This window comes from Loxodonta africana, chromosome 1 (genome assembly GCF_030014295.1).
Source record: "Loxodonta africana isolate mLoxAfr1 chromosome 1, mLoxAfr1.hap2, whole genome shotgun sequence".
In the NCBI taxonomy this organism is placed as follows: Eukaryota; Metazoa; Chordata; class Mammalia; order Proboscidea; family Elephantidae; genus Loxodonta; species Loxodonta africana.
In genome coordinates, this window is record NC_087342.1 from 202,846,276 (window position 1) to 202,918,364 (window position 72,089).

Here is a 72,089-nt window from a genome sequence, read left to right on the forward strand (position 1 = left end):
GTATTGTTTTCTGAAATGTATATTTTAACTTGTGTGTGTGTGTGTGTGTATATCGAGATGGGATGTAAGATGTGTTTCTTATTGTGAGTTACTGTCAAAAATGTTTGGAAGTCACTGCCCAACAAATATTTTTCCTCAAAATAAATGAAAACTTTTCAAAATCAGTTGACAAAATTCATAATTTTATTAAAAGAAGACAAAAACATTTATTCATACACATCTAGGAAACTTTACTTTCTTTTCACCTAGTCCCTATATCTCACTCTCAACTCCATATTTTAACCTCTTAAATATTCTCCAAAGACTTTACCTTGGTCATCTCTCTATACAAATGCATACTAATAAATCCACGATATAGCATAATTATTACCTCCATGCCTTGGATAAGAAAACAAAACAAAAAGCCATTGCTGTTGAGTCAATTCCGACTCATAGCAACCCTATAAAGACTGAGTAGAACTGCCCCATAAAGCTTCCTAGGAGCAGCTGGTAGATTTGAACTGCCGACCTTTGGGTTAGCAGTCAAACTCTTAACCACTGCACCACCAGGGCTCCATGTCTTAGTTCCTAAACATAGGATTTATCTATTAGGTGTGCTGGTAAATGTTTAACATTTTCTCCACTGGGAGAAAAGCCCTGATTTGTAGGATTGGACACTTTCTGTGGTGTAAATACTCCAGCCATAGCCGATTTCAAGCTACAAACATGACAGAATTGAAGAGATGCGTGTTAGCACACATTATATAGTATCTCCGCCACAGAGATATAGGGCACAAATAATCTTAATAGCATAGACAATAGTAAGATGTAGTAAAATAATTAGAAAGTGATAAGCTTTGAATATTTATAACATTTTATAATAGAACAGGCTTACTTGTAATAATGACGGTGTTTAACTACTGGCTTACAAAATTTAGCTCCAGCACACCACTGTCCTAGTTTGACATCTTTAGCCGGCTGTGATCCCACACTCTATCACCTGCCAAACAACTCTACCCGGATCTCTTCCATAAGAAACCACGACCTTATCATACCCAAATCTAAACTTGCTTTCCTCTTTGAGTTTAGCCCATACTTCTCTTCCTCTCCTGACTTCCCTATTTCTATTAATGGCGCCTCCGGTACCCATCCAATCAGTTGCTAAATCTTGTAGATTCCACCCATGCAATATTCTTTTGATCTGCCTCCTCCTTTTCATTTCAACTAGGGTTACTGCCCAGTCCAGATCAATTAACTGGCCTCCTCTCCCACAGTCTCTCTTCACTGCAATCTATCTGGCAATTCTGTTAATCTTTCAAATGCACAGCTCTGATAATGTAACTTTTCCATTCAACCTACACATAGTCTCTTAATCTGGCCTTCAAAGTTCTCTTTGCTTAGGCAATCTGGACAGCTCCTTTCTCCCAGTGCTTGGAACACACCTTGTGTTTCCTGATTTTGTGCTTTTGTCTACACTTTTCCCTTCATCTGTAATGCTTTCCCTCATTTTCCCATGTAAAAAATCATAGCCTTTATTCAAGGCCCAGGTGAATGACAATGAAAATATTTGGAAATTGGTTGTCAGAGGGATATACAAGTTTATGAGAATCTGGAGCATAAAAACTAATTAGTAACAAATCCAGGCATCACTTAAAGATAAAAATGCATTTGGTCATATTTTACATGAATTATGTAAGTATGTAGCACTGGTCCCACTTTTATTATTAAAAGGATTGCTGTGAGTCAATATGAGGTTTATCTCAAACCTATGGATTTCAATTACACAGGCTACAGCTGTTCTTCATTAACTGAAATGACCAACAGTTGTCTGTGCTGTAACCATTTGGTGTTTACCGTAATTATTTCCCTCCTAATGCCCTGAGCCCAACTGAGTTAGGGAGGTAGGAAGAGGTGGGCGGTAAAGGCCCGGAGCCCCTGGGCCCTGGTCTGTCACCACCATTGATGATCATCATTCATATTGTGACACTGATCACAGGTTTTAAAGATCCTCCACATGCCTAGAAATTCTCAGCAGTCAGAGGCAAGGAAGCTGGAACTTGTAGCTTTTCTGAATCTTACTTCCTTCAGTCATTCTCCAAATTTAGAGTAAATTAAATCCTTGAAGTATTTGCTTTCTTGAGCTGGAGAATCATAATGATGATCAATCAGCAAGTGATTCCTCTTCTTTCAAGCTTAGCAGTAAAGGAAGGAGGAACAGTTTGCTACAGCCTTCAGGTCACTGGCATCAACTTTCCCAGAGAGTCAAAGAACACTGGGTTACTGAGGGCCTGAATCCTTAGCCCAGGAGAGGTGGAAAAGAATGAGGTAGCGGGAGGTGGTAAGAGACAACTGGCAAAAATAAAGGTGTCTTGAACCAGCCTGCCCTCACTCTAACATCAAGATTGTCAAGAGTGACAATCTTCCATGAGAACTATTTGGGCACTTGTTTAAAATGCAGATTCTTAGGTCCCCACCTGAGCCCTACTGAATCACATTCTCTAAGGGAACAGCCCGGGACTAAGCATTTTCATAGGCACACCCAGTGCTCCTGATACACACTAAACATTGAGGATCACTGCTCTGGCATTGGCCAACTACGGCCTGCAAGCTGGATCATACAGCCCTTAAGCTAAAGATGGTTTTCACATTTTAAAGAAATGTAAAAAGAAAAAGAATATGCAACACAGACAACGTGGCCCACAAAGCTTAAAATACTATCTGGCCCTTTACAGAAAAGTTTGCCGACTGCTATCTTGTGCATTGCAAATAGCTTGGGTGGCACAAAGCAAATGGCTAAGCATGTGACTACTAACCGAGAGGTTGATGGTTCAAACCCACCTGGAGCCACCTCAGAAGTAAGGCCTAGTGATCTGCTTCTGAAAGGTTACAGTCCTGAAAACCCTAGCCTGGGGATGCCAGGAGTCAGAACTGACCAGAAGACAACTGATAACATCTGAATTGAGCCCTATCCCAGCCCTGCCACAGCTAAAATAACTGATGCACCAAAACTTTAAAAAACATAAACTGAGAGTGATGAAATACCTAAAGCTGTCATCTAAAAATGTATTTGTAATACTTTTAAATGGAGAGAAGAAATGTATAAATAAAATTACAGCAAGCATTCTTTTAAAATATGTTTCATCAGTTCAAGAATTTATGGTAACTTCATGTGATTCTGTCCTTCCAAGTACTTATCAGATGACAATAAATGACAAATTAGCCTAGAAAGAATTATCACATATACACTATTTACTGGACTATGCATATCTCCAATGCATTACTGCCACATATATCAGGAAAAATGTAAAACTATATGCCAGAATGTCTGGGGAATAAAAATATTATAAAATTTCAAAACAAAATACAGGAAAATGATTCACAAAGGAAATAAAGAAATAGAAATTTAAATTGGTTATCTCCCCACTGGAAAGGAGCCTGAGAGCCATAGAGCGGCTCCATTTCCTAAGAATAAGAATCTTGGGAAAGACCTAAGAACTCATTTTGGGAATGGTTCAGATAGCCACATTGTGCCAAAGAGGTTCAGCGTTTTGGGAACCATTCCAGTTAGATTCATAAAGTAATCCCAAAGCCAAAATGCAATTCCTTTAGGGGTAGTTTCTAGATGTTTGTTCTAGATACTTAAAAAAAAATTTGTTTATTTTTAACGTGGAGAAAGAAACTTTATTATAGATTCTAGGAAGAAATATTGGCTTTAAAAATATATTACCTTTCAAGTGACTTGTCTTTCAGAATTGTAAACCGAAATATCTCACAATAATTTTGTTTCAGTGTTTTTTTTTTCCCTCAGAAGAAAGGAATGTTAGAAACCTTACTCACAATAACATTTTGATAAAGATTTAAACTATATAACATTTTTTAAGAAACAAGGTTTAAAGCCCCAGATAAAGTCTTGAAACTTAGCATGCTTCACCATTTAATAAAAATATGACTCATTTTAGTAAGAAAAATGCTTTCTGAGCTAAGTTTGAACTGCCGAAGAACATGGGACACCCACAAACCCAGTCAGCAAAAGTCTCAAACTCCTATAAGATTAAAGGAAAAATAAAATAGTGTGTACAGAGAATTTAAAAAAAAAAAAAATCCCCAATGCTACTCGTCTCTAAGCGGAAGTAAAACTAAAACCCCCCTAAAATCCCCCAATCATCAATCCTTATAAATTCAGCATTTATCCTCTCCCTTGACTTCTCTGGGAGCCCTTAAATGACCACGAAGTCTTCTATGACTTTTATCTCATAAATGAGAATTCTTAAACTTCACGAAGTATGGATACCGACCTCCGTGTCACAAAGTGTTTTAACTTTTAAACCCATGCAAGCCAACGTGGGGTTTCCTGAGTTCCACAGGGGCCGGCTGTTAGGAACCGGATGGGTTTTGCAGATGTGTAATCCCAGGACGCGCACGGCACGAGTGGTGCTGGGGCCAGAGCTGTGTGGTGGCCGCCGCCTGGGCTGGGCAAGGTGGGTGGGACCGGGCGTGTGCCCGGGTGAGAGTGAAGGGCATGTGACAATACGCCGGTGGCGTGGTGGCCGCAGGATCTGGGAGGAGAGCGAAAGCTTGGCCGGGGTGTCCCATATGTGAGCGGAGATAGTCACAGCCCCACTCGTATTTAAGTGCCATTTGTCGCTAACAACTTAGGGATGTTCTTTATTTAAAAAAAAAAAAAAAAAAAAAAACCTAGCCAAATGTCCTACTAAAACATATACTTCCACTCCTAACCCCCACCCCCAAAATTTCCCCATCTCCAGGGAGCTGAGTTTTTAAACCAGCCTAAAATCCAATCCCAAATGCGGGAGTCCCCTCCTCGCCCGCCCCCGCAACAGTGAGTCAGAGCCCGGCGAGCCCGGGTTCTGGTGCCAGGGAGCACGCCGAGTGGGGCGACGGCTGTCCGGCCGTCCAGGAGAAGGAGAGGAGGCATCAGCGGGACCTGGCGCGGAATCGCGCCGCCGCCGCCGCCCGGGAGCGGGGTTTGCGCAGGAAAAGGCGCCGCGGCGGCCCCCGGCCGCCCCTCCCGGCCGTGGGCTCTCCGCCCGCGCGCCGCCCCGGCCTCGCGGCGCGCCAGGCACAACGCGGCGGCGCGAGTGCAGAATGGGAGCGGGGCGGCCGGGCCAGCACCCGGCGGGCGGCAGCCAGGGCGACCGCGGAGGCGGCGGGCAGGGCGCGTGCGCACTGCAGGGGCGCCAGATTTGGCGGGAGGGGGAGTGTCCAAAGCTCTTTGTTTGATGGCATCTCTGTTTACAGAGTTTATACTTTAATATCTACCTGTTTCCTCCTCCTCCTTCTCCTCCTCCTCTGCGACCTCCTCCTCCTCTTTCTCCTGAGAAACTTCGCGCAGGCGGTGCGGAGCGCCGCTGCGCAACCGGGGAGGGACACAGGCAGGCGGCGGCCAGCGCGAGGCGGCAGCCCCGTGCGGTCCCCGCGGCGTCCAGCGGAGCCCCCGCGCCCGCCGCGCCATGGCCCGAAGACCCCGGCACAGGTAACGGGGAGTCCGGGAGGGCGGCGCAGGGCGGGGGCGCGCTGGGCGTAAGGCGCCCGAGAGCAGGTGGGAATTCGTTCCCGGCGCTTCTCCGGGGCTGTCAGATCCTTGGAAGACCCGGAGCCCCTGCCTGGGCAGCAGCAGTCGCTTGAGAGACCGATGAATGGGAAAAGTCTATGCGGGAAATGTAACAGGACGTTGGGAAGGACGCCCTGTGGCTCTTTTTGCAAGTTGCAGGGGGATACATTGCTCTTTAGGGGGAAAAAACAGCACTTTCCAACCGAGGGCAGAGTGGTGCCTACCAGCCCCTGGGAGCCCACCAGGTGCCTGGCTGGATGCCTCGGGTGTCGGCGAGGGAGTCGCGGCATAATTGCTGGATGCACTGAGATATGTTTGGACTTGGAAGTGCAGAGCATATGGCAGATATAGGAAAAATGCCGGACCGTAGTAGCTGCACGTAGTTCATTTAAATTTCATTCATTCTTTGTGGAGGAGAAGAAAAGTGTCAGCTGACAAGCGGCTCGAAAGAAGATTTTAGCGGAGGAAAGGGGTCACTGCGTTCGAAAAGTGTTTAAACCGCTGGTTTTGAAGGTTCTAATCATTCTCCGGGAGACTTTTATTTCTAATGCAAACATTGCACACGCGCACACACACACAGACACACACGTCCGCGCCGCACATGTCACTGCACTTGGGGAGGCTCGCCTGCATGACGGGTGAAATCCCCTATATTTGGGCCAGGCGGACGGGAAGAGGGAACCGAGAATGAAGGCGATGCTCGTCCGAACTGTCAGTTACTGGCGTTCCAGCTTCCACTATCTTTTCAACTTCCCAGACTGGACGCGCCGGAGCTCCCTGCATGCCGCCGTGGGCAGGGGGTAGCCCGGCGGCCGTCGCAGTCGCCACTCTGTGGAAAGTGACCGGGCTTGCAGCACCCAAGGCCGCTGCCGCGCAACCAGGACGCAATCCCCGCGGGCCCTTCCCCTGGGCAAGAGGTCGGTGCGCCGCGCACACACGTGGACGCGGCTGAGGTCGCCGCTCCTCTCGCGCCCTGCGCCCGCCACCTTAGGGCGTCCGGGCCGAGCCCGGGGGAGGGGCAGGCCCCCATGAAGGGGCTCTGGGGTAAAGTCGTGGAGACAGAACACATGCACCCGCTTTTCTTCGGGATTGTTAGATTTTCTTGTGCTTGTCTTTGAACCAGCGGCTGCTGTTCTCGAGCGACGCTGAGAAGTTGCAAAGAGCGTTGGTGTGGGCCCTGCAGTGGCACCCCTGGGCCTGCCCGACCGGGGAGCAGCGCCAAGGCTTGGCTAGGTGCTGGAGGGGAAGGGAGGCTACCGGGGAGGGGGGGACCCCGAATCCCTGTGCCTTGCCCGAGACCTGGCCGCGCGCGCGTGGGGGTGTTGCCCCTTGAGGGGCTTCACCTTCGCCTTTGAGACACAACAGTAGAGCAGCCGGGGGCACCTATATTTTTTGAGAGTAGAAACTGGGGAGGGGGGGAGGAGGAGGGGGCAGAGAGAGGCGCGGTTTGAGGCCCTGCGCCCCGAGGTCTCGGCTGCCCCCGCGGGGCGGTGCTGCGCAGGTTCCCTGCGGCTCCCAGGTAGCCGAGAGGGGAGGTGGCCGGGAGGGGTGGGAGCCTTGAACTTGCCTCAGGGCGGGGGAAGAGAAACCCCGCTGCGGGCCTGAAGCCGTTTCTTGCTGGGCGAGCGTCAACTCCGCAGAGATTATTAACCAGGTCAGCGAAATGAGTCTGAACCCCTTTTCTAGAATCACAGTAGCAGCCACAAGGCACTTCCTCCCGCTCCCCACCCTCTTCCCAACCCCTAGCGCCCCTTTTCTTTTTCGTTTCTTTGCACGGTTTGTTTCCTTGACAGAATGTAATATTCATAGTTGTACTCCTGTAACCACACCGGGTCTAGCAGGTGGGGAGTCGAGTGCATCAACCCTGAAATCATCTTTTGAAAGTCCTCTGACTGTTGGGTCTGAGATCTTGTCAGAGCAGATAAAGGAAAAGTTATTTCAGGTCTTTAGTTGAAATTAATCATGCTACAAAGGCGACCTGGACAAACGTAGAGCCAGGAAATCGCTTGCAGAGCTCAAAGGGGAGCCTCCGTGCCACATAGTCAGGGGGCTGACTATGTGAGGGCCCTGGACTCGCCCTGCCCCCCTCGTGGCCCCTTAGAGGCCTGCAGAAGTCACATACCACATTTTCCCCTAAGGCCTGGTTTTGCACATCTCTGTTTCTGTGCTTACTTTTTCAGTGGCACCAAAGAAATGGAATCATCCATTATTAGCGCTGAGAAGTACCTTAGAAAGCGAATCCAAGCCTTTATTTTGAGGCAAGGAAACTGAGGTCCTAAGAGAGAGGAAGTGATTTGTCCAAATCAGGCAGCTCGATGGAGGCAGAGCTGGGACTGGCACCTTTGCCCCCAGAACCCCGGTTCTATTTGATTCCTATTCTCCCTCACCTGATGTTGGCTGCCCCCTGTGGGCGGTTGAATATGTTGCTTGTACCTGAGGGCCAAGCTGTTTCCAAGAGAGATGTGCCCAATTACTAGTTTGGAAAACGTAGCCTTCAGTTCTGAAAAGGTTGTCTCCAGATCCAGTCAAACCTAGAAAGTTAAAACGAGTTGGATCTGTGACTCCATGTTTGGATTACTCTGGTTTTCCCGGTATCCCTGATGTTTCACAAGGCTGCCACTTCATTTGGGGACTTTCCTAGGAATTCCCTGTCAACCTTTCAGAAGATGCTGACCTACGGCTCCAAATATTATAATTTTTTTTTGCTTTATGATGCTTATATTTCATATGAAAAGGAAACTGTAGTAATTATTATTAACCAGAAATTGTTCATTGCCTCCTGTTTACAATGTGAAACAGAACTAGGCTCTTGTTTAAAAGGATAGCTCCTAAATGAAAGAAATGATTACAGATTATAAATACACTTTAGTGGACTTTTTTTGTGGTAACATTTTAAATTTGGATCACATCCTGCCTGTCACTGTACATCCTGGGTCTTCATATTGTTATCCAAAATCATAGGTTTAAATTATAAGAACCCCAGACTCAGGATTTTTGGCAAGCACTGTAGCTTGACTTGTAGGGCTCAGTAAAATACACTTGTGAATTAGTTTGGAAAGATAAAACCTGATGAGACTATAAATTTCTTTTTTTTTAAATAATAAATTACATTATGACATTGCTTTATATTAGTATTGTTAATGCTCCCAATTTGGTGGATTTCTCAATATTACAATGATACATTTTCCTCATATTTTAAATTTTATAAGTAACATTATAACTAAAAGTACTCTCATCTATACAGTACCTGATTAATAAACATTAAATATAGAGTTACTTCAAAAGTCATCAAAATTCCTTGCTTTGGTCAGCTATGTAACAGAAAAAGCTCTTTTAAAAACAGCCGTGAGTTCTTTTTAAACCCACAGATTTATTCTGGGGGGAATCCCTTAGTTTTGAATTAGGTACATTCTGGGATATTTCAAACACCATTTAGTGAAAGGCAATAACAACAAAAGAGTAACTAAGATCCTGACTATAAGTGGCCTATTATCCCCTCTGGTTCTTTGGAAACTGAGTATTCTAAGCATAGCCACAGGTTGGATCTACCTGAGCCTGAGTTTTGAACAGTTTGATATTAATGTTATTTACAAAACACTTGGATCATTTAATGGTCTTATTTATCCTTCCTCAGGGGTTTAAATCCATCCTCTTAGACTCTTCTGATCCTCTAATCTTTAAGGGATGATTATAATTATATTATTGAGTATATTACAACTTGAATTTTTTCTCTTTTAATAAGTCACCAGCCCCGTTGAAATAACATACTCGAGTTGTTTATTGTTTGGGAAATGTTATTTAAACAATGTGACGTATGCCAAGGCTTTGGAGTGTGTTCTTATATAAAGGATATGGGCTCTTGTTCCTTTTACTGTCTCTAACATTAAGTCTTAAATGTAAACCTCCATTGGTGGGAAGGTTGCCAAATGTATAACTTGTCCCTAGTCTAACAGTAACAACAGGTTTAAACATGCAGAGTAATAAGAAAGTGCCAGGTCCTTTGCCGTATCTGTGGATACCAATAACAGCAGAGCCAGTTTACAATGCTGGAGCGACAGAATGCAGAATAAAATCTTGTTGTGCAAGTTTTCAGAGTTTTATCTTCGTAAACTTTGAAAAAGATTGTTGGGGAGTTTTTGTGGAAAGTTTTGTAATCCAAGAGTTTAAATCCTCTTGTTCCAGCTTACGTCTGCCCACTTTTATTTCTGGCAGCATATACAGTAGTGATGAGGATGATGAAGACATTGAGATGTGTGATCACGACTATGATGGGCTGCTTCCCAAGTCTGGAAAGCGTCATTTGGGGAAAACTAGGTGGACCAGGGAAGAGGTAACTCGTTACTTTATCAAAACATGGGAAAAGCCTTGAGTGTGTCAATTTATGAAAAACAAAATGTCAGCTCTACTACGGGTGTCAAACTCATTAGCAGCCTCTTTATGATCATAGCCTGCCTGTGCGACTTCACCTCTCACCACTCCCTGGATTGTATGTTCTGCCAACCATTTCCAAACTATTCAATGAACGTTCTCTCTTTTCACTTTAGGCTACATCTGTGTTTCCCTCTGCCTATTATGTTGCCCACAACCTCTTACTACTTCTTTGTTACCTTGCTCACCCCTCAGCTCTTCTATGAAGCTACCCCTAGCCTCCCCAAACACAGTTGCATGCTTACTCCTGTGGTCCCCTGCAACTGGATTCCTGTCCAGCCATAGATCTTATCGTTGCTGTAACATATATGCCTCCCCCAGTAGACTGCAAAACTGTTGAGAGCAGGGCTAACCATCTGCTCATTTTTTTGTTCCCCAAACCCAGAATTGCTTGACACAAAGTGGAATATGAATAAATGTTCCCAGAATGAATAAATGGCTGTTTCCAAAAACAAAATGAAAAAACTCCAAAACCGCATAGAACTCATCTTGTTATAATGTATTCAGTTAATAGTCTAGATATATAATATTTGACAGAGCCATATACATGTATGTATAGGAGCCCTGGTGGCGCAGTGGTAACAGTGCTCGGCTACTAACTGAAAGATTGATGGTTCGAACTCGCTAGTTACTCCTTGGGAGAAAAATATAGTAATCTGCTTCCATAAAGATTTCAGCCTTGGAAACCCTATGGGGAAGTTCTACTCTGTCCTATAGGGTCTCTATGAGTCAAAATGGACTTGAAGGCAATGGGTATATTCTAAAAGCATTCCATAATGATTGGAGATGTGTCTGCTTCCCACATTTCTTTTTCTGCCAGTTTATTAAAACTTAATCTTTTTAGGAATGGGAAAATACTTAGGTAGCAAAATTAGTAATGTGTTGGGAAAAGTTTCTTTTTCCTTAATGTTCTCAACATCTTTTGCAATTTATTTGGGAGGATTCATGTTAGAATAAATGCTATTAACTCTTCCTCAGTTTCATTCCACTCTGCTTCATTTAAATCAAAGCCCCTACTGGCAGCCAGGCAGGATTTCCAGTGAAGCCAGTCGGGATTTCCAGTGAAGCCCATAGAAAATGCCCATGGGAAGTGCACTTGGATGATCCTTAGAGATAAAGAAGGTCTTTCCTTGACACTGGTTCCTAATTCCTGTGGCCAGTGACCCATGTTGTGTGTGAATGTTGTTGCCTTTGCAGAAACATAAGGCTATCATTCTCTTGAAGGAATACATTTAGAAAGGCACTAGAGAATGGGTGGGACAGTGAACAGTCTTTAAACTGAAAGAACGGATTGCCCACTGATGTTTAGCGTCTTCTGTGTTCTAGTAAGGCAGACCTCATTTAACTTATGAATATATTGATACAAACGCTGAGCTATTTTCTTACATTGTACATGCCTTTTAAGCTTAATTACAAAGTGGTCTTCCATTTTTTTGTATGAAAGAGGTTGAACTAACTGAAAATACTGAATTTTTTACTCAAGATCCTATCTATTGTGATAGTTAAATGTCTGCTAAATCTAACATTGGAGTCCATTATTTTTTTTCTCCACAAAGTAAAACTTTTAACAATTACCATATGTTAAATACTCAATATGTGCCAGGCATTATGCACAATGTTTTGTATAATTACCTCATATAATTCCAAATAACTCTATGGATGTCAGCTTTCCCCTTTTGTAGATAACAATACTAAGGCCCAGAAAGATAAAATTATATACCCAAGCTTATACAACTCATCAGGAGCTGTGTCCAAGCTCAAAATCTGGTCTGTGTGACTCTAAATAGATCTATGTTCTAAACCAGTACGTCACGTTAATACCTGTTGTATTTGGATATTTTTGAGAGTTTTTTTTTTTTTTCCTGGATTGGATTATTGAATTGGTTCCCTCCTTTATTCCAACTTGAACAGAGTTACATAGTAAATGACTGATAATCCTAGGAGTACTTTTAAATGTCTTAGGATGAAAAACTAAAGAAGCTGGTGGAACAGAATGGAACAGATGACTGGAAAATTATTGCCAACTATCTCCCGGTAAGTTAGTAGTTTTTTTCTTTTATTTTTTTCAAAAGGGAAGCTTCTCCCAAGTGTTTTAATAAGATATTCTAGAAGATATTAAGATAATACATAGTATTTCCTCACATATAAGAAGTCAGAGGCGAAATACCCCGTCTATAATTTATATTGTCATGCATATAATTAGAATTTCTAGATAGATTGCTAAAGGAGTTCTAGAACTTTTTTAAAAAAAGTTTGCTTTCTGTTTTATGCCTTCATTTATCAAGGTAATATAATTTAGCATTTTGATGACTTATTACATGGTAAATGACTAAACTCAAGATATTTCTCCCAATCAGCCTCTTCTAAATTCCCTGTTTTTGTCGATAGCAGCCTCTGGCATCCAGTTTTAGAATTTTGGGATCATTTTCAATATATCACACCCCCTCATCTTCTACATCCAAGCATTTACTAAATATTTAAATTACGAGTCTGGAATTCCTTTGTCATTGGTCCCTTTTGATTCTTTCTCACCACTGCTTCCATAGGTTAGGCTCCCTCCCTCTCATCTAGACTCTTTCAATGGCCTCCTGACCGGCTTTCCTGCTTGCAGCTTTGCATGTCCCAGTTCACCCACAGATGGCAGATCGAGCTTCCTAAAATGCAGCTGTACTTTATCTTTTCAAAACCTACAACAGCAACTTTAGAGTCTCCCAAATTAAGTTAAACTGCCTCAACCTGGCTGACACACCAGGGCCCTCCTCTATGGCCCCTACTCAGCTCCAGTTCTGTTTCCTACTTCCTCTCTGTAAGAAAGTTTGGTTACATTCATTTCTGCTTTCTCTCCTATAGCCTTTTGTTCCTGATGATCCCACCACCTAGAGTATTCTCCCTTTACTTCTCTGCCAGTTAAAATTCTGTCCATCCTTCAAAGTCCATATCAAGAGCTTTTCCTGACTCCTCCGAGGGAGACATAATTTCTCTATCCTCAGAACGTGCCTCTCCCCACCTCAGTGTCTTTTTACATTGGTCTTTTCTTGGGCATGAATCAAATTTTGCCTTCTGTTATAGTTAATTATAATTTTTTTCTTATAATGTTATAATCTCTTGTAAGGTAGGGCCTATCTTTTATTTATCTTTGTTCCTTTTACAATATGAATTCTGGCCCTGAATTGAAGCAGATCTCTCAGTTTGAATGGGAAGCAAACTTTAGTCACTTAGGATGGATTTCCATAAAAGCTCGACATTAATAATGAAGCTCTAAGAAGCCTAAGGCCATATAGGCACTTCCACATGAAACAGACTGAGGTTAAGTTGAAGTTAAATTGGCAGGCCCATGTGCAGTATATGCTGTTCCTTTAGTTCAAGTAGCGGGACTGTTTCCCTCAGGAGGCAGAGCTTCTAATTTTAGATGCAACTTTGATATATTCTTTGTCTATTTTTTAGCTGTAAGTAGTGAGTGATATGTGGGCTCTCCAAAACATGCCTGAACACGTTCTTGAATGCTTTCACTGTATGCTTTCTACATATAATTCATATTAGAATCAGGTCTTCACGCGTACATCAAATCATATTGACGTGACAGTGTGTACTTTATTTTTTTGGCCTAGAATCGAACAGATGTGCAGTGTCAGCATCGATGGCAGAAAGTACTAAACCCTGAACTCATCAAAGGTCCTTGGACCAAAGAAGAAGACCAGAGAGTAAGTCCTTTCTTCATTGATGTGTGACTCGCATTTAAAAATATTCCCAAGACACCTTTGTTGTATGTTTTCCAACTTCAGAAAACAGGTAAAGTGTGCAAACAGGAAGTAGAGGACCCTATGCCTATATTTCCAGTGAATGAAAGCAGATTTTTAGAATTTTTCTGAAGATCTTGTAACCCTGAAGAATGATGACACTGACTCATTACATAACATTAAAACACAGGTTATTTTTGTGTGTTTATCTGAAGGTGATAGAGCTTGTACAGAAATACGGTCCGAAACGTTGGTCTGTTATTGCCAAGCACTTAAAGGGGAGAATTGGAAAACAATGTAGGGAGAGGTGGCATAACCACTTGAATCCAGAAGTTAAGAAAACCTCCTGGACAGAAGAGGAAGACAGAATTATTTACCAGGCACACAAGAGACTGGGGAACAGATGGGCAGAAATCGCAAAGCTACTGCCTGGACGGTAATAATATGTCAAAAAATATATTGATTGGGAAGAATGAGGGAGTGGGTATTGAAAATTCTGTTTTAAATGTATGGCGAGTAGATTACATTCCATCGATTGTAATTTGTTGGGTGAACCTGAACCATGGCTTTTAGAACTGGAAGAGATCTTAGAGTTTTTCTTGTTGAAGACTTGAGTTAAAGTCCAGGAGCCACCCAGCCATGAGCCCTGGGCCAAGCCTTTTAACTTCCCTTGGCCTCAGTTTCTCCATTTGCAAAAAGAGTAATAACCTACTTCATAGGGCCAAAGCACTTAGTGCACTACCAAACACTAAACACATTGTTGGAAACTGAGGACAGTTCGTCTCTGGTCTGAGTTCAGACAACTGATTAAGAGGCCAGAAGGAACTTGGTCACCATTTTGTATGATACTGGAGTTTATTTTATTATACCACATTTCCTAATTTTTTTTTCTTTTGAGTAAAAAAATTATATATTTCCAGGATTACCACACACCTTCCAGGTTTTTAAATCATGTCAGTGTAACGCTTTCTTTTTAATGAACAAGTCAGGAAAATGACATCATTATGAGGGATAACTGTGGAAGCTCATTTTTTTGTCTATATTCCCCACTTAAACATTATATAACAGATTTTGTTGAATTTGGAAAATTTTTACTACAGTCCAAAAATAATGTAAGATAAACCAAAACCCACTGCCATTGGATCAATCTGGACTCATAGCAACCCTACAGGAGAGAGTAGAACTGCCCCACAGGGTTTCCAAGGAGCAACTGGTAGACTTGAACTGCTGACCTTTTGGTTAGCAGCCAAACTCTTAACCACTGCACCACCAGAGCTCCGATGTAAGACAGAAAGTAATAAAGATCTTTTTCTTCTTGAGCTTCATATCCAAAAGTGGAGAAAGAGTTGTTTCAAAGAAGCCATGGCTACGATGGTGCATGTCCTGTTTTCTTGTGATGCTCTATAGCATTTCCTTCATCCTAGTTCAGTATAAGCTTAGAGAATTTAAGAGGTTAGTAAAAGGAGGCCTCTTATCACATATGGCCTGAGAGGATATGCTGTTGATTCTTCTAAAAATTAAAGGGGCAATTGAACTTCCTCTTTCTTTCACTTACATCCCCCACCCGCCTCGAAATAGTAAAAGGGAGGCTTAAAACGGTTTTTGAATTGAGAAACTGTTTTCCTGAGAAATGAAAGACTTTAGTAGAAAGGCTGTGCAGTTTGAAAATGTTTTGAGGGTTAGCATGTTACCCTCCTGGGTTCCATTTTCCACCCTTACCTGTCTGGTTATAGGACAGTTTGGGTGGTGTTCAAAAGGTGGGATTTTTCTGAACTCAAAATTTCTTGCTGGTGCTATGAGAGATGAAAAGCGGACAGTGAGGCAGCAGCAGCATAAGTTATTCACTGACTTCACCGAGTACCTAGTGGGCTGTGTGCTGTACCACACTACCAGGAGTAATTTCCTAGGCGAGCCAAAACTTTAAGTTACACCAGAGTCTTGTACCACAAACAGAATGAACATGAAGGGTGATTGTGTGGAGAATACACCTTTATCAAGGAAATAAAATGGCCCAAAGATACCAACATTTATAGAAAAGTACATCTATTCCAGTTATGGAATTAAGAAAAGTCAATGGATTGTAAATCAGCCTATAGAGAAAGCATGGTCTTCGGAGGTAGAGAAGACCAAAAGGATTAAACAAAAACTATTAGTGGTCCAAAAGAAAAGATCTCTGTTAGAAACAGTTTTCTGTCATTTAATGTTAATCTGAATTGAAATATTTGCTTGTAAAATTTTTATGTGATATATTTCTATACAGAACTGATAATGCTATCAAGAACCACTGGAATTCTACAATGCGTCGGAAGGTCGAACAGGAAGGCTATCTACAGGAGTCGCCTAAAGTCAGTCAGCCAACAGTGGCCACAAGTTTTCAGAAGAACAGTCATTTGATAGGTTTTCCTCATGCTCCACCTTCAGCTCAGCTCCCTCCAAATGGCCAGCCCTCAGTTAACAATGACTATTCCTATTACCACATTTCTGACGCACAAAATGTAAGCCATTCCTAAGAATTTAGTTTAATGAGAGCAGGGCTTCCAATCAGTTTGTTCAGTACAAACCCCTGCTGAGCATTTGCATTTCTACCCCAGGTACACTGAACCAGAATCTACATTTTAACAACTTCCCGGAAGTGATTCTTATATACAACAAATTCTGAGAACCACACTGCTGTACTACACAGTAGAGCAGTGTGGTTCTCAAAATTTGGTGGCACAGTGGTTCAGAGCTCGGGCTGGTAGACAGAAACAGGTCAGCAGTTCGAATCCACCAGCCACTGTTTGGAAAACCTATGGATCAGTTCTACTCTGTCCTGTTGGGTTGCTATGAGTCGGAATTGACTTGGCGGCAACAGGTTCAATTTGGGTTTTTTGGCTCTACTAGTGGTGCCCCAGAAACCTTTGTGGCGTAGTGTTTAAGAGTCGGCTGCTAACCAAAAGTTCGGCAGTTCAAATCCACCAGCCACTCCTTGGCACCCTGTGGGGCAGTTCTACTCTGTCCTATTGGGTCCCTATGAGTCAGAATCGATTCCATGGCAACAGGTTTGATTTGGGTTTTTTTGCTCTACTAGTGGTTCTCAGAATCGGGCCCCTAACCAGCAACATCAGCATCACCTGGGAACTCATTAGAAATGCAAATTCTCAGCAGGGGTTCGAACCAGGATGAACTGGTTCAAAGCCCTGAGTGAGAGACGTGATTATTTTAGCACGAGGTAATAACACTTAATAGTTGTATACTTTTCAGCGAGCTCCCCTAAACATGATCATGACCGATCCCACCCTAAGCCCTTTGAAGCTGGTAAGGGTAGGCATTGTTATCCCTGTTTTATGTGTCCAAAAATGAGGATGTTAAGTGATTTGTCCAGGATTGCACAGCTCATAGAGATAGTGCTAACTACAGTCCATGTTGTTTGATTCTGAAACCTCTGCTTTGTAACTTGCTACTTCAAATCTAATTTGAAGTTAGCTCTTGAATGGAAATGTATGGAGGAATGGAGATGCATTTGTTGTCTAATGTTTTTCTTTTCCAAAATAAAAAGCAAATGTAATATTACCCTTAAAGGAGAGATAGCTTGATTTACGGAAGTTCTGATAATTCTAAGATTGTGTCTGGTAGTAATCTAGTAGAAATGTCTGAATTTATTCATTCAGTCAGTGTTTATGCCCTTACTCTGAACCAGGAAAAGAACTTTGTGGCATTGATTATCTGATGTCTGTTTGTTTTTGTTTTTTTTTTCAGTCTTTATTTGGACCATTGTGATTCCTTTCTCATTTCTAGATATTATACTTAGGAAAGAAATAATTCATAATGGGTAGAAAAGAAAGGATGAAGAGAAAAAAATCAAGAAACTTTCATCTTAAAACTAACAGTAATAAACGATGAACTTTACCCTAGAATGCAGAGCTTATGTGCAAATTCTATGCTAAACATATTCAGAACCAGTTTTCACCCTTCTGTATTTGTTTCATCCATTTGGCCACAGACTTTCCAAAAAAGTCTCAGGTGGATGCACTATCATTAGAGGTTCGATGCTCTTCATTAAAACCCATAATTATTCCAAGAAAAATGTTTTTATTTACAAACAGTTAATGCCATCACTTTTCCCCATCAAAACTTCTCTCACACATTCATGAATGCGTTTTAGATTATATTTTCCATTGATCTTCCCTAATGAAGAAATATTTCCCGTCAGGATGGACGCACACTTCAGATTTCTTTCACTATGTTTTAGCTCTCTACAAAACCAAACCAAACCCATTGCCATCAAGTTGATTCTGACTCACACCAACCCCATAGGACAGAGGGAGCTGCCCCATGGGGTTTCCAAGGAGCGGCTGGTGGATTGGCATTGCTGACCTTTTGGTTAGCAGCCGATTTAACCGCTGTGCCACCACGGCTCCTTTAGCTATCTAGCCACTTTAAAATGACTGAGTAAATTTCAGATTATTCTTTATTGCTTAATGAATTTTATCAGTAAAGCATTATTTTCTCAATCCTGGAGCAAAACCTAAGGAAGCCAAGTCCCCTGAAGCCTATGTAACCATGAGTGACTCAGCCTTTGTTTTGCTTTTTGATCTAGGTCCCTGGTCATGTTCCATATCCTGTAGCGTTACATGTAAATATAGTCAATGTCCCTCAGCCAGCTGCTGCAGCCATTCAGGTAAGATCATTTCCTAAAGAAACTTGTTAGCTGTTCAAGGCTCCGATTTAAGAAATGCTTTCTTTCTTTCATCTGAACACCTATCCTTACTTGGCCAACTGAAGTAAAAAGAGAAGGGAGTGGTGGAAGGGAGGGGTGGAGTTCTGGCCAGCCAGCTACCAATCTTTGCTTCCGGAGTGAATTTGCTCTGGAATTCTCTGGTTCTCTGCTGCTGTGCATTGGAAGGAGTCCTGGTGATGCAGCAGTTAAGAGCTATGGCTTCTAACCAAAAGGTCGGCAGTTTGAATCCATCAGCCACTCCTTGGAAACCCTACGCGGCAGTTCTACTCTGTTCTGTAGGGTTGCTGTGAATTGGAATTGACTCAATGCGGTGGGTTTTTGGTTTTTTTTTATACTTTGGAAGAGCTTATCAGTTAGCATCCACTGTGGCTTGCTCTCTTCAGTCCAGAATAACATTCATGAAGATTTCTACAGGAGCCAAATTCAGTTGGCGTTGGTTTCTCTAGGGAAACGTTAGGCTGTGTATGGTACTTCTTGATTGTAGATTGTAGTTACCATTGTATTTGCAACTTCCAATCAGATCTTTGTCTCTTCTTCTCCCTCAACTTTTAATTCCAGAGACACTATAATGATGAAGACCCGGAGAAAGAAAAGCGAATAAAGGAATTAGAATTGCTCCTAATGTCAACTGAGAATGAGCTAAAAGGGCAGCAGGCGCTATCAGTAAGTATAGTCACTATTTGCCTGGACAGGGGTGGGGCGAGGGGGATACTAGCTTTACCCAGGCACTGGCTGTCCTCTGTCCTTTTTTTCCTCTTCTAAATATTATCCTAATCAAGGCTCTGTGTTTCTACTAACAATATTTAAACACGAGAATTGCTTGTAATCAAATACAGTTGATGCCAGAATGTATATTGACTAAATTGGAAATATTTTTGTATTGTAGTAGCACCAAAATATCCCACTCAGGAGTGTTGTCATTGATTTTTTTTTTTTCCTCCATGAGGTCTATAATCAATTCAAAGACTAGCAAAGAAAAATGAGTGAAAGTCTGCATTTTTAAAAAAGCTGTGCATCTTGTAATGAAGATATGGTACCTATTCATTTGGTTTTTTTCTTCCTTTTTCTATTATTTTTCTTTTCTTTTAGATGAAGGTTTACACAACAAACTAGCTTCTCATTAAGCAATTAGTACACATATCATTTTGTGACATTGGTTATCAACCCCATGACAGATCAACACTCACCCTTCTTGACCCTGGGTTTCCTATTACCAGCTTTCCTGTCCCCACCTGCTTTCTAGTTGTTGCCCCGGGGCTGCTGTGCCCCTTTAGTCTCATTTTGTTTTCTGGGCCTGTCTAATCTTTGAGTGAAGGGTGAACCTCAGGAGTGACTTCATTACTGAGCTAAAAGCGTGTCCGTGGGCTGTACTCTCAGGGTTTCTCCAGTCTCTGTCAGGCCAGCAAGTCTGGTCTTTCTTTTTGAATTAGGACTTTGTTCTCTGTCCAGGACCCTCTATTGTGATCCCTTTCAGAGCAGTCAGTGATGGTAGCCGGGGATCATCTAGTTGTGCCGGACTCAGTCTGGTGGAGGCTGTGGTAGTTGTAGTCCATTAGTCCTTTGGACTAATCTTTCCCCTGTGTCTTTGGTTTTCTTCGTTCTCCCTTGCTTCCGATGGGGTGAGACCCGTGGAGTATCTTAGATGGCCACTCACAAGCTTTTAAGACCCCAGACACTACTCACCAAAGTAGAATGTAGGACATTTTCTTTATAATCTATGTTATGCCAACTGAGCTAGATGTTGCCTGAGACCATGGCCCCCAAGCCCTCAGCCCAGTATTTCAGTCCCTCAGGGAGTTTAGATGTGTCCATGGAGCTTCCATGACCTTGCCTTGGACAAGTTGTGCTGGCTTCCTCAGTATTGTGTGCTGTCTTACCCCTCACCAAAGTTACCCCTAATTTATTGTTTATTTAGTGTTTTTCTCTCCCCACCCCTCTAATACTTTTCTTAACATAGTTTTTCATACTTTATCATTTCAACCTTGGTTTGATGCCCATTCAGTACATAAACATAAAAAAAGATCTACCTTTTCTATAAATAACATTAGCCACTGTCTTTGCTTTGCATGCATGGAAGCTCTGTGGGTGGCTACTGAATTCTCGCCTTTTTTTTTTTTTCTTGTGATTGGGCAGCAAACTGGGAATGCAGCTAGTGCTTTGTAACATATGTAGCTGACCAACTAAAATAGAATCAAAGAGAAGTGACACCCAGTAGGTATTCTTAGGAGCAAATTTCTTTTCGTTAAATAATAAAATGATTATGTGCGTGATATGTTAGTTCGACCACTTTTTAACTTTAGCTGATGTTTTGCAATTTCTCCTGTTGCATGATCATGCTGAAAGGAGACTTCTGTTAACTTGCCCTTCTGCTTTCCTAACCACGTTGAGTTGGCAGCCCTTCACTGCCCCAGTGCATTCTGTAGCCTTAGAAAGGGAGAGAGGCAACAAGAATATATGCAGATGAAAGCAACTCAGGCTCTTGGATCTTGTAACAGCTTTTTTGTGAGTTAGCAAGCAAATAGGACAATTCTTAACTCCTAGCAAACATTTATGGGCCTTGTAGAAATTATGTTCAAGTGTATGTTTAAGACACTCCCTGTGAGAGGTGTACTTTGTAACAGAGTCCCACTCATTGCAGTTTTAACAAAATGATTGTCAAATTAAGGTAATCATGTAGATGACAAACTCTACCACTATTAAAAAGCAGGGTCTTGCATTGATAAAAGGAAACATCTTGACAACTGTTTCATAGGAGTAAGTTCTGGATGATGCAACCAACTTTATCTTCCCTCCAACAGCATCTGATACCTTGTGCAATTTCATTGCTAAGTTCCTTCTCCCTTTCTTCTCCCCGCTCTTTCTTTATTTCTCCCTCCCCCCTCCCCTCTTCTTAGACACAGAACCACACATGCAGCTACCCCGGGTGGCACAGCACCGCCATCGCCGACCACAGCAGACCTCATGGAGACAGTGCACCTGTTTCCTGTTTGGGAGAGCACCACTCCACTCCATCTCTGCCAGTGGATCCTGGCTCTCTACCGGAAGAAAGCGCGTCTCCAGCAAGGTGCATGATCGTCCACCAGGGCACCATTCTGGACAATGTTAAGAACCTCTTAGAATTTGCAGAAACACTCCAATTTATAGATTCCGTAAGTAAAATGATTAAGGCAAGTTAATGTTTTTGGAAGGGGGATTAGGAAACCCATTTCTTAAAACATTGCCATTTTCTATAGCACATGTCATGTTATCAGCATGTGTTAATGTGAAGGTAAAAGTATGATTTTAATCTTAGTATATCCAGTTTTTCTCAAAGTTATGATTTCATAAGCAACCCAGATAAAAGGTTGCACCCTTTTCCTTCAAAATGCATGTATTTTTTAGTAGTGAAGATAATAACTTATAAGCAGAGTTTGGATTATGGGAATGATGTTTGAGTTATGTTTAACTTTTTTTTTTACTTTATTATTTTGTGCTTCTCTAGAACTTCGCTTTGCTTTGGGATAGCATATAAAGAGTCATGTTTATTCAAAGCTTAAATCAGTGTATCTGAAGTGGTAGTCAGTTCACTGGTGGTGCTGTATGGCTTCCTCCCCAAACACTGATGCTTGATTACCAGTCCCAACTGGTCCACTGAGTCAGGTCATCTTTAGTGAAACAAGTTTGAGTTCAGCACCTCATAAGCAGATATTTGGTTAATTCCTTTGGCTTCCCAGTTGGTTGAAAAGCATTTGTTGCATACCCGTTGGACAGGAGATGAATCTTGCCAATAACATGCCTAGAAAAGGTTACTTTTTGCTTTAGATGCATGCAACTGACAGAATGTCAGAAGGTCCCTGCAACGCACGTGTAGGATCAACCATGAGGCAGCATAGTAGACCCTCTAATGCAGTGTAACAGGACCATTGCTAACCTTGAAGCTGGTTCTCAAGAAGTCAGCGGGGCAAGGGGTTCTCTTTGCATATAGCATCTCTCTCTCAGTGCTATGTTTCAGGTGATGGCACACATCATGCACACACTGTCTCAAAGTTCTGCGCCTCCCACATTGTTTCAGGATTCTTCATCATGGTGTGATCTCAGCAGTTTTGAATTCTTTGAAGAAGCAGATTTTTCACCTAGCCAACACCACGCAGGCAAAGCCCTACAGCTTCAGCAAAGAGAGGGCAATGTGAATAGACCTGCAGGAGAGCCTAGCACGAGGTTGAACAAACGCATGTTGAGCGAGGGTTCACTTGACCTACCCAAGCCCTTCCCTCCTACAAGACACAGCACAGTTCCACTGGTCATCCTTCGAAAAAGGCGGGGGCAGGCCAGCCCCTTAGCCGCCGGAGACTCTAGCTCCTTCATATTTGCTGACGTCAGCAGTTCAAGTCCCAAGCGTTCCCCTGTCAAAAGCCTACCCTTCTCTCCCTCGCAGGTAGATCAAAATTTCTGCACAGATGTTACTAATTTTCAACAGACACCTGAGCCTGAATAATCTAGAAACTAATCCTTTGGAACAAATGACTAATTCCTGTTGCCCTGCTGATTTCACTCCATTGTCGAAGCTAGCTGCTGCTAAGTCAGACTACCTCCCGAAGTGTAGGCTGCTTGCAGGTTGATTGGTGATTGTGTTTTAATGATTTTGCTTACTGTTTGGTGGTTTGGAAAATGGTTAGTTGCATGGCATGTGCTTTTATTTCCTACAACACTAGAGTTTAATATTTCTGTCCCTTCTTCTTCTCTCATCCCTCCTTCCCTTTTAACATTTTAACATTTTTCTGCATCTTTGTTCCCTTATTATGTGATTCACTGACCAAAGGGAGGGGGGGACTGAACCATGTTTTGGTAACATTTGGGTTTTAACTAAAAGCTAGACAGTACAGAGGTTCCAATCCATCTATGAATGGAAATGTTTCAGAAGAGGATGAGGAACAAATGCTTAAGGAAAATAACTTGTTCTAATTTTAATTTCTCAATATTGGCTCTTTTGAATTGTGCTATAATATTTTATTAGCACAGTTTTGCCAAAGAGTATTCTTGTCTCTTTTTTTTTTTCTTTTTTAAATTTTTATGGCATGGAAATTATAATTCTTATCAGAGACCTGTGTTCCTAAATTATTAAGATAATTGAAATCAATAGCTAATGTGGCACTTTAAAACATTTTTCCAATTATGTATGTTGAGTTTGTTTCAAGCACAGCTTTCAGTATGAGCAAATGGTACCCCACCAAAGAATTGTCTTGTTTTTTGGGCTGTGTTTTCCAAACTATGTTCTGCAGAATATTCATTCTGCAAGACTTTAATAGATGTTCCAGAAAAACATCTAAATATGTAGGTATATGAGTTTGGGAAACAAAGAATCAAACACATTTAAAAACTAATTTCGTCACTACAGGATGGCTCAGAGTTTTTTTTATATACTGATGCACACTGTCAGTTTCAGGAGGCAATTATGATATGCTGTCTTTCCCAGTACTTGACCTTAGAATCATGTGTTTCAGGAGCACCTATTTTTTTTCCTAGAATGTAAAACTACTGTAATAATAGTTTTAGTTCATAAAATCATTAAAGAGAGAAAACAGTTTGAAAGAAAATGATGATTACTTTCTAAAAAAACCCTTTTACCTTTTCAACATTAATCAAATGTGCACCTCATTCTCATTAATGGCAGGTGTCATTTAGTGAGAATTTCTTCTTAGGATTTTGCAAGTCTTTCAGTACTGACGCTAGATTTTATTTCTTGGAAATCACACTCCAAATCTTGTGTGCGCTCAATTGAAGTAAATATTACCATATCCAACACTTCATTGTTGGGTATTTTTATTTATTATCCTATTATATTTTTATTATCTTATATAATGGGTCAGTAAAACATGCTTTTTATCAAAGTGTGGCTTTTTTTAAAACTGGGCTAAAGAATTTGTTTAATCTAATGTAATTTTTTTCTTCCACCCCCTCCCCCCCATATTTAGTTTTTAAACACTTCCAGTAACCATGAAAACTTAGACTTGGAAATGCCTTCTTTAGCTTCCACCCCTCTCAATGGTCACAAATTGACTGTTACAACGCCATTTCATAGAGACCAGACTGTGAAAACTCAAAAGGAAAATACTATGTAAGTCCTTGGTTCAAGAATAAAATTCTTTATCTTATTTAATTAAGGGAATATAGTGTCCAAATATCTTAGTCCACATTACTAATTCACATGTATGTATATAATCATGCATATTCCTACATTGAATGTATCTGTCCTGGGCATGTTACCACTACCAAGAGGTAGGAGGTAGAGGGATAAATTAAAATTATCCTTTGTCATTCATTCCAAAATTTCCTATATATGTGGAGGTTGTTTTCATATGGTTTTCTTTCCATTCAGTAAAATCTTTTCTTCTTTGCTGAAAACAAGATTTTCAATCTTTGATTTCATCTCAATGATAAGCTTCAAAGTAAGAGTGAGCATGGTTCATGTTTTTAAAATCTTACTTTTTCTCTTTGAAGTTTGTGTATACATAGAACCTTTTCTAACACCCCCAAGAATGTTATATGATTAGAAACCAAGAGCTGATGAAGCCGTCATTTATATCCAGTAAAGGAGCCCTGGTGGCACAGTGGTTAAGAGTTCAGCTGCTAACCAAAAGGTTGGCGGTTTGAATCCACCAGCTACTCCTTGGCAACCCTATGGGGCAGTTCCGCTTTGTCTTATGGGGTCGCTATGAGTTGGAATTGACTCAGCAGGAACAGGTTTGGTTTTTGGTTTAAAGGCTTTACCATTTTAAACAAATGGTGGAGAGAGGCCGTATGAATTATAAAAAAAAACTTTCAAATAAATGCAATCTTATTATTTTGAAGTACAAGAAGATAATTTTAAAAGTTAACATAATGTCTTTTTAATGTGGGCTCTGTGTTAATGAATAGATAAAATTGATTGGCAAATGGCATCAGATTTTCACAATGGCTGTGGTCATTCTAAAGACCTAGGTCATGACACTTGACTTCAGAACTATTAAAGATGAAAAATATTTTAATGCTCTTAGTTCTAATATTTTGAAATATTTGAAAATATGTGATGTACGCATTATCTTTTTCTTAATATATGTGATTAATCAGCATACTCACTTGCCTTACAATTTCTTGTGTTGAAAAGAAAATTATTAAATTTAATAGGTAGAACAATGTAAGAGACATGGGCTTTCTTATACTGAACAACTTTTTTTTCTTTTTAAAGTTTTAGAACTCCAGCTATCAAAAGGTCAATCCTAGAAAGCTCTCCAAGAACTCCTACACCGTTCAAACATGCACTTGCAGCTCAAGAAATTAAATATGGCCCCCTGAAGATGCTAGTAAGTTTTAGAAAAGTCACTGAGTTTGGTTGGTTGATTTGCACAGACAGAAATTGTCCTCTGATGTAAAAATATGCACTCTTCCCTTCAGCCTCAGACACCATCTCATCTAGTGGAAGACATACAGGATGTGATCAAACAGGAATCTGATGAATCTGGAATGGTTGCTGAATTTCAAGAAAACGGACTGCCTTTACTGAAGAAAATCAAACAAGAGGTAAACACGAGATCCTTGGGAAGGAACGAGCTGTACACCCTGCTTGCTTTGCTCCTTGCTCAGTTTGCTGAATGCCTCTGGCCTCTGTGCTGTGTAACAGCACCACTGACAGGATTTTCATACAAGATGGAGTTAAAAGGCACTGCCAGACTGTAGGCCTTTGGCCTTTCATTTGGGAAGTCAAGCTACCTCTGTCTATTTTAGGTTTGGACAGAGAACATGCTAGAGAGGAAAAAGAAGAAAGAAAGAAAGAAGCCAGGCAGCTTTTCACTAGACTTTTAATCGCGGATTTAAGTAAATATAAAAAAAAAAAAAAAAATTGGTGTCGAGTCTGTTTTGACTCATGGCAAGCCCACGTGTTGCAGAGTCAAACTGCTCTCCGTAGGGTTTTCATGACTATCACCTTTTGGAAGCAGATCGCCAGGCCTTTCTTCTGAAGTACTTCGGGATGTGTTTGAACCACCCACCTTTCGGTTAGCAGTTGAGCACTTAACCGTTCGTCCCACCCGGGGACTCTTTACGTGGGTGTGTGTGTGTGTGGGTGTGTGTGTGTGTGTGTGTGTGTGTGTGTGTAAAAGTGGGAGAATCTAGCTTGCAAAGATCAAAATTTTAGCTTGGTGGCAAGTGGCATTTCTAACAGGTTAGATACAAAAGCTCTTGAGCTTATTTGCTCATTAGGGTAAATGTTTCAGACTGGCCAGAAATGTACTCTAGAGTATAAATGTTCATGAGAAGTTCTAGGAACAACTAAGCACTTCCTATTTGCTTTTAGGTGGAATCTCCAACTGATAAAGCGGGAAACTTCTTCTGCTCAAACCATTGGGAAGGGGAGAGTCTGAACGCTCAGTTATTTACGCAGTCATCACCTGGGGCAGATGTGCCAGTAAGTATATGCGCACGAGCCCCCACATTGTGTTGGTGTGTTGCAGAATTTGGTGTGTGGCTTGAAGGGCTACTGCGATTTCAGCACCCTCTAAGGCATCAAATGCCTCCTATTTCTAACTTTTCTCTCACACACATGATTATTTTTTATGTGATTATGAAAGTGTTAAATATAAAGTGGAAATTTTGTTGATGTAATATAAACGGATTTTGCTCTATTGCAGAATTGTTCATAATTTATTTTCTTATGATTTAAGAATTCTTCTCACTTAAAAAATCTGCTGTGAGAATGTACTTATTTCTATGAAAACGAAAGTTTTGTAATTTCTTTAGTTGATTTATTTATCTCCTAAATTTGGCATTGCCTTCTTGTTAAACTGTGTCTTCTTTGGTGTTATGTAGCATCTAGCATAGTGCCAACCACGGTACACAGTAGATGCCCAGAATTGTATACAATATTACATGGCTTTGGTTACCACTATTCAAAAAGTTTTGGCATTCAGGTAGTAGTGTCTTAGACGGGGTTCTCTAGAGAAACAAAACCAGTAAAGTGTATAAATATATACAAAGAGAGATTTATATCAAAGAAATGGTTCACACAATTGTAGAGACTGGAACGTCACAAGTCCGTGGATTAGGATAGAGGTTTCTCCGGACTTACATAGCCACGGGGGCTGGCGAACTCAAGATCTGCAGATTGGAAAGCAGGGCTCTTGCTCACGGGCTGTGAATATCAGTGAATCCCAAGACTGGCAGGCAAGACGGCAAGGCTTCTCCTGATTCACATAGCTGCAGGAGCTGGCGAACACAAGATCGGCAGGTTGGAGAGCAGGGCTCCGCTTACGGGCTGTGAAGATCAACGAATCCCAAGACCTGCAGATAAACTGATAGCTCAAATCCCAAGAACCAGAGGTCAGACGAACAGGAGGCAGCCACAGGATCCAGAGTGAGCAAAAAACCAGAAAGATTGCTTATATTTGGATATAAGCCACACCCCCAAGGAAACGCCCTTTCAACTCGATTGACTACTCTCAGGAGATCTCATCATGGGAATGATTGCATATAAACCCTGAGAATCATGGCCCAGCCATCCTGACACACAATCTTAACCATCACAGGTAGCCTGACTTTTTTTTTTTTTTTTAATTAATCTTTAAAAAAAAAAAAAATTTTTTTTTTTTTTTTTTTTACTGTGCTTTAAATGAAAGTTCACAAATCAAGTCAGTCTCTCATACAAAAATTTACATACACCTTGCTATACACTCCTAATTGCTCTCCCCCTAATGAGACAGCACAGTTCTTCCGTCCACTCTCGCTCCTCATGTCCATTTGGGCAGTTTCTGGCCCCCTCTCCCCTCTCATCTCCCCTCTAGTCAAGAGATGCCAACATAGTTTCATGTGTCTACTTGATCCAAGGAGCTCATTCTTCACCAGTATCATTTTCCATTCCATATTCCCATCCAATCCCTGTCTGAAGAGTTGGCTTTGGGAATGGTTGCTCTCTTGGACTAACAGAAGGTCTGGGGACCATGACCCCTGGGGTCCTTCTAGTCCCTGTCTGAAGAGTTGGCTTTGGGAATCGTTCCTGTCTTGGGCTAACAGAAGGTCCGGGGACCATGGCCTCCAGGGTCCTTCTAGTCCCAGTCTGACCATTAAGTCTGATCTTTTTACGAGAATTTGGGGTCTGCATCCTACTGCTCTTCTGCTCCCTCAGGGGCTCTTTGTCGTGTTCCCTGTCAGGGCAGTCATCAGTTGTTAGCCTGACTTTTTAAGTTTGTAATGTATAAATGGTTGTGCTTTTCTCATAGAGAATCAGAGCTAATAACTATTATATTTTTTAGACATATACTAAGTGCCAAGTACTATTCTGAGGACTTTAGATGTATCAACTTATTTAATCCTCACCACAACCCTATAAGGTTGGTGATATTATCATGCCCATTATGCCAGCTGGGAACCTGAGGCACAAGAAGGCTGAGTCATTTGCACGAGGTTATATAACTAATATGTGGTAATGCTGGGTTAGAACTCAGGAAGTCTGAGTTCTTTTAACCATTATACTGTATTGTCATTCATTTGTAGCTCTAAAATATTTCTGTACCAATATTTGAAATAGTTTTCTCAATAAAACCAAACCCATTGCCTTTGAGTTGATTCAACCAATACAGCTTAGTAAATCTTTCATTTAAAAAACATGTGTTCATTAATTTAACAAATGTTTATTAAGTGCCTACTGCATACCCAAAACTATGGCAGTATTTGCCACAGTGAGATTAGGGTGAGTACATAGCTGAGTCCTCCTTTTAGCTCGTAGGCAACAGAATTTCTGGCAGATACCTGCATTTTTTCACACTAATCTATATCACCTCATAGTACTCTATTCCCTGAGGTGTTGGAATTGTGTTGGCATGCATATTTTCCAACCTCAGTTAAATTTCAAATGTTTCTCTTCACCTTTAGAACATTCTCACAAGTTCCGTTTTAATGACGCCAGTATCAGAAGATGAAGACAATGTTCTCAAAGCATTTACAGCTCCTAAAAACAGGTCCCTGGCGAGTCCCTTGCAGGTAATTACTATTCCAGCATTGGTATCTTAGAATTCATTCATTGAAAAACTGATCTTTTTGCAATTTTTTTTTTAACATTTTAGACATGGGGGAGTGATGCTTTTAAACAACCTCTTTTTTGTGTGGAGAAAAATATATTTTCATACATTGCTAGCGCAAATGTGAATTGTTACAGTCTTTTGGAAAACAGTTTGGCAGCTCAATTAACAATTAAAATTAACATTCTTTTTGGCCCAGTAATCCTCCTTCTAAGATTCTATTCTTTTTTTTTTTTTTTTTAATTTTATTGCGCTTTTGGTGAAAGCTTACAGGACAAATTAGTTTCTCATTCAAAAATTTATATACGCATTGTTTTCTGACATTGGTTGCAGTCCCCACAGTGTGTCAGCACTCTGCCCCTTTCCACCCAGGGTTCCCTGTGTCCATTCGTTCAGTTTTCCTGTCCCTTCCTGCCTGCTTGTCTTGCTTTTGGGCGGGAGTTGCCTATATGGTCTCATATACTTGATTGAACTAAGAAGCACAGTTTTCACGTTGTGTTACTGTTTGTTTTATAAAACAAAAAAACCAAACCCAGTGCCGTCAAATCGATTCTGACTCAATGCGACCCTATAGGACAGGGTAGAACTGCCCCATAGAGTTTCCAAGAAGCGCCTAGCAGATTCGAACTGCCGACCCTTTGGTTAGCAGCTGTAGCACTAAACCACTATGCCACCAGGGTTTCTGCTTGTTTTATAGGCCTGTCTAATCTTTGGCTGAAAGGTAAATTTCCAGAGTGGCTTCAGTTCTGAGTTAGCAGAGGGTCCAGAGGCCATCGTTCCGGGGGTACCTCCAGTCTCTGTCAGACCAGTAAGTCTGGTCTTTTTTGCGAATTTGAATTTTATTCTACATTTTTCTCCTGCTTTGTCCAGAACCCTCTATTGTAATCCCTGTCAGAGCAGTCAGTGGTGGTAGCCAGGTATTAAACAACTTCTTGATGCCTAAAACTCTAAAGTTTTCTTGTTGCTGTCATGAGACATGCTGGAAAATTTTATGATAGCATAACGGAGTGAAACATACCTGATGACAGCTGACAGACACTAAGACCATGTATTACCTCTATGTCAGTACTTCCTTCCTCTGCATGTAAATATCTTATAAAATTCTATCTAGTTTATTTTTTGTTCTAAAACTTTTATTTTTTACTCTCTATCACCAAGCAATTAAAGCTCAGGTATTTGTTTAGATTTAAAAGAGAAGTTTGAAATTAGCTAGATAGAAAATAATTGCGGTTTACTTGACTATCAGCATCCCCAGGGGGTGCAAATGGTTAACGCCCTTGGCTACTAACCAAAAGGTTGGAGGTTCAAGTTCACCCAGAGACACCTCAGAAGAAAGGCCTGGCAGTCTACTTCCAAAAAGTCAGCCATTGAATACCCTATGGTGCATAGCTCTAGGCTGACACACATGCGTTCACCATGCATCGGAGGCAACTAGAGCTGGATTTGACTATCAGGATAGGAAAGCCAGTGTTGTGGGGATAATCTGTAGTTGACCATCTGCTGTCAGGTTTTAATATCAAAAGAGATTTTCCTTGTAACTCTGAAGTGGGTGTATGCTGATGAAATACAATAAATTTCATATTGCTTCTGAGCCAAATGTAAATAAGGATGCAAATTTGCTCTCCCAAATTATTTAAAGCAGTTCCCAACAGTAAATAGCCCAGTACCCAGCCACCTGCAGGGCACTCCCTCGATCCCCTGTGCGGCACTGAGGGAAACTTCATAAACCCTGGAGCATACAGAGAACCGGGGCAAGTCCTCAGAGGTGGAAAGTTATATTTGATTCTGTAAGTTAAAGACACTTGGTTAAGATGGTATACTTGGAGAAGCTTGCTCACTCACTTAGAGGGCTTTGCTATCACTGCAGTAGGCCTTCTCCCTTTAAGTTGTGAGAATCTTAAAAATTCCTGTTTTTAATGGTACCTGAAATTGCACCAATTAGAAATCTATTTCTGATACTTGTTGTTAGGTGCGGTTGAGCGGGTTCTGACTTCTAGCGACCCTACAGGACAAAATAGAACTGTCCTGTAGGGTTACCAAGGAACAGCTGGAGAATTTGAACTGCCAGCCTTTTGGTTAGCAGCTATAGCTCTTAACCACTGTGCCATCAGGGCTCCTTGTGATGCTTAGTATAAACAGAAAACTAAACCTGTTGCCATCAAGTTAATTCTGTGCCATAGGGATTCCCAGGGCTATAAATCTTTACAGAAGCAGACTGCCACATCTTTCTCTCATGAAGCAGCTACTAGGTTTGAACCAGCAATATTTTTGTTAGCAGCCGAGTACTTAACCATTGTGCTACCAGAGCTTTTACACTTAGTATTATTTTTAAGTAATACATATAGAGCTGAAAGGGTTGTAGGCATATTTTGTTTATGAATTCAATCAGATTGCTTTCCGAGTGGCCTCTATCTGATTCAACTGCTTTGAAAAAGATAACTGTTGCCCGGAGTGTGAAATAGGGAGTTAGTACTTTGTGGAGAATCTGGGGAGTTGCTGAACCAGTTCGGCCCGAATAGGGCCCACATGCAGAAGACTCAGAGTATCTCAAAGACTGGGAGATGAGGAGGAGACAGCACTCCACCAGGGCATACGAGGGACACACAAAGGCGTGAGCAGGATGTCGGGCAAAAGTCAGCCATTTCAAAATCTTATGGAGAGGTAGTCCTGGATCCAGAAGGGAAACCCTTTGTTTTTCCTTCTATTTTCCTTCCTGAATTACCTGGCCCTTGGTTTCTAGAAGATAGAATTTGACTAAATTTTTTTTACTAGTACTTTGGAAATGTCCCTGGGGGGTGCAAATGGTTTGCACTCAACTACTGACCTAAAGTTGGCAGTTCAAACTCACCTAGCAGCACCATGGAAGAAAGGCCTGACAATCTGCTTTTATAAAGATTACAGCCAAGAAAACCCTATGGAGCATTTGTACTCTGTAACACATGGGATCACCATGAGTCAGAATTGACTCAATAGCAGTGGGCTTGGTTTACGGTTTTATCAGAACCTTGGAGTCCCTAGGTGGTGCAAATAGAAGGTTGGCAGTTCAGATCCACTGAGAGGCTCCTCGGAAGAAAGGCCTGGCAACCTACTTCTGAAAATTCATCTATTGAAAACCCTATGGAGCACGGTTCTACTCTGACACACGTGCGGTCGCCATGAGTTGGATTTGATTTGATGGCAGCTGGTTTGCTTCTTTGGTTTACCAGTACTTTAATTAAGCTAGATTAAATTTTAAGTATATTTTATAAACTAGTTTGGGACCTAACCTGTATTTATAATGTATAGGAAAAGTTCATTTTAAGTTTCTAAGGAAAAACATGTTAATATATTTTGGGACAGTGATCATTGTATAAATTGAAAACCTCTGGTTATTTTTCTAAACTCAAACCCTAATAGCTTTTGGCCTAACCAAATACTGTTTAGCTAAAACCATTTAGAGCTGAACATCTTGCTAATAAAAAATATACATTATATAAAATTTTGCAAGATGTCAGTATTTATGAAAAATAGGCTATCTAATTTTTTTTTTTAAAGTTTATAATGCTGTTGCATTTTTTAAATTATCAGTATGGAACTTTATTAAGTCAATATATTTCTACTTTACTTAATAGAAATACTGATTATCTTTGAAACTCAAAATTAAATAGTAGCTCTGTTTTATTAATCTATATTTTCTAGCATATTTGGCACTTCACCGATTCTGACATTTATATACTGAACTCATTTATACATGGCACATTGTGAAGATATTATTTCTTAATTCCACCAAACTGGATAACTGAAACTTAAAAATTAATTTTAGAATCAGTGGTTTTATCTACACTGTATTGTTTACTAATTTACACAGATCAAACATTTTAATAATATGCTGTAATAGATAACTAATTCATTTAAAGAAATACTCAATAAATGAATGAATGGCACACACCAATTCTCTCCTTCACTTTGTGCCATGGATATCTAGCTTCTGATTGTGTAGAAATGTGTGATTTCTAAAATGTTTCAAACTATTATGATAAATATTGAAAAATGCATTATATTGCCTAGAATCGAATCATATTATGCATATAATCCTGATTCAACAGTATTTATATGTTTTTATGCAGTGTGATAAATTTGTTTAAAACATAATGTTTCGGATATTTCCATTGATAATCCGATTTGACCTAAATTAGGCAGATTTCTCACAATAGTGTTATTGAATACATTATTATTAAATGGTCTGGTTATTCAATTTAAGAGCACTTTATATAATCTATAACTTTATTGATTTGTACCTACAAATATATCAGACATTAAATGGGATTTTTAGGCAAACCATCTAGACATTTTTGTCATAGTACTTTTAATTAAAACAATGAAATATAATTACCCCTAAGTATTTTAAAATTTAGATACTTCTAAAACTTAGAATATTTGCCACTTGTAAGGTGCAGCTGATTGTCTAGCTATCCAATTATCTAAATAAATTTACTTATGTACAAGAACAATTTTAGCAATAAAATAATAAAGTTGTTATATTTGATATTGAAAACAGTAGAGACTGCATAACCCTGTGTTGTTTTACCTTTTCAGTTTTAATCATCCATGGCTTTATTATGGCAATAATGTTTTAGGCAGAGCAGTTATTATTGTTTTTGAGGCCCACAGACCTTTATGATTTGGCTTTTATTGTACATATAAATGCACATGCTTACACATCAATATGTGTAGATTACATTTGATATTTTTATATTAGAAATGCAAGAAGCTATACGTTTATGACATTTTGTTATGATAAATTTCAAACATACGTAGAAGAAAAATACCATGATCTAGATTTCAGTTATGAACATTTTGCCATATCTGTTTCATCTATTTTATGAAGTATTTTTAAAGCAAATTTCAGGTAATATTTCATTCTTACATACTTCTAGCTATATCTCCAAAAATAACATTTTCATATATAACACAATACCTTGTCGCACACTATAATTTGCAATAATTCCTTAATACTCTAATTCCCAAACTATATTCAAATTTTCCCTTTAATCCAAAAAAGAATCTTTTTGTTTATTTATTCTCTCAAGATTGAAACAAGTTCACACATTGTATTTGACTGTTAACAAACAAAAACCCAGTGCCGTCAAGTCGATTCCGACTCATAGCGACCCTATAGGACAGAGTAGAACTGCCCCATAGAGTTTCCAAGGAGCGCCTGGTGGATTCGAACTGCCAACCCTTTGGTTAGCAGCCATAGCACTTAACCACTATGACTGTTAAGTCTCTTATGACTGTTAAGTCTCTTATGACTGTTAAGTCTCTTAAATCTCTTTTAATAGCTGGACCAGTGCTGTTCAATAGAACTTTCTGTAATGATGGAAATGTCCATATGCTTTTGTCCAATATGATGACCACTAGTCATATGTAGGAGGCCTGGTGGCACAGTGGTTAAGAGCTCAGGCTGATAACTAAAAGGTCAGCAGTTCGAATCCACCAGCCGCTCCTTGGGAACTTCACAGAACAGTTCTACTCTGTTCTACAGGGTCTCCATGAGTCAGAATCGACCTGACAGTAGCAGGTTTTTTTTGGTTTTAGTCATATGTAGCTATTGAGCACTTGAAATGTGCCACTAAGGCAGAGAATTTTTCATTTTATTTAATTCATGTTAATTTAAATTTAAATAGTCACACTTCCTACTTTTCTTTCTGGAATCAGCCCTTTCTTCAAGGAGCTATGAGTGCTGTTAGTGGGAAATGGTGTGTAGAGACCAAAATCAGGGTGCTAAGTATGCCCATTATTGCGTGGGTTGTCGTTGAGAAACAATTTGCCCTATCCCCCAATTTATAAACTAGGGTGTTTCAATAGAGGCTTTTATTAGCCATCATGTACAAATAATACTATATTTGGGTTTTATTTATGCTTCATCTTTTTCCAAAAGGAATTTGAGGAGGCAGCTGTATAATCTTATAATTGCTAGGTTTCTTTAAAAACAAAATAATTTTAAATTGTAAAAGCAAATAGGGTACTTTTATAATAAAAATGTTCTAAGGTAGTTTCGATTTTGTGTCTTTCATGTGACTCAGAAGATGTGAGATATTCATATTGCACCATTGTCAGTACTCAGCCTTTTTCCCCACGTTGTATGTGGGTAGAGGTGAAGTATAGGAGCTTATAAAATGATCACAAATGAGCAAATAGCACATTCAGTGTAGAAAATTTGCAGTTTGAGACAGGCAAGGCAGATTCACTGAAGAACGTTACTGGAGTCTGCCATTCAAAAGTTACACTGAGAGAGAGCCATTTGAGTGAATTTGTATCTTTCATTGCCCCTTTCCTCCGTCATCAAAGGATTGGGGAAGGAATTAGGGCCCATACGCAGAGGCAGGCACACACACACAGAGCTTCCTCCTTAGCAAGGAGAAAAGAGGTGCCTGTTTTCCTCAGTATGCTCTCAATGTGCTTTACATTTTGAAATAAATACATTATACTAATAAACATTTCTTAAGGTAGACACCTTTACATCTTTACAGGTAGATCTGAAACTATGCTTAAGTTATAAGCCTTCAGAACTTCTGTATTTTTCTCTTAAATTCTAATTTCCTTTTATTCCTATTTAAAACCCTAGTGTCAATGATGTGTTCATATGCTTTTTACTCACTCACTCTCCTCTTTCTTGTGACCACAGAATGACAGCCTTAAATTTTCATTTCTTCACTCCGCTTGTCGTGGCCTTACTTTTTTTAAAAAAACAGTGACTTTAATTGAAGTAAATGTTTCAGCCATTACTATTTAAACACATTTGCACAGTGTCAAAAACTTTTAAAATATTATTGCTGGAAATTGAAACTCACTTTTTCCCCCTCAGCCTTTTAATTCAGTGTGTTTTGGATCGCTCCTATCTTTATATGAGTTGTTTATGAAACTTTCTGTTAAAAAAAAAATAGGGCAAAATCTTTTCACATGATAGGTTTTGCAGAGGTGTGTAATAAACCAACATGAGGGCGACAGGAACCTGGATTCTAGTCTAGGCTTCACCATTTTCTAATTGCATGACAGTAAACTAACCTCTTTGGAATAAAATGCTCTCATCTGTAAATTGGGGACCATACATAGTATATGCTCCATTCATCACACAGGGTGAGAATCAAATGGATATAATATTACCTTCCAAATGGCAGCACGCTAGCACATGTTTGTTGTTGTTAGTCGCCATTACCCAGTCTTGCGCCACCTTTATGATCATTGGTATGTTTGAGTCCACCCTTGTGGCTTCTGTGTCAATACATCACAAGCATGACATCCTTTTCTAGCAGTTGGACTTTCCTGATGATGAGTCCAAAGTAAGTGAGCTAAAGTATTACCATCCTCACTTCTAAAAATTTGTTCTTTTTTTTTTTTTTTTTTGGCAGTCCACAGTATATTCAATGTTCTTCACCAACACAACAATTAAAATGCATCAGTTCTTCTCTCTTCCTTTTTCATTGTTCAGCTTTCACATGCATATGAGGTGATTGAAAAGACCATGGCCTAGGTCAGGCACACCTTAGTCATCAAAGTGGCATCTTTGCTTTTCAAAACTTTAAAGAGGTCTTTTGTAGCAGACTTGCCCAGTGCGATATGTCATTTGGTTTCTTGAGTGCTGCTTCCCAGGATGTTGATTATTGATCCAAGTAGAATGAAATCATTGAAAACTTTATTTCTTCTTCGTTTATCATGATGTTGTTTGTTGGTCCAGTTGTGAGGATTTTCATTTTCTTCAGTCAGGTATAATTGGTGAAATTACTAGGTAGAGCTGTACACAGTTCCTGTCCTTAGAAACACAGGCATGGAGGCCTCCCCAGTGGCCAGGTCGTCTTGCACTGTGGTGTATTTTTTCCTCTAGCGCGGTCTCTCTCTCATTCCCTGTTCCACCCTTGCAGAACTATGTCAGTGGGTCACCAAAAGAGTTGGCTGATTCAACTGATTCCTTGAAATAAAGATAGTCATATCTCTTTTGTGCTATGGAGATGAAACAACTGATTTACTGGTTTTCTCTATTTTTTTTTTTTTGCTGCCTGTGTTGGCATGTAAACAGGCATGGAAACAATCTACATGGGGCATAGATCTTTCCGGGCATTTCTTAGTGTAGTGTATCATTGTTCACCCCCTCCCCTGTATGTCTCTGTACTCATTTGGTTCTCCCTTTTGGTCATTTTTTTCCACTTACCCTGGCAAAAATTCACGTAGTTATCAGTAGTGACCTGCTTTCGATAGACATTATGACTTGAGCAAGTTTGCTGTGTACAGCTTTTGGGCAGAATTCAGAAAGGCTAAATAAATGGGGAAGGTATATAGAGCTAAGGTCAGAGTGCCCTGCCCCAGACATTACAAGGTGTGGATTTTGTTGTTGATGACACTTAGAGAAAATAAATATTCAGAGATTGAATCTTCCTCAGGCATACAAAGATAGAATTGCTTTAGAGCAACTTGGTGCTTGTGTTAATTTTAATAGTCTGGAACTAACGTATGACTAAGGAAAAGGCTGGACACCCTGACGGCACAGTGGTTAAGAGCTACGGCTGCTAACCAACAGCCGTAGGTTGGAATCTACAAGGTGCTCCTTGGGAACTGTATGGGGCAGTTCTACTTTGTCCTACAGAGTGTCTATGAGTCGGAATTGACTTGATGGCAATGGGTTTAACAGGAAGGGAAGAGCTACTCTTCCAAAGGATTGTGATACCCTAGACTATGTGATAGAAACAGTTGGGAAGTATAAACATGCAAGATAAAGACACCCCTAGAGACATCCGGGACAAACTTCAAATTTGGGAGAGGTTCATCTCCATTAGCAATTGTTAACTTAGGCTTGGGTGGAGCAGGAGGCACATTTAGAACCTGATGGAACAACTTCCGGTCACTCTGTGTACCTTTAATCCCTAGATTGTAAGGTTCTTTTCAAAGAAAAATCAGCAGCCCTGAAATTGGAGCAATTCATTGGTTTGTGCAGGCATAGGGAAACATTTACATGCGAGAAAGCTTTGATAGCCGTTGACCTTACCTCAGCAAAATTTCATCTCAAGATTCACCCCTGACCTTCAGGATACAATTAGAGGTTTCTGCATTCCCTCTTATAACTGACACACTTTTAAAAGATATCCCTTTGGAAGGAAACTCTGACTTTTAGAATTTTAGTCCAGAGTAGATCTTTTCTTCACAGGGGTTAAATTGAAGAATAAGATAATCCTTGTTTCTTACTCTTTTGGACACTGTTCATACTTGCTTCTTATTTAAAAAGAGAAACAATGTAATACCATCTCAAGAGTTGTTTTAATTTTATAAAATCTTTTTTTCTTAATGAATTTAAAAATTTTTCTGTTAGGTCTGCAGATTGTGAAACACATAGCCCGCCCATGCTTTTGATCTCAGCAGCTATTGTGTGAAGTTGCAATATCAATATAATAATAATAGTGGTAGTTGTTCAGTATGATGAAAAAAGCTATTCATATCCTAAATGGAAACGCAAAGAAAATCTAATTCTGACAGAAAACCACCTGTGGACATGGTCTTGTCTCGTTTTATTTCTTCTGTTTTCGACAAAGGATCCAAGTATTTATTTAAAGTGCTTCAACAGGATATCCCAGCTAAAATTTTGACAGACTGTTTACACTTCACTTATGCCCAGAGGCAATTAAAGGCACATTACAGGATAAGCAAGATGACTTGGCTGGCACGAGGAGGATGTGCAGGCAGGATTATTAATGTTGGAATGAATTAGGGCAGAGTGACATGTCTGGAATAGCACCATGGGTTAGTAACTTAACAAGAATTCATATGCAGAAATACATAATTCTTATCAATTCTCTTGTATAAATGAAACTAAAATTTATAAAGAGGAAATAAAGAGGATGCACAAAGATATCTATGACAGCATTAAAAAGTACTCTTCCAGGACAAAGACATTTAATCCTCCTTTGTCAATACTATTCCTTCTGCTTGAAAAGTTGGCCTAGGGCCCCAGGGCTCCAAGGTAAGGAGAGAGAATGAAATAGCGAAAGAGAGGCAGCTGCCATTTCAGCTGTTGGACCTGAGCCTTTCTTTTTTTACCTGCGTGCTCGACCTCATGCTCTTCTCTTACTGTCACGCCAAGGCTATGGGTCTGCTCTGATCAATTTTTTTCATTCATTGTTGGCATCTTGTAAGAACTGCTTGCTTTGTGTTCTAGTATCACAGAAGGGGGGCTGCCCACTCATGCTTGTCTTCTTGTTCCCACACATGGTGGCTCCCCCACACAGTGCTCTCCACATAGTGTCTATTCCACACAATGGTTCCCCAAAACAGTGGCTCCCCCCATAATATCTCCTCCCCACAGTGTCTCCCCCACACAGTGACTCCCTCACACAGTGCTCTCCACACAGTGCTCTTCACACAGTGCTCTCCACACAGTGCTCTTCACACAGTGCTCTCCATACAGTGGCTCCCCACACAGTGCTCTCCATACAGTGGCTCCCCACACAGTGCTCTCCATACAGTGGCTCCCCCACACAGTGCTCTCCATAGTGGCTCATCAACACACTGCTCTTCACACAGTGTCTCCCCCACACAGTGCTCTCCACACAGTGCTCTCCACACAGTGCTCTCCACACAGTGCTCCCCCACAGAGTGCTCTTCACACAGTGCTCTCCATAGTGTCTCCCCGACACAGTATTCCCCCACACAGTGCTCTCTACACAGTGCTGTTCACACAGTGCTACCCCTACATGGTGCTCTCCACAGTGTCTCCCCCACACAGTGGCTCCCCCACACAGTGCTCCCCCCCACAGTGTCTCCCCTACATAGTACTCTCCACACATGTCTCCCCCACACAATGCTGTCAACACAGTACTCTTCACACAGTGCTCTTCATACAGTGCTCTTCATACAGTGCTCTCCATACAGTGGCTCCCCCACACTGCTCTTCACACAGTGCTCTCCACAGTGCTCCCCCACACAGTGTCTCCCCCACATAGTACTCTTCACACATGTCTTGCCCACACAGTGCTCTCAACACAGTACTCTTCACACAGTGCTCGCCACACAGTGCTCTCCACACAGTGCTCTCCACACAGTGATCTCCACACAGTGCTCTCCACTCAGTACTCTCCACACAGTGCTCTCCACACAGTGCTCTTCACACAGTGATTCCCCCACACAGTACTCTCCATACAGTGCTCTCCACACAGTGGCTCCCCTACACAGTCTCTCCCCCACACAGTGGCTACTCAAGCTTGGTGTTTGTCTATGCTAGGAGGTTTAGGGAGCTTTACCAAGTGTTCCAGTTGTCCTGCTGTCCATACACCCTGAGCTGCAGGGCTTATATACCCCTGAAATAATGTTCTTTCTAGAAATCAGATATTTCAGTCAATTTTATTTGTTTCTTGGTAAATTTCTGTTATTTTGACCTGGCAGAAGCTGATTCATCTTGTTATAAATATCTGGCCCTGAAGGAAGACCCAAACATGCATAAAGTAATGAGCCATGTGGAAGAGCTAGTAAAACAGTCAGTTTTCAAGTGGAAAATACATTAAGCCAATAATTCTTAGTATTAGAATCTCCTGAACAGACTTTGGCAATTTTGAATCGACTTAAGTATTATATTACGAAAGATCAGAACTTGACTTTTACACAGGAGGCATAGTAAATGCAAGCATAAGATTATTTTAACATAGTATTTTAAGATATTTAATTATACTTTTATAAAATCAATTCCATATTAATTAGGAGCTCAGGAAAAGAGAACATTTTTTGTAACCCGAGGAAAAAAATTGACCTTTCCTTCCTAGCGCCTCACTTTTCTCTTCATTCTCACTTCCCTTCCTCCTGTCCCTCCAGTTGTTTGTATGTATTCTTTCAAGATATGTATTTTGGGTTTTTGCATGTCTCTTTATGTAAACTTTAAGGTTACCTATAAGATCCGTGCACTCTGCTCTATGTAGCTCTAATCGTTGCTTTTAAGCATTGCACAGTACTTTGTGGTAGACAGCCACTGTATTTAACTATTCAGTCCCAAATGGTAGTTATATATGACATTGCTACAGTGACCATAAATATAAGCACAATAATTGAAAAGAGAAGATTAAATTTTATTTTTTTATTGATTTCTTGTGTCAATGTAGTGTTTGAGTGCTTTAAGGGAAGATTATAGCAACAGCATGTCAGCAATGAATTAAACTAAAATATGCCATTTGCATGAACAGATAACACACTACAGAAATGTATAATCTGTATTAATCCACATGCTTGAATCTAGAGAAATATTCATTCCGAACCATTTCAAGGAATGCTATTCGGGAAAACATTAAATGTGACTTAGTGGCAGAAGTCAGTCCAAAGTGTCTGACATCTTTGTCCTTTTTGTGATACCCAAAACCAAAAAGAACCAAACCTGTCGTAGTCCAGTTGATTCTGACTCATAGCGACCCTATAGGACAGAGTAGAACTGCCCCATAGAGTTTTCAAGGAGCACCTGGCGGATTCAAACTGCCGACCCTTTGGTTAGCAGCCATAGCACCTAACCACTAGGCCACCGGCGTTTCCATAGGACAGAGTAGAACTGCTCAATAGGGTTTCCAAGGAGCACCAAGTAGATTCAAACCGCTGACCTTTTGGTTAGCAGCTGTAGCTCTTAACCACTACACCACCAGGGTTTCCTTGTGGTAACCAGTTCCTGGAAAACATTAGAACAATCCATCTTGCTGTGTGGTATTTCCAGTTACGAGTTGAGCCTCTGAGCTTCAGCAGTACCATTCACACTGGCGATGAGGTGGCTCCGCAGGTTAGGCAGAAGCCAAGGAGTTCTGCTTATGTCTTATGAAAGTTGAAAAGTTAGAAGCATGGAACTGCAAACCTTATGTCACTGAACCTTTATTTATTCCAGCCACTTGGAGAGGAAACCCCACCACCCTACAAATACCACATTCATTCTATCATTAAAAAAAAAAAACAAAACAAAACCTGTTGCTGTGGAGTTGATGCTGACTCATGGCAACCCCATGTGTTATGTGTTAAATTATGTCACCCAGAAATATGTGTTCAAATCCTAACCCCAACACATGTGAATGGGATCCCATTTGGGAATAGGGTTTTCTTTGTTATGTTAATGAGGCCATATTGGTACAGGGTGTGTCTTAAACCAGTCTCTTTTGAGATACAGAAGAAACAGATTAGGCACAGAAGAAAGGAAACGCAGATGAAGGAAGATAGATGCCGGACCACACGAAGACCCCCGAGGAGCTGAGTACCAGAAAAGGCAAAGAGGCACGACCCTGCCCCAGAACGGACAGAGAGAAAGCCTTTCGCTAGAGCCAGTGCCCTGAATTCACACTTCCAGCCTCCTGAGAAGATAAATTTCTGTTAATTAAAGCCACCTACTTGTGGTATTTCTGTTATAGCAGCACTGAGAAACTAAGACACCAATTTGTCAGAGTAGAACTGCACTCCATAGGGTTTTCAAAAAACAAACTTTTTTTTTTTAATCTTACAGAAGAGCCCTGGTGGTGCAGTGGTTAAGAACTCAGCTGCTAATCAAAAGTTTGGCAGTTTGAATCCACCAGCCGCATCTTGGAAACCCTGTGGGGCAGTTCTATTCTATTCTAGTCGTATAGGGTCACCATGAGTCAGGATCGACCTGATGGCAACAGGTTTGTTTTTTTGTTTTGCTTTACTTTGTTTTAATCTTGTAGAAGTAGATCACCAGGCCTTTCTTCCACAGCACTTCTGCGTGATTTTGAACCTTCAAACTTTCAGTTAGCTGAGTGCAAACCGTTTGCACCACCACCATACCACTTTGCTTCTTTGTATATTCTAAGGCCCCAGTGACCTGACCTCATAATTTTCCACCAAGTTACTTGCATTATTCCTGATAAGAACACTAATGGAAATACCATATATACTCATTACGGGTGCAGACTCTGATATCACACTGCCGGGGGTTCCCTGGTGACACAGTGGTTAAGAGCTCAGGCTGCTAACCAAAATGTCAGCAGTTCAGATCCACAAGGCACTCCCTGGAAACCCTATGGGGCAGTTCTACTCCGTCCTATAGGGTTGCCATGAGTCAATCAACTCAATGGCAACAGGTTTGTTTTTTTTGCAGGCAGTTCAAATTCTTGCTCCGTCATCTCTTAGCTGGGTGACCTTGAATATATTGCATAAATTCTCTCCTACTTTCAATTTTTCTAATCTGTAAAATAGGTGTAATTAATTGTACCTATGCCAGATGTGTTTTATGTGAGAATTAAATGAGATGATACATGTAAAACACTTAGAGCGTGGGTGGCACAGAGTAAAACCAAAAATCTCTTACTGTCAAGTTGATTCTGACTCATGGCGACCCCATGTGTGTCAGAGTGGAACTGTGCTTCATAGGGTTTTCAATGGCTGATTTTTCAGAAGTCAATCACCAAGCCTTTCTTCCGAGGTGCCTCCGAGTGGGCTTGAATCTCCAACCTTTCGGTTAGCCGCTGAGCAGATTACCTGCTTGCACCACCCAGGGACTCTGGAACGTAGTAAGTGCTTATGATGGATTGAATTGTGTCCCCTAAATATATGTGTTGTAAATCCTAACCTCTGTGCCAGTGGTTATAATCCCATTTAAATGGGTTGTGCTTTGTTATATTAATGAGACAGAATTAGTTTAGAGTGTGTCTTAATCTTTTTGAAAAGTAAAAAGAGATTAAACAAGCAAGTGGGAGAAACAGAGATGGGAGAAGAGAGATGCCAAGGTACAAGCAGATTGTCCAGAAGCAGAAGCTCAGAAGAGACAAGGACCTTCCTGCAAAGCCTTCTCCTAGAACTGGTAACCTGAATTCAGACTTCTAACCTCCTAAACTGTGAGAAAATAAATTTCTGTGTGTTAAAGTCATCCACTTGTGGTATTTCTATTATAACAGCACTAGATAACTAAGACAGAATTTGATACCAGAAGAGTGGGGTGCTGCTGTTACAGATAACCTAAATGTGGAAGCAGTTTTGGAATTGGGTAATGGGTAGAGGCTGGAAGAGTTTTAAGGTGCCTAATAGTAAAGCCTAGATGGCCTTGAAGAGACTGTTGATAGAATTATGGCTATCAAAGGCAGTTCTGGTGAGGGCTCAGAAGGAAGTAAGGAGAGCTATAGAGAAGGTATCATCTTAGAGAATACAGAACACTTAATTGTGCTCATGTGGAACCTTTGTATAGCTCAAGAGGCAATTGTTCTAACAGAACAAGGGAATACTGCGTAGTTAAGAGTCAGGTGTGCAACAGGATTATATCCTTTCACCATATTTATTCAATTTATATGCTGAGCAAAAAATCTGAGAAGCTGGATTATATGAAGGAGAACAGGGCATCAGGATTGGAAGAAGACTCATTAACAACCTGCGTTATGCAGATGACACAACCTTGCTTGCAGAAAGTGAAGAGGACTTGAAGCACTTAATGATGAATATCAAAGGTTACAGCCTTCAGTATGGATTAAACCTCAACATAAAGAAAACAAAAATTCTAGGAACTGGACCAATAAGCAACATAAGATAAATGGAGAAAAGATTGAAGTTGTCAAGGATTTCATTTACTTGGATCCACAATCAACACCCCTGGAAGCAGCAGTCGGGAAATCAAACGACACATTGCATTGGGCAAATCTGCTGCAAAACACCTCTTTAAAGTGTTCAAAAGCAAAGATGTCACTTTGAGGACTAAGGCACACCTGACCCAAGCCATGGTGTTTTCAATTACCTCGTATACATGTGAAAGCTGGACAACGAATAAGGAAAACCAAAGAAGAATTGATGTCTTTTAGTTGTGGTATTGACGAAGAATGTTGAATATACACATGGACTGCCAAAAGAATGAGCAAATCTGTCTTGGAAAAAGTACAGCCAGAATGCTCCTTAGAGGCAACAATGATGAGGCTTCCTCTCATCTGCTGTGGATATGTTATCAAAAGGGACCAGTCCCTGGAGAAGGACATCATATTTGGTAAAATGGAGAGTCCGTGAAAAAGAGGAAGACCCTCAACAAGATGGATTGGCACAGTGGCTGGAGCAATGGGCTTAACCATAGAGATGATCATGGGGATGGTACAGGACCAGGCAGTGTGTTGTTCTGTTGTACATGGGGTCACTATGAGGTGGAACTGACTCAGTGGCACCTAACAATGACAGTACGGTGCCAGCAATTTCTAGAGTGTTGCTAGAAATGTGGATGTTAAATGTGCTTCTGGTGAGGCTTTAAAAGAAAATGATGAATATGCGATTGAACAGTGGAGGAAGGGTGATGCTTTTTATGCAGTGGCAAAGAACTTATCTGAATTATGCTCGGATGTTTGTGGAAGATAGAACTTGTAAGTGATGAACTTAGATATCTGGCTGAGGAGATTTCTAAGCAAGATCTTAAAGGGGCTTTGTGGTTTCTCCTTGCCACTTATTAGTAAAATGAGAGAGGAAAGAGATGGACTTAAAAATGAAGAGTGCAAAACGGAAACAAAACTTAATGATTTGGAAAATTCTGTTGTACAAACTAAGGACGTGTTCTAGAATGTTCACCAAGGACCTGACTACACAATCTTTTGTTAAAGAGATTTAGCTTGCGACTGATGGCTCTAACAAGCTACCACAGCAGAAAACCCATCAGCTTAGACTGAAGGGGAAAGAGAAAGAACACTGTCTATCTCTTGGATATCTATAGGCAGGAAATAGGCCAAAGGAGCTACATCTATTGTCCTTCAAGAAAAGAAAACGACCATCCCTGGAGCAGCTGGGAGATCAGCAGAACTGTTGGAAGGAGCATTGGAAGCAGGGCGCCATCCGTTTCAAAGGGTAGAGTCACGCCTTCTAGGTTTAAGAGTCAGATCTTCACCAATTTAGTTTGGAGTGTGGGGCTGCCGTTCAGGAGTGCCAGGGGGATGAGTCGCTTCCCAAGCTGAAAGGGTGAAGCCGCCATGCCCAAGGGGCAGAAGAACAGGGCCTACTGGGGCTGGGGGGGAGGGGTTGGCACTCAGATGGACTAGGAGAATGGGGCTGCCCAAAACCAAGGGACACAGTTACCATCCTCCCAGTGGGCCTGTAAGGTGGAGGGGTCGAGGGGCCTCCACCCAGAATCCAGATGGCTTGGTCAACACTCAGAGTCTGGAAGACAGAGCCATTCCCCAGATGGTTTCAGAGAACAGAGGATTATTTTCAAGACTTGAGAGCTAATGTAATGTATTCTGCTGGGTTTTGGACTTGCTTGGCGCCCTTTTTCCCTTTTTTCCATCCAGTTTCTCCCATTTGTAATGGAACGTCTACCTTGTGCCTCTTTTACTATTGCACTTTGGAAACAGGTAGCTTGTAATCTAGATTTCACTGGTTCACAGATGAAGAGGAATTTTGCCCCAGGATGGAATATGCCTAAAGCCTCGCCCATATTTGATTTAGATGATTCAGAAGATGCGATTTTGAACTTAGAGTTGATTTATGACTTTTGGAATGATGTGATGGGGAGAATGTTTTTCATGTAGTAAGGACATGAATTTGGGGGGTGAATGGTGGAATGTTATGTATTGAATTGTGTCCCCCCAAAATATGTATTGTAAATCCTAACTTTATACATTTGGGAATGGGTTGTCTTTATATTAATGAGACAGGATTAGTGTAGGGTATGTCTTAAATCAATCTCTTGTGCAATATAAAAAGAGATTAAACAATCAAGCGAGAGAAGCAGAGATGGGAAAAGAGAGCTGCCAGGCCACATGAAGATCGCCCAGGAGCAGAAGCTCAGAAGAGATAAGAACCAACACGGAGAAAGCCTTCCCCTAGAGCCAGCACCCTGAATTTGGGGTGCTGTGAGAAAATAAATAAAATGTAAAACTGAGAAAATAAGTACCACAAGCCAGCCACTTGTAGTATTTCTATTATAGCAGCGCTAGGTAACTAAGACAATGCTCGTTAAGTTTTATTTGTCATTTAATCCACCATATGCCTACTCCATCCCACAGTAATATATAAATTGCAGCTTCCTGGCTTTTTTGTGCTATTTCTTCCACCTGGGTCACACTCCTTTTCTACCTATCTAAATCAAAAGTGTTAAAAACCAAAGATATCACTTTGAGGACTAAGGCGCACCTTACCCAAGTCCTGGTATTTTCAATTGCCTCATATGCATACGAAAGCTAGACATTGAATAAGGGAGACCGAAGAAGAACTGACGCCTTTGAATTATGGTGTTGATGAAGAATATTGAATATACTACCAGAAGAACGAAAAAATCTGTCTTGGAAGAAGTACAGCCTGAATGCTCCTTAGAAGCAAGGGTGGCAAGACTTTTTCTCGTGTATTTTGGACATGTTATTAGGAGGAATCAGTCCCTGGAGAAGGACATCATGCTTGGTAAAGCAGAGAGTCAATGAAAAAGGGGAAGACCTCAATGAGATGGATAGATACAGCAGCTGCTGCAGTGGGCTCAAGCATAGCAATAATTGTGAGGATGATGCAGGATGGACAGTGTTTCGTTCTGTTGTACATAGGGTCCCTATGACTCGGAACTGACTTGACAGGACCTAACAAGAGACTTTTCACATGCTGTCTGTTATTACTTTACCTGTTTCTCACATGTGTTCATTTTGTTTCCTAAAGGACAAGCTCTGGAAAGCAGAGGCCTTTCTTTTCTTAGTCTTCTTTTGTCCTATGGGGAAAAAATTCCCCTTAGATGTCAGTACCAAGAATAGTTGTGCTTTTTCTAAACCACTGGTTTGGTTTTGAGCCTATGGACACCAATATTATATCTGATTGTATTTCTGTTTCCTTCTTTCCATTGGCTGCTACGGAGCTCAGAATCAAGCTTGTGGTTTACTTCTAGCTAGTACACTATTAGTACACTATTCTTTAGGTCTCACCCCATCTTTATATTATTTATTTTTCCACATTTATTTCTCTGTGACCCCAGTTTCTGCACTTTTTATATCCTGCTTTCTTATATTCATTTTTTAAGCATCTTAAATCCTTTTGGAAACAAAAGGGGAATAAATAGTACATATTTTAGTGTGAGGCAGCATGGAGGCATGACAAGAGCCGGGGCTATGCAGAAGGTAGACCTGGGTTAAAGCCACTGTGCCACTGACCTGCAGAGTAGCCTTAAGCAAATTACCCCCGCTCTCCCAAATCTCCATTTCCCAGCCTGACCAAAGAGAGAAGGAACCTACCTCACAGGGTTGCTGTGCTGTGTAAATGAACTGATGTGAGTTGAAGTGCTGAACAGTATACCTGGCATCCTCCAGCGTGCCTTTAGAAGTTAAGCCATTAAGGAGCATTGAGTTTCTCTTTAGGGAGATGAGAATCATTTTGGAAGTGGATGGTGGTGATGATCGCCCAATATGGTGGAAGTAATGCCACTGAATGGTATACTTGAAAATGGTTAACATGTCAAATGTTTTGTTACATAAATATTACCACAATTAAAAAATGTTTAAGTTAAGCTATACTGACAAGCAGATGTTTCTAAATTAATGGATGGGAAAATTTATACTACAGTTAGTAGGTATTGCTCAATTCCAGCACCTACGGAAGCTTCTTCCCTCAGGCACTTAACCAATTTGCTTAATGAGTAAATATGCCTGCAGCTCACTTTAGACTTCTGAAAATTACCTTCATTCCTGTCTCTAGTGCCATAAAATCACTGAATAAAAGGCATTAAAGCGTGAAGACGTGCTTGTATCTTTCAATTCTGCGTGGAGTGGGTTTTCCCTCTCAAAAATAAACAATTTCTGGTAAATAATAAGTCCCAGGGTGGCACAAAGAGTTAAACACTCAACTACTAACTGAAAGGTTGGCAGTTCAAGCTCACCCACAGGTGACCTGGAAGAAGGGACCTGGCAGTCGGATTCCGGAAGGTCACAGCCTTGAAAGCCCTATGGAACATAGTTGTACCCTGTACACTTGGGGTTGCCATCAGTTGAAATCAACTTGATTCAGTTTGGTTTTTGATAAATAATATCATTCGAGAATGCTGAATTCCCAGGTGTCAGGAAGTCAGGGCTGTATCTGACAAAGGCTTCCTGGTGTCAACCACTTGCTAGCTGGCTGTAAAAATTTCATATACTGGCTCTGCTGGGATCAGGAGTCCATTTGCAAACTATAATATGTGCTTCCTGGTCTGACCTTGCTGTCACCCTCTTTTTCTCCATTAGCCTTGTAGCAGTGCCTGGGAATCTGCATCCTGTGGAAAGACAGAGGATCAGATGACGGCTTCCAGTCAGGCTCGGAAATATGTGAATGCATTCTCGGCCCGGACTCTGGTCATGTGAGATGTTTCCAGACAAGCATTATGGTTTTCAGAACACTTCAAGTTGACTTGGGATCTATCATTCCTCTACATGAAACTTTTCATGAATGGGAGAAGAGCCTATTTTTGTTGTGGTACAACAGTTGAGAGCAGCACAAAGTGCATTTAGTTGACCGAAATCTTATTGGATTTCATCCAACTAAAAGAATTTTTTAAAAAATAAATAACAGTCTTACCTAAATTATTAGGTAATGAATTGTCATCAATTGTTAATATCTTAATGCAAAATTTTTTTAAACATAAAGTGATTTATCTGTATTTTAGAGGATCCAACAAACCAGTATTTTCTCCTGTGATGACTTCTTTGAATTTTTACATTAAGAAAAGGTACTCCAATATTTCACTTTCCTCAATCACTAAACACAATATATTGATTAAAAAAAAAAAAAAATCAGCATAAGCATTACTCTAGATGTTGACTTAATACCATGGGATAATTAACCAAGATTGTAAATGCTCATTTATGGTTAATAGCATTGGGGGTACATTTACTGTACTAAACCATTTTATGAGTTTTTGTTAGCTTGCTTTAAAAATTATTACTGTATGAAATAGTTTTATAAAAAAAATTATATTTTTATTCAGTAATTTAATTTTGTAAATGCCAAATGAAAAATGTGTTTTGCTGCTATGGTCTTAGCCTGTAGACATTGCTGCTAGTTTCAGAGGGGCAGTAGAGCTTTGGATGGAAAGAAAAGAAACTTGGTGTTAGGTAATTGACTATGCACTAGTATTTCAAACTTTTTTTATTTTTTATATATATATATACATACATATATATATACATTTTTTCCTTTTGTAATACATTGGAAAACTTATTTGGGAGATTTTGCATTTGTTGTTGTTGTTTGTTATTGTTGGTTTTTAAGAGCAATGCATTGCACTTCTTTTTTGGGAGATCTATGTTGTTGATGTCCTGTGTTTTGTTTTGAGTTCAGCCTGACTGCTCTTTAATTCAGGGTTGTGTGTTTTATCGCATCCATGGTTTCTAAGTGTATGGTGTCAGAACTGCTGCACGGAGCCTGAGTTTGCAGCTGGGAGACAGAAGACTGGGGTTGATACCCAGTTGCTGCCTTAAGAACATTTGGTGCAAGATGGCCGGCACTAAACTTTTGATATGAGAGTGTACTTACTGCCTTGTAGAGAAATAAAGCTGTGCCCTTATTTTACTTACTTTTGACTTCTCTCTTATTTGTGATCATGGACAATAATCAGACTTAAAAGAAAATGAAGGCAACACGGTACAATTAATAAATTGCCCAGATTCTGAACTCAATGTGATAAAGCCAAGAATCATACTTTGGAGAAAGAGGAGCAGACAAACCAATTTAAAAAGTACACAAAATAATCATGTGCAGAATACCAACTGTAAGGGATCTTCCAGACTGTATCAGCCAGGGTTCCAGCAGCATTCCAACTGGGATGATGTGAGGGGAGTTCATTTACAAAGAGACTGGTACCATAGATGTGGGCAGGGTGTAGTGGAACCACAGGCATAGTGCAGGCACGTGGATATAGGCCTCATGCTACTACCACCTAGAGGGGGAGAGTTGTGGAAAGCAGGAACCCTTGAGTGGAATTGGGACTTCTGGCAAAGTCATTGATGTCCAAGGTGACCTTACAGGGAAGGAGCTAGAGGTAATGCCCTAACTTTGCTTCCCGTATAGCTCCCATCTCTGCCTGGGCACCTCATTGACAGAACCAACCAGTTACCAGTTGCCAGAGGGCAAATAAGTGCCCTGATGTAAGCCAGATGGTCAGCCTCCTAAGGCAGAGAGCTGGAGGATGCGTTCTGGAGGAACAAGGACGTGGAGTCCCAGCCCAGCTACCACTCAGTCCAACTCCCCCATTTTACAGCTGAATCTCCACTGGCTTCCCTCTCTTAGCTCAGTGTTTATTTCCCTGTGCTACAATCTCTTTAACACAAATACCTTATCATTTCCTTTAGTCAATCTGTTTCAACTGAGACTTTAAATTCTCGTATGTATGATGTTAAACACTTGGTATTAGTAGAGCAAAGGATTTGTTACACCTAATTACTAGCCTTTAATATAGCTTAGCATTCTTTGATCATCTTTCTGATAGATCATAACACTTCATCCTAGTGTTAGGAAGTTTTTTATATTCAACACTCTTTTGAGTATTTTTCCAGGTGCTGACTCTACCACTTACTAGCAGTATGAACTTGGAGAAGTCACTAACATCTCTGAGCCAGGCTTGTTTGCTCTATCTGTGAAAGGAGTTCATTCCCACAGTGAACTTTTGTTAGTGATGCACTATACAATATTTGTTATTATGTGCCCTCTGCATAGTTAAATGGTGCCTGCCACACAGTGTGTCAAATGCTTATCTGGCTGGTAATGTGCACTACTGATTGCAGACTTCAACGTGGGGTCACATTAAAGAGTGAACTCAACGTTATACAGAACAAACAAGTTTCTAACAACTGTGTTACCCAATAACTCAAGACTAACACAAGTGTGTTACCCAATAACTCAAGACTGAACACCTGGGCTTGTTAAAAGATTATGATGACTGGCCAACATGGCACACAGACAGAAGCACCACGCTGTCCCTCCACAGCAAAGACAAGTAAAGTAAAACAGACAAGCATCATTCCTGGAACCTGAAGTGTTAAATGATGAGATAAAGAACTCAGCCAAGCACTGAATGGAATAAGAAACTTACAGAGGACAGAGAGCAACGAGAGATACCTGCGGAGGGCTTCATCAGCTAACACAGCACAGATCTGCCATCTTGGACTCCTGTCCGGGATCAGCAGACAGGAAACATGGGAAAGCAGCTTCACAGAATTTCCAGCAGGAGACAGCACCCAGTAACCAGCGATACACGCTTTCCCACCAACCATTCTCTTCCTGCTGATCTACCTACTAGCTTCCTGGCTGGCCACAGTGGCTCAGCCAGCCCGGAAATGCAGTGTCCGTGCCACTTGGATTCACCTCACCCACATGGGAGATCCGCAGACAAGGAATACAGAAAAACAGCTTCACAAAGTTCCCAGCAGGAGACAGAGCATCCAGTAATGAGCAATATACAATTTCCTAACCACCTCTCTTCTTCCCCACCCCTTTGGCCTCCTCTGCGTCCCGCCAGCTGCAGTCTCTTGCTGGGAGGCAACTGCTTTGGCCTCAGGCTGCTTGGCTGGGCCCCTGAGCTGGTGTTGGTTCTTTCCATCTCTTTTGGTTTCCTCTGTGCTTCCTACCACCTCCCCCTCCTTTCTCTGGAACACCTGGCTCCATGTGCCATCTTTCCTTCTTCTTGAAAGGCTGCGAAGCCATGCTCCACTGGGGAACTGCTCCCCCGGCCTGGGACACCATGCTGATTGGATCCCTGGGGATTTTTTTTTCCTCTTGTTTTCTTTGTTCTGTTTTGTTTTGTTTGTTTGTTTTCGTTTTCGCAGCTTGGGAGCCCCTTCTAGGTGGGCTGTACTGCACAGCTTAGGAGCCACTCCCCCAATCTGCACAGCCATGTAGGTGGGATCCCTGGGGGCATTTTTTTTCTTCTTTTTTTTTTCCTTTCCTCTCTTTTCTTCCCTTTCTGTCTTCATTTCTCAGTTCTCATCTCTCTACACTTCTTTTCCTGTCCCTGAATGCTTGGTGCTGTGTGACATCTATACCCCTCTATCCAGGCTATGCTGCACAGCCTGAGAGCCACCTCCCCAGTCTTAGCAGCCCCAACTGTGGGACTCCTGGGTTTTTCTTTTCCACGTTTTTTATCTATTTTCTTCTTTCCTTTTTCTTTTTTTCCTCCTTGCTTTTCTCCATTTCTCAGTTTCTCATCTATCCACTCCAACAGCAAGCTCCCTTAGCACTCTTTCTTTCTTTGCTTGTTTGTTTTTGACTCCTGTTTCTCTCTCCACTCTCTCCTCTTTCCCATACCCCTATTAGCTCCACGCATCACGACCTCTCCCTCACTTTCCTTCTTACCTGCACGGTGCACTGAGCATCACACCCCCAAGCAGCACAGGCACTGCCTATTAGAACCTGCCCAGCACTGATTCCTGGCCTGCCCTGTTGGCCCTAGTACATACCACAGACAAACCCTCCTAGCCTCTCCCCTTCAGCTGAACCTGCCCTGCTGCACCATAGCTGAATGACTGGCCCTGCCCATTGGAAAAGTGGGTGAAAATTATCGTGGCTACAGATGAGCAAATAACAAAGAACACACAGCCCGCCTGCACAGACATAACCAAGTAAAACAAAAAAGCAGGATGAAACAAACAAATCTACACTCAAGAAACAAAGAAAATACCTACTGAATGTCCCAAAGACAGCAGACAATATTGAAACATATTTAAAAAAAAAAAAAAAAAGGACAGGATGGTTCCGGTGACACCAGATAACTTTCCAGTATAAGAAAAGGCACTAGAACTACAGAAGCACCATGCTGTCCCTCCACAGCAAAGACCCAAAAAACTAAGTAAGACAGGGACAAACAGGGAATTCAAATCTCTGATATTTAGAGCAATCCAAGAGTTGAAGCAAAAAGCAGACAAAAATGAGGAAAAAATAGACAAATTTATGGAAAAGGCAGACAAATTCATGGAAAATACAGATTAAAAAAATGGAACAATTCAGGAAAGTAATACAGAAACAAAATGCCAAAATAAATTCACAGCTCAGCTAGAAATCATTCAAAAACAACAACTAGAAATCCAAAAGATAAACAACAAGGTTTCATCAAACGGCAGTGTCATAGAAGGGCTGAGGAGCAGGTTTGAAAAGATGGAAGAGAGAATCAGTGAAATTGAAGACAAACACTTGGATACAATTCTGAGGAAAAATCAGAAAAAAGAACAAAGAAAATGAAGAAACTCTCAGAATTATGTGGGATACAATCAAAAGCAAAAATTTTCGTGTGATCGGAGTTCCAGAACAGGGAGAGAAAATGGAAAATGCAGAGAGGATCACTGAAGAGTTGCTAACAGAAAACTTTCCTAATATCATGAATGATGAAAAGCTGACCATCGAAGAAGCTCAATGAACCCTATATAGGATGGACCCCAAAGAAAAACACCAAGGCATATCATAATCACACTCACTAAAACCAAGGACAAAGAAGAAATCCTGCGAGCAGCTCAAGCAAAAACAAAAGTCACATACAGAGGACAAAAAATAAGACTAAGCTCTGATTATTCAGCAGAAACCATCCAGGCAAAAAGGCAATGGGATGACATATATAAAACCTTGAAATAAAAAAAATTGCCAACCAAGAATAATACACCCTGCAAAACTTTGTTCAAATATGGTGGTGAAATTAGGATATTTCCAGATAAACAGAAATTAAGGGAATATGTAAAAACCAAACCAAACTTACAAGAGTTATTAAAGGGAGTCCTTCAGTCTGAGAACAAGCAACATCAGACCACAGCCTGAATCTAGGATGCAAGATTGTACCTGCCAGATACCAATCTAGGAAATGAACTCTCAAGGACTATCCAAAACCAAAAGAATTGCAACAGGGAACCAGAGAGGTTAATCTGTAAATGACAAGAACTTTAGAACCATAAAAGAGGGAATAAATGGTATAGCTATAGAACTTTCTAATGGAGAGGAAGGCAAGGTGATACAAGTAATAATAGACTGATTCAAATCTAGGAAGATAACGATTAATTTCAAGGTAACCACAAAGAAAGTTAACAAACCTACTCATCAAAATAAAGAAGAAAAACATGAAGTCTCAATAAAAACAAAATCTACACAAGCAAAAGAAATGAAAAAGAAATCTACAAACCAAAGGAACTCAGCACAGGAGTGTAAGAGGAAAAAAGAAAATGTTATCACCACAAAAAAAAAGCACTACAAAATGACAGCAATAAACTCATAAAAAATCAATAATTACACTGAATACAAATAGACTAAACACACCCTTAACAAGATAGAGTGACAGAATGGATTTAAAAAAACAGGATCTATCAATATGCTGTCTACAACAGACACACCTTAGAAACAAAGATGTAAATTTATTTAAAAATCAAAGGATGGAAAAAAAAATATCAAGCAAATAACTACCAAAAAAGAGCAGGAGTAACAATACTAATCTCAGATAAGATAGACTTTAAAACAAAATCCACCACAAAAGACAAAGAAGGGCACTATATAAAAATTAAAGAAACGATCCATCATGAAGACTTAATCTTAATAAACATGTATGCACCCAATGACAGGGTTCCAAAATACATAAAACAAACTCTAACAGCACTGAAAACAGAAATTGACAGTTCCACAATAATAGTAGGAGATTTCAACACACCACTCTCAGTAAAGAACAGAACATCTAGAAAGAAACTCAAGAAAGATACAGAAGAGCTGAAGAGCACAATCAGCCAACTTGACCTCATAGACATATATAGAATACTCCACCCCACAGCTGCAAAGTACACATTCTTTTCCAATGCACATGGAACGTTCTGTAGAATAGACCACATCTTAGGCCACAGAGCAATCCTCAACAAAATCAAAAACATTGAGATAATACAAAGTATCTTCTCTGACCACAATGCCATCAAAGTAGAAATTAACAACAGGAAGAGTAAGGGAAAAAAATGCGTTACATGGAAACTGAATAACACCCTGCTTAAAAACCACTAGGTAATAGAAGAAATCAAAGGTGGAATCAAAATTTCCTAGAATCAAACAAGAATGAAAACACATCATACCAAAACCTTTGGAACACAGCAAAGGCAGGCCTCAGAGGTCAATTTATAGCACTAGATGCACACATCAAAAAAGAAGAAAGGGACAAAATCAAAACATTAGTTACACAACTTGAACAAATAGAAAGAGAACAGCAAAAGAAGCCCACAGTCACAGAAGAAAGGAAATAATAAAGCTCAGAGCAGAAATAAATGAAATAGAGAATAGAAAAACAACAGAAAGAATCAACAAAACCAAGAGTTGGTTCTTTGAAAAGATCAACAAAATCGACAAACCACTGGCCAAATTGACAAAACAAAAATGAGAGAATGCAAATAACCTAAATAAGGAATGAAATGGGGGACATTACAATGGACCCAACTACAATAAAAGGGATCATAACAGAGTATTATGAAAAACTATACTCCAACAAATTTGAAAACCTAGAGGAAATGGACAAATTTCTAGAGATACACTACCTACCCAATTAACACAAATGATTTTGAAAATCTGAACAGACTGATAACAAGAGAAGAGATTGAAAAGGTAATTTAAAAACTCCCAACAAAAAGAAGCCCTGGCCGAGATGGCTTTCCTGGAGAATTCTACCAAACCTTCAGAGAAGAGCTTACACTGGTACTACTCAAACTATTTCAGACCATATAAAAGGAAGTGATACTTCCAAACTGATTTTATGAAGCCAGCATAACCCTGATACCAAAACCAGGCAAAGACACCACAAAAGAAGAAAATTACAGACCAATATCTCTTATGAATATAGATGCAAAAATTCTCAACAAAATTCTAACCAGTAGAATTCAGCATCATATCAAAAATATAATGCACCATGACCAAGTAGGATTCATACCAGGTATGCAAGGATGGCTCAACATTAGAAAATCAATCAACATAATCCACCACATAAATAAAAGGAAAGAAAAGAATCACATGATCATCTCAATCGATGCAGAAAAGGCATTCGACAAAGTCTAACATCCATTCTTGATAAAAACTCAATAAAATAGGTATAGAAGGGAAATTTCTCTACATTAAAAAGGGCATCTATGCAAAGCCAACAGCCAACATTGCTGTCAATGGAGAGAGGCTGAAAACATTCCCCTTGAGAACAGGAACAAGACAAGGATGCCCTTTATCCCCAGTCTTATTTAACACTGTGTTGGAAGTCTTAGCTAGAGCAGTAAGGCAAGAAACAGGAATAAAGGGCATCCAAATTGGTAATGAAGAAGTTAAACTGTCCCTATTTGGAGATGATATGATACCATACTTAGAAAATCCAAAAGACTCCACGAGAAAACTACTAGAACTAATAGAAAGATTCAGCAGAATAGCACAAGATAAACATACAAAAATCAGTTGGATTCCTAGACACCAATAAAGAGAACAATGAAAAGGAAATCAGGAAAACAATACCATTTATAATAGCCCCTAAAAAAATGAAATACCTGGGAACAAATCTATACAAAGAAAACTACAAAACACTACTGCAAGAAACCAAAAGAGAACTGCATAAATGGAAAAACATACCATGCTCATGGATAGGTAGGCTCAACATTGTGAAAATGACAATTCTACCCAAAGCGATTTACAAACATAATGCAATATCGATCCAAATACCAATGACATTCTTTAAAGAGATGGAAAAACTTATCATTAACTTCATATAGAAAAGGAAGAAGACCCGGATAAGTAAAGCACTATTGAAGAAGAAGAATAAAGTAGGAGGGCTCGCGCTACCTGACCTCAGAACCTACTATATAGCTACGGCAGTCAAAACAGCCTGGTACAGGTACAAGGACAGGTACATTGACCAGTGGAGTAGAACTGAGAACCCAGATGTAAATCCATTCACGTATGGTCACCTGATCTTCAACAAGGGCCTAAAGTCCATCAAATGGGGAAAAGACAGTCAAATAAAAAGTATAACAAATGGTGCTGGCAAAACTGGATGTCCACCTGCAAAAAAATGAAACAGGACCCATACCTTACACCATATACAAAAACTAACTCAAAATGGATCAAGAACCTAAATGTAAAGCCAAAAACTATGTAGTTCATAGAAGAAAAAATAGGATCAGTGCTAGAAACTCTAATACATGGCATTAACAGGATACAAATCACAACGAACAACACACAAGCCCCAGAGGATAAGCTAGATAACTGGGATCTTCTAAAAATTAGACACTTATGCTCATCAAAAGACTTCACCAAAAGAATAAAAACAGAACCCACAGACTGGGAAAAAATTTTTAGCTATTACAAATCAGACAAAGGTCTAATCTCTAAAATCTACAAGAAATTCCAACACCTCTACAACAAAAAGACAATCCAATTAAAAAATTGGCAAAGGAAATGAACAGACACCTGACCAAAGAAGACATTCAAGCGGCAACAGACACCTGAGGAAATGCTCAAGATCTCTAGTCATCAGAGAAATGCAAATCAAAACCACAATGAGATACCGTCTCGCCCCAGCATTACTGGCACAAATCAATAAAACAGAAAATAACAAATGTTGGAGAGGTTGCAGAGAGATAGAAACTCTTATGCACTGCTGGTGGGAATGCAAAATGACACAACCATTTTGGAAAACGATATGGCACTTCCTTAGAAAGCTAGAAATAGAAATACCATATGATCCTGCAATCCCACTCCTAGGAATATATCCTAGAGAAATAAGAGTCATCACATGAATAGATATATGTACACCCATGTTCATTGCAACTTTGTTCACAATAGCAAAAAGATGGAAACAACCTAGATGCGCATCAACAGACAAATGTATAAACAAACTGGTATATACACACGATGGAGTATTACGCAATGCTAAAGATCAACAATGAATCTGTGAAGCATCTCATAACGTGGATGCATCTGGAGGACATTATGCTGAATGAAATAAGTCAATCATGGAAGGCAAATATTGTATGAGACCACTACTATAAAAACTCATGAAAAGGTTTGCATACAAAAAGAAACAATCTTTGATGTGTTACAAGGGAGGGGAGGGGTGGCAATGGAAAAACATTTAGTAGACAATAGATAAGCGGCAACTTTGGTGAACGGTAAGACAGTACACGATACTGAGGAAGCCAGCATAACCTGTACAAGGCAAGGCCATGGTAGCTGCACAGACACATCCAAACTCCCTGAGGATGGAATTGCTGGGCTGAGGGCTGTGGGGACCATGGTCTCAGGGAACATATAGTTCAATTGGCATAACAGAGTTTATAAAGAATATGTTCTACATTCTACTTTGGTGAGTAGCGTCTGGAGTCTTAAAAGCCTGTGAGCAGCCATCTAGGATACTCCACTGGTCTCACGCCTTCAGGAGCAGGAAAGAATGAAGAAAACTAAAGACATAAGGGGAAGATTAGTCCAAAGGACTAATGGACCACATCTACCATGGCCTCCACCAGACTAAGTCCAGTACAACTAGATGGTGCCCAGCTACCACCACTGACTGTTCTGACAGGGATCACAGTAGAGGGTCCCAGACAGAGCTGGAGAAAAACGTAGAACAAGATTTTAACTCAAAAAGAAAGAGCAGACTTGCTGGCCTGACAGAGACTGGAGAAACCCTGAGAGTATGTCCCCCAGACACCCTTTCAGCTCAGTAAGGAGGCAACTCCTGAGGTTCACCCTTCAGCCAAAGATTGAACAGGCCCATGGAACAAAACAAGACTAAAGGCGTGCACCAGCCCTGGGGCATGGACTGGAAGGTAGAAGCGAACAGGAAAGCTGGTAACAGGGAACCCAGGCTTGAGAAGGGAGAGTGTTGACTTGTCGTGGGGTTGCTAACAAATGTCATACAACAATGTGTGTACTGTTTGTTCTGTAAACCTTCATCTAAAGTTCAATTAAAAAAAAAAAGTTTACACACAAAAAATGAAAAGATTACAAGAAGTGTGAATTTAGATTTTATGCACATATGTACTCACATAACATCAATTCTGCAATCATCTGTAAAACAAGTTTGTCCTGCTCCCTCTCTCTCTTTTTTTTTTTTTTTTTTTCTTTTATCACCCAGCTCTTTACAATGGAGACCTGGCAGTAAAATAAATGGAAACAGTATTATTTACCACTTAAACAGAAGTTGTCCTTTTGAGTTACTGCTTGTAGAGCTTGTATCCATATGTACATCCAGAGAATAGGAGAGACACGGAGAATACTCAGAACTGATAATTCGAGATGTCCGGGGGAAGAGTGCTTTGTTTCTTTAGAAAGCATACAGTATTAGAACTGGGAGGGACCTTAGCTATCATTAAAAAAAAAAAAAAAAATGATAGCATCATTAGGAGCTTGCTATAAGAGGCTTGCATCATTGTAGAAAGAAAATCTCTTTTGGGGTGCGGCCAACCTTAGTTTGAATTCAGACTCTGCCCTTGACCAACTCTGTGACTTTGTATGAGGTTTACGTACTCTCTTTAAGCTTTGTTTTACTTACCTATAAATTGGAGGTAAAAATACTTCTCAAGGTTATTGGTATTATGAATACAGGCAGTCCCCAGATTACGTTCTGTTCCTAAATCTGTCTTTAAATCAGATTTGTACATAAGTCAGAACAGTTAGGTACGGTTCACGGGTTCATATCTAATGTTGGTCAAATGTTTGTCTTAGTATAAGTATATAGTGTATCTTTCTATGCATTAAAAAACATTAAGGAAACACTTCTAAAAAAAAAAGGAAACACTTCTAGATACACTGAAACATCTTTAACATAATAATACAGTAATAATAATAATGTTTTGATGCACACTGCAAAGTAGTGCGTTTGTCATTACGAACCATCGTATGTACCTCAAATTTTAAATATGATAGGCTTTATGGGGGTTGGCTTGTAACTACGGGTTGTAAGTAAATCAGGCATTTGTAACCCTGGGACTGCCATATTACATGAGCTAGCACATGCATTCTTCCATCTCTGTAAATTGTTGCTGAGGGTGTTGATTAGATAAGGTGTGGTAATGACTTAGGATAGATCATAGAAAAAATATGCCTATTACCCAGCAAAGGAGAAATGAATACCCTAGATGCCTACCTCCCTAATTGTGTGTTAGCTCTATTCTCTGTATTAAAATTAATTCAAATCTAAATTATATCTTCTCAAAATATCCCTAATCATTCTCACATGTATTTAAATATGTGTATAGGATTCTCATTCTTGTATAAATATATGTCAGAAATATGGGACATGTTTTTCCTTAAAGTTGTTTGTTTCTAATCCAAAAAAGAAAATGATCTCATAGATAAAATGTGCTGTACAGGTCTGTTACGTGGTACTTACCATCTTTACGAGTTTCGTGCTTATTTTTCTCATTTTAACCATTGCTACAAAAAAATAAATTCTTCCTTACACACCATTTGTAGAGGATGGAGTGGAGGAAAGGTAGCCAGCTAAAATGCAAATGTTGTTTTAAAAAATGAAGTCAACTTCTATACAACTATACATAGTAACTTTGCTAACAGGAGCAAGAAGGGGGAAAAAAAAACCTCATTGACTTTGAGTCAATTCTGACTCATAGAGACCGGAACTATAAATCTTAGCAAACTTCTTAGTGTTTTGATAATAAATAGGTAAGAATTCTTTTAATTAATATTCAATGTAAATATTCTTAATGCTAAGGTAGAAATTGAACAGATTGTGGTCTTCACTGTCTAGTAGGCTTCGTATTTGCCTTGTAGACTGTGTTTCTTTTATTCAACTAGTATGTTCTGATCACCTATTGTATGCACGGTGCTGTGTTTGAAGCTGAGGTTAGATCTTAAAACAGCATAAGTAAAAACCCCCGCCATCTGTGAGCTTAAGTTCGGAAGAGAGATACAGATGAGAAAGTGGGTAATTACGATATGGTTGCAATAGGGTAACAGAGACCATAGGAGAGACACCAGATCTAGACCTGGAGGGGCAAAACAGGTTTCCCGCAGAATTCGTCTCTAAATGGGACTGACCAATGAAGCTGGGCCAAAGTGAAAGTGGGAGGGGGCAGTGGGATGATCCATTTTTTGTATGATTTTTAGATTGTGTCCCCTTGCCATCAAGTCAATTCCAACTCATAGCGACCCTATAGGACAGAGTAAAACTTTCCCATTAGGGTTTCCAAGGAGCAGCTAGTGGATTCAAAAATCCAAGCTTTTGGTTGGTAGCTGAGCTCTTAACTGCTATGCCACCAGAGCTCCTTTACAATACGTAGGGAAGTGTAATTTTATTAATAGTATCTATCAGTCTCTAATAATATGGTTCTGTTGTCCATGATCTGCCAAAAGGAAATTTGTTTCTCAAGAAGATTAGCACATAAACAAAAAAAATTTCATCCAGAACACCTTCATTCTAAACCCAGGTAATCAGTTTGCAGAAAACCCTTGTTCAATTACTTCATAGATCTGTATTTTGGGACTTCTGTTTAAATCTAGGAAGTATTTTATCCAGTATATAATTTAAAAGCATACCAAAAAGAAAAACAGTTGCTGTGAATTCCAACTCATGGCTACCCTATCTGTTGCAGAGTAGAACAGCACTACCTAGGGTTTTCAAGGCTGTGGCCTTTTAGAAACAGATCACTAGGCCTTTCTTCCAAGGCAGCTCCGGTGAGTTTGAACAGTCAGCTTTTCAGTTTGCAGTCTAGAGCTTAACTGTTTGTATCACCCAGGAGGGCCTCAAATCCAAGACAGACAAAATTCAAAGACAGCTTCAGTAGCCCAAAACATTGAAATGCTTAGGATAGGATTATGATGTTTTCCTGCTAGAAAACAAATCACCTTTAGCCTCTCTATGGGTAGACTTAAGATTTGTTTTCATTTCATCATTTTTCTAAAGAATTTAAATCTAGTCACCTATCCCAAATTTCTAAAGATGGATAGATGCTCCCGCCTTCCCTTCCTTGTTCCTGTGTCAGTGCAAGCAGTGACCAAGTTTAAGGCCTGAAGTCAAATGCTAAGGTGGTCACTGGGTGGGGCAGTAGCAGACTAGTCCTTACTTGAATCATCCCAGATCTATGTTCCTCCCCCATTCCAAATCTGCCAAAATGAAAAAACATTGGAAACATGTATCCTGACTGAACACAGTGATTTGATGACATGAATTTACTACCACTCCATCATAAAATTCTAATTCTAAAATGATAATAAAGGTGAATAAGGTACACAGGTCGAAAGGAACAGAAAACAACAGATAAGAGAATATTTTCCAAGAACATACTCATTCCTTTATTCAACAAATATTTACTGAGCATTCCACACACAAGGCAGAATTCAAAACAACCAAAAAAATATACAATTACTGGCTGTTATGGATTGAATTGTGTCCCCCAAAAATGTGTGTCAACTTGGCTAGGCCACGATTCCCAGTATTGTGTGGTTGTCCACCGTTTTGTCATCTGATGTGATTTTCCTATGGGTTGTAAATCCTACCTGTACGATGTTAATGAGGCAGGTCTAGAAGCAGTTATGTTAATGAGGCAGGGCTCAATCTACAAGATTAGGTTCTGTTTTAAATCAACCTCTTTTGTGATATAAAAGAGAAGCAAACAGAGAGACAGGATGACCTCATACCACCAAGAAACAAGAGCCAGGAGAATAGCACATCCTTGAAACACAGGATCCCTGTGTTGAGAAGGTCCTCAAAGGGGGAAGACTGGTGACAAGGACGTTCCCCCAGAGCTAACAGAAAGAGAAAGTCTTCCCCTGGAGCTAGCACCCTGAATTCGGACTTCTAGCCTCCTAAACTGTGAGAGAATAAATTTCTCTTTGTTAAAGCCATCCACTTATGTATTTCTGTTATGGCAGCACTAGGTACCTGAGACACTGGCATAGCAATGTTTTCTTGGATAACCTGAAAATCACTAACAGAGGCCTATTTCAGATTTGCTTTTTTAATCACCATATTTCATTAATCTAAAATGTCCTTTTTTTATGTCTTAACATTTCTGATACCAGGCTGTGTCTTTAGTGCAGCCTGACTTTTCTCTCTTTGAAAATTAATGTTATTAAGTCTATGCAGTCTCACAATTTATTTTATACCATCAAATAAAGGAAGAGCTTGTAATGTATAAGCAGAAATTTCAGAAAGAACGCCCTAGCCTTTTATTAGTAATGAAACCAACCTCTGGTCAGCTCCTCACAAACTTCGTCCACTCCCCAGGCACATCAGAGCCACAAGGGTGAGTGCATGTCTAAACCTCTCCAGGAAGAAACCCACTTTTATCTTCAGTGTCTAACCCAATGCCCAACATGTTCAGTAAATATTTCCAGAAATCCAAGAATGAATGTGAGCATCCCTGCATGGTCTCACCTCCATTCTGTGAGATTAAAATAAGCTTCTTCATCTCTCTGGGTCTGTGTTTGCTCATTTATAAAACAAGGAGTTTGGATTGGCTGAGCCATCGGGGCACTTCCAGCTCTAGCAGTTTATGAGTAAATGACATCATTAAGATGCTGCAAATGGGATAACTACGGTGATTTAGGAGGATTTATTTGAAGTGTGTATTGCTCGTGAAGGTCACACATTTGATAATATTTGCTAAACAACTAGTTGTACAAGGAGTTTTCGTAATTTGGGACTCCTCCCATCTCTGTCCTCAGGCCTCACAATTGCTTGTTAAATGGGATTCCTTGTATTCCAAGAAGCCTAAACAATGCTCGGTTTTATCACTTAAAAGCTATGCAACATACAGAAGCCCTGTTTGTGTCTCATAGCTAATTTGTGTAACCTTACTTTAAGTAATCAGGTGTTTCATTGTGCAACAGTCTAAGTCAACTTACGTTGACTTTCTAGGACTCTGATGGAAAATTAATACCCTAGAACAGGGATCAGCAAATTACACACCACTGTTTGGCCACCGCCTATTTTAGTAGATAAATTTTTATTGGAACACTGCCTCATCCATTAGCTTACTTGTTATGTATGGCTATATTCACACCAGATTGCCAGAGGTCAGCAACTCCAACAGAGACTATATGACCCATAAAGCCTAAAATATGTACTATACGGCTCTTTAGGGAAAAAGTCTGTGAACCCGGCTCTAGAAGAAAAGTAATGAGAAAACACAGTAACACTTTCTTCATTGGTGGGAAAGAAAATAATGGAGTCTGCTTCAGTTAAATGGACTAATTGAGTTCATGATTTCTCCATCTGCTGGGTCCTTTTGTTGGCTACATACAATGACTACCTCTGTTTGGGAATTGAGATCATCTAGTAGATTAAACCACATAAAATGCCAACCTGTGATAGAGTTTTGACATACAGATATGGGAACTTCATGAGATTCAAACTAATACTTTGGTCTTGATTAGCATACTCAATTTCAATTCCTTATTCCCTTTGCAGTCTTCCAAATACCTCAGTGGTTCACAAGCTTGGCTACCTACTAGAATCATCTGGAGAGCTTTTAAAATGTACCAATGCCCAGGCCACACCCTAGAACAATTGAAGGAGACTCTCTGGGGGAGGAGCAAGACATTAGGTAGGTTTGGAAAGCACCCCAGGTGATTCTAACATGTACTCAGGCTTGAGAACAACTGAACTTCTAGGATTTTCTGCAATACCCAGGTGCTGGGTGTTACGGGCTCCTTCCAACTAGATAGAAGGATGTGGACAATTGTAAGAAATGATTAAGGAAATCACTACTGCCATGATTCTGACTTCCGCTTTCATCAAATCATCTGGAAAACCCAGATTGCTGGTCCCCACTACAGAGTTCCTGATTGAGCAGGTCTGGAGTGGGCCTGAGAATGTGCATTTCTAACAAGTTTTTTTTTTTCCTCAGGCAATTTTGAAGTTGCTGGTCCAGGATCTGACTTTGAGAACCACTGTATTATTACTATGTTCCACAGACTCAGTGTCTTGCTCACAGTAAGTCCTTAGTAAATGTTTGTTGAACAGATAATGGAAGAGTTGCGGTAGAGGGGATAGCCAGTGACTATTTTAGGCTAGATGCTTTGGAAACCCTGGTGGCGTAGTGGTTAAGAGCTATGGCTGCTAACCAAAAAGGTCAGCAGTTAGAATCTGCCAGGTGCTCCCTGAAAATCTTATGGGGCAGTTCTACTCTGCCCTGTAGGGTTGCTGTGAGTTGGAATTGACTCGACAGCAAGGGGTTTGTGTTCTTTTTGTTTGTTTGTTTTCTAGGGATATAGCAGTGACCAAGACAGATACCTTCTTTATGTTCTAGAGAGAAGTAAGTACATAACTTCAAGAATGTGTATGAACTGTCCAAAAGGGAAGCATGGAGTGTTATAGCAGCACAGAAATTCCCTAGCCTAGCAGTTGCTAGTCTTCTGAAAACCTCTTTAAATGCCATGTTGCCAAGTTCTATCATCAATAATTCAGATGAAATCCAAGAACAGAGCACTGGCTTGGGAAAGTAGATGAGTAGAGAAGAGAGGGAGAGAGAAAGAGAGAGGAAAGCACACTTGAGAGACTTACATTCTTGCTTTGGACTTATTGCCACTGAGTATCAACTACAGAATTAGATGGACTCTAAGATCCTAACCTCCTAGGGAGAAGGACACGGAGGTGTGAGTAAAGACCACATAGCTCATTCCTCTGTTCCTCTCACACACACACAAGTTTAGTATACCTCAGCAAAAGGGAAGGTCTCCATTTTCAATTATCTGGGCTACATAAGATTGCAAGGAGTCCCTGGGAAGTGCAAACGTTTAACTCACTCAACTGCTAAGCAAAAGGTTGGAGTTTGAGTGCACCCAGAGGCACCTCAGAAGAAAGGCCTGGCAATCTACTTCTGAAAACTCAGCCATTGAAAGCTCTATGGATCACAGTTCTACTTGATACACATGGGGTTGCCATCAATGTGAATCAACTGAATGACAACTGGTAACTGGTAAGATTGCAAAGACCAAAGAGACATTCAGACTCAGAATGCCCCAGCTAACAGGACCTTTTTGTAGGACACAAAGAATAGCATGGAAGAAACAAAAATGGTTTCAGAAGCACCAATATTCAAGCCTAGTGGAGATCTAGAAGTTATCTGGGATGCTGTAGCAGTTGTGATGGCCCAGTTGCCCCCAAGTAGTCTCCCATTCCCTTGACCCGGTTGCTGTTCCCTCTCAGTCACTTTGGTCCTACAGCCCTTCCCACCACTGATGCTCCCTCTGCCCCGGCCATCTCTCTCGCACTCGTTATAGCCTCATATTATCTGCATAACCAATTAGAATTACCTGATTGTTTTGTCCTTGGCTAATTTTTTATTTCCTTTCTACCAACTATCATCAGAGACCCTTCATTTTTCAGGCCAAGGTCTAAGTAACCTTGTGCACAGGAAAATTCATGAATAATGTATTACGCCAATAAAAAACTTAGGCGGATTGTAATTTTTCCTTATTGATCATCCTGAAAGACAGTTGCCTAATGTTATAGATTCAACTGAGTCCCCCACAAATGTGTGTCAACTTGGCTAGGCCATGATTCCCAGTATCCTGTGATTGTCCACCATTTTGTCATCTGTGATTTTCCTATATGTTGTAAATCTTATCTGTATGATGTTAACGAGACAGGATTAGAGGCAGTTATGTTAATTAGGCAGGACTCAATCTACAAGATTAGGTTGTGTTTTAAGTCAATCTCTTGAAATATAAAAGAGAGAAGCCAGCAGGGAGATGGGGAAAGGCAGCTGGGCAGGGAGGGAGGAATGCCTCATACCACCTAGAAAGCAGCACCAGAAGTAGAACACATCCTTTGGACCCAAAGTTACTGTGCTGAGAAACTCTGAGACCATGGGAAGATTGATGATATAGACCCTCCCCGAGAACCAACAGAGAAAACCTTCCTCACTTGTCTGTCAGTTCCTCATACTGTGGGGGATTGTGTGTTGCTGTGATGCTGGAAGCTATGCCACCAGTATTCAGAAACCAGCAGAGTCACCCAAGGCAGACAGTTTTCAGCTGAGTTTCCAGACTAAGACAGACTAGGAAGACGGAACTGGCAGTCTACTTCTGAAAACAATTAGCCAGTGAAAACCTTATGAATAGCAGCAGAACATTGTCTGATATAGTGCCAGAAGATGAGCCCCCCCAGATTGGAAAGCACGCAAAAGACGACTGGGGAGGAGATGCCTCCTCAAAGTAGAGTCAACCTTAATGACATGAAACGGAGTCAAGCTTTTGGGACCTTCATTTGCTGATGTGGCACAACTCAAAATGAGAAGAAACAGCTCCAAACATCTATTAATAATCAGAAAGTGGAATGTACAAAGTATGAATCTAAGAAAATTGGAAATCATCAGAAATGAAATGGAATACATAAACATCAATGTCCTAGGCATTAGTGAGCTGAAATGAACTGGTACTGGTCATTTTGAATTAGACAGCCATATGGTCTACTATGCTGGGAATGAGAACTTGATGAGGAATGGTGTTACATTCATCATCAAAAAGAACATTTCAAGATCTATCCTGAAGTACAACGCTGTCAGTGATAGGATAATATCCATACACCTACAAGGAAGACCAATTAATATGACTACTATTCAAATTTACGTGCCAATCACTAAGGCCACAGATGAAAAAATTGAAGATTTTCACCATCTTCTGCAGTCTGAAATTGATCAGGACGCATTGATAATTACTGGTGATTGGAATGCAATAGTTGGAAACAAAGAAGAAGGATCAGTAGTTGGAAAATATGGCCTTGGTGACAGAAACACTGCCAGAAATTCCATGATAGAATTTTGCAAGACCAACAACTTCTTTATTGCAAATACCTTTTTTCACCAACATACACGGCAACGATACACATGAACCTTGCCAGATGGAATGCACAGGATCAAATCAACTACATCTGTGGAAAGAGATAATGGAAGAGCTCAATATCATCAGTCAGAACAAGGCCAGGGCCGACTGTGGGATAGACCGCCAATTGCTCATGTGCAAGTTCAAGTTGTAACTGAAAAAAAAGTAGAACAAGTTGTCAGGAGTGAAAGTACAATCTTGAGTATGTCCCACCTGAATTTAAAGAGCATCTCAAGAATAAGTTTGATGCACACTAATGACCGAAGATCAGACAAGTTGTGGGATGATATCAAGGACATCATACATGAAGAAAGCAAGCAGTCATTAAAAAGACATGAAAGAAAGAAAAGACCAAAATGGATGTCAAAAGACTCTGAAACTTGCTCTTGAACATTGAGCAGCTAAAGTAAAAGGAAGAAATGATGAAGTAAAAGAACTGAACAGAAGATTTTAAAAGGCGACTCAAGAAGACAAAAGATTATACCGACATGTGCAAAGAGCTGGAGATAGAAAACCAAAAGTGAAGAACACGCTCACCATTTCTCAAGCTGAAAGAACTGAAGGAAAATTTCAAGCCTCAAGTTGCAATAGTGAAGGATTCTATGGGGAAAATATTAAATGATGCAGGAATCATCAAAAGAAGATGGAAGAAATACACACAGCCATTATACCAGAAAGAATTGGTCCACATTTAACCTTTTCAAGAGGTAGCATATGATCGAGAACCTATGGTACTGAAGGAAGAAATCCAAGTTGCACTGAAGACATTGGCAACCAAGAAGTCTCTAGGAATTAACGGAATACCAATTGAGATGTTTTAACAAACAGATGCAGTGTTGGAAGTGCTCATTCATCTATGCCAAGAAATTTGGAAGACAGCTACCTGGCCAATTGACTGAAAAAAACCCCAAACCAAACCCACTGCCATTGAGTTGAGTCCAACTCATAACAACCCTTTAGGACAGAGTAGAACTGCCCCATACAGTTTCCAAGGAATGCCTGGTGGATTCGAACTGCGAACCTTTTGGTTAGCAGCTGTAGCTCATAACCACTGTGCCAACACAGTTTCCACCAACTGGAAGAGATCCATATTTATGCCTATTCCCAAGAAAGGTGATCCAACCAAATTTGGAAATTATTGAACAATATCATTAATATCAGATGCAAGCAACATTTTGCTGAAGATTCTGTGAAAGTGGCTGCAGCAATATATAGACAGGGAATTGCCAGAAATTCAGGTCAGATTCACAAGAGGATGTGGAATGAGGGATATCATTGCTGTTGTCAGATGGATCCTGACTGAAAGCAGAGAATACCAGAAGAATGTTTACCTCTGTTTATTGACTCTGCAAAGGCATTCGACTGTGTGGATCATAACAAATTATAGATAACTTTGCAAAGAATGGGAATTCTAGAACACTTAATTTGTGCTCATGAGGAACCTGTACACAGGTCAAGAGGCAGTTGTTCAGACAGAACAAGGGGATACTGAGTGGTTTGAAATCAGGAAAGGTATATGCCAGGGTAGTATCCTTTCACCATACCTATTCAATCTGTATGCTGAGCAAATCAACTGAGAAGCTGGACTATATGAAGAATGGGGCTTCAGGACTGGAGGAATGCTCATTAACAACCTGTGTTATGCAGATGACACAACTTTCCTTGCTGAAAGTAAAGAGGACTTGAAGCACTTACTGATGAAGATCAAAGACTACATACAGCCTTCATACACCTCACATAAACAAAACAAAAATTCTCACAAGTGGAGCAATAAGCAACATCATGATAAATGGAAAAAAAATTGAAGTTGTCAAGAATTTCATTTTACTTGGATCCACAATCAACACCCATGGAAGCAGCAGTCAAGAAATCAAAAGACCCATTGCATTGGGCAAATCAGCTGCAAAAGACCTCTTTAAAGTGTTGAAAAGCAAAGACGTCACCTTAAAGACTAGGGTGCGCCTGACCCAAGCCATGGTATTTTCAATCACATCATATGCATGCAAAAGCTGGACAATGAACAAGGAAGACTGAAGAAGAATTGACGCCAAAAGAATGAAGAAATCTGTCCTGGAAGAAGTACAACCAGAATGCTCCTTAGAAGCAAGGATGGCACGACTGCATCTTACATGATTTGGACATGTTGTCAGTAGGGATCAGTTCCTGGAGATGGACATCATGCTTGGCAAAGTACAGGGTCAGTGGAAAAGAGGAAGACCTTCAATGATATGGATTGACACAGTGGCTACAACAATGGGCTCAAGCATAACAAGGATTGTGAACATGGTGCAGGACTCAGCAGAGTTTCTTTCTGTGGTACATAGGGACAGTATGAGTCAGAACCAACTCAACAGCACCTAACGACAACAGAGCTGGCACCCTGAATTTTGACTTCCACCCTCCTAAACTGTGAAAGAATGAATTTCTCTTTGTTAAAACCATCCACTTGTGGTATTTTTGTTATAGGAGCACTAGATAACTAAGATGCCTAAATTCCTTTTAAAAAATGCCCTTTCTCCATCCTCTCTCCATTCCTCGAATTGCTCCTTTGAGTGCTTTTCTGGTAGGTATTAATATTTCTAAACATCTGCTTACCCCCAAACAGGGAAGTTCTGGTTTTAGCAGGGAAGGAGGAGTCACTCCACTATACTTAGTGGAGAAGCTCTGAGCAGTCATAGTCAAATTTGGAATTTGTGGGGTTTCCAAAACCACGACTCAGAAATCCATTTATAAGACTGGTTCCCTTGAGAGGCAGAGCCAAGGTAGCAGAATAGACAGATGCTTCTGGCGAGCCCTCTTTACAACAAAGACCAAAAAAAACAAGTGAAAAGAGTATATTTGTGAGAAGCTGGGAGCACTGAGCATCGGAGGCAAGCTTAGACAACGAACTGAGGGGGCGGGGGAGGAAGAGACCGTTC

General features: G+C 40.4%; 1 protein-coding gene across 7 annotated transcripts; it reads left to right on the plus strand.

The window, feature by feature from the left end:
- Positions 1-5,375: 5,375 nt before the first annotated feature.
- Positions 5,376-51,896, plus strand: MYB (MYB proto-oncogene, transcription factor). Of its 7 annotated transcripts, none has more exons than XM_064291124.1 (16): positions 5,376-5,473; positions 9,764-9,881; positions 11,942-12,013; positions 13,588-13,680; positions 13,932-14,152; positions 15,977-16,211; positions 18,296-18,376; positions 18,995-19,099; positions 21,331-21,585; positions 22,488-22,850; positions 24,388-24,530; positions 25,641-25,755; positions 25,847-25,972; positions 26,745-26,855; positions 29,315-29,422; positions 49,602-51,889. In XM_064291124.1, the coding sequence occupies exons 1-16, from the start codon at positions 5,451-5,453 to the stop codon at positions 49,716-49,718; spliced, it is 2,286 nt and encodes a 761-aa protein (XP_064147194.1). In that variant the 5' UTR covers positions 5,376-5,450; the 3' UTR covers positions 49,719-51,889. The 7 variants fall into 7 exon arrangements, with proteins under 7 accessions (XP_064147194.1, XP_064147213.1, XP_064147197.1 ...); XM_064291127.1 differs by lacking the exon at positions 5,376-5,473 and adding an exon at positions 5,480-6,468; XM_064291134.1 differs by lacking the exon at positions 5,376-5,473 and adding an exon at positions 6,545-6,784.
- The last annotated feature ends 20,193 nt before the right edge of the window (positions 51,897-72,089 follow it).

What these genes read in the sequence shown, in the direction of transcription:
- MYB (XM_064291112.1), top strand. Translation starts at nt 9,522, where the DNA reads ATGCAGAGTAATAAGAAAGTGCCAGGTCCTTTGCCGTATCTGTGGATA. An exon ending in ACATTTCTGACGCACAAAAT is followed by an intron (nt 16,212 to 18,295) that starts GTAAGCCATTCC and finishes TTTTTGATCTAG; the next exon opens with GTCCCTGGTCATGTTCCATA. An exon ending in CAGCTGCTGCAGCCATTCAG is followed by an intron (nt 18,377 to 18,994) that starts GTAAGATCATTT and finishes TTTTAATTCCAG; the next exon opens with AGACACTATAATGATGAAGA.